At 43.5% G+C, this 72,089-nt stretch overlaps 1 protein-coding gene across 1 annotated transcript; it reads left to right on the forward strand.

Annotated features, from left to right (window-relative positions):
* The first annotated feature begins 11,976 nt into the window (after positions 1-11,976).
* On the forward strand, positions 11,977-59,791 carry gpatch2 (G patch domain containing 2). The gene is made up of 10 exons (XM_080534291.1): positions 11,977-12,073; positions 27,530-27,770; positions 28,932-29,542; positions 43,525-43,589; positions 43,774-43,950; positions 47,847-47,988; positions 48,256-48,295; positions 48,617-48,666; positions 54,678-54,766; positions 59,275-59,791. The coding sequence occupies exons 1-10, from the start codon at positions 12,024-12,026 to the stop codon at positions 59,442-59,444; spliced, it is 1,635 nt and encodes a 544-aa protein (XP_080390417.1). The 5' UTR covers positions 11,977-12,023; the 3' UTR covers positions 59,445-59,791.
* The last annotated feature ends 12,298 nt before the right edge of the window (positions 59,792-72,089 follow it).

Consider the following 72,089-nt stretch of genomic DNA (forward strand, 5'->3'; position numbering starts at 1 on the left):
TCAATATAAAAAACAAACAAACTCCTGGTTGACTGCCCCCATCCCTGAAATAAAATACTAAAACAGTCATATTTAAGCCACAAAATATAAGAGAAAGACATGTATGAGTCTATTCAAGGTGGCTGTGACCATTGTAATGAATATTGGCCTTTCAGCAGTAGTTGAGTTAATTCTCCAGGTAGGTAGTCGAGTACAGGAGACCACATTTCAGTAAAGGACCTCTCATTACCCCTCAGAACTGCACCAATTCTTTCATGAGGGAGAACCCTGAACATCTCCCTGTACCATAATGTTGCAGTAGGTGGCTTATCCTTGATCCAATTAAACAAAATACATTTTCTGGCCAATAATAGTAATTTGTCAAATAGTTTGAACTGTAAACGAGTTAGAGTTACCTCCTTTGAGGGGAGGCCAAGAATGTAAAGGCCTGGGTCTCTCTTAATCTTTACCCGAAAGATGCTGCTCAGCTCCTGGGAAATTGTGCCCCAAAATCATTTAACCAATTTACATTGCCAAAAATAATGGTAATATGTTCCAATCTCTCTTTGACACTTATTACACAGGGGGGGAGACCTGGCGGTCCATCTTGTTTAGTATGTAGGGAGTTATATGTAGACGGTGTAGTGTTTTATACTGTGTCTCTACTGTGTCAGTCTATTACATGTAAATGTAGATCTAAACACCCTAATGGCCTCCTGTCAATCATCAATATACTCAGTACCAAAATCTCTCTCCCATTTCTGTGAAATGCTTGTAATATCACCTGGGCTGATCGAATATAATAACGCATAGAAGGCGGAAATAAAATGAGTGATACCTTTTCGGTCAATAAGGAACCTCTCTACGTCATTGTACATGATTGAATCAGGAGGAGGTAAACTTTTAGATCTAACAAAGTGGCGCACCTGAAGGAAACCATAAAAGTGTTCTCTAGGGATACTGAATTGTGACTGTAGTTGTTGGAAAGTCATCAGTGCCCTATCACGGTATAAGTCTACAATCACACGTGCCCCACCGTCTTGCCATAAGTCAAAAATATTGGGGGGTAGACCTGGGGGAAAATCTCGATTCCTTATGATAGGAGTCAAGAACGAGGTGCAGTTTCCTCTACCTACATATTTACACACTTCCTGCCACACTCTGATTGTGTTGTATATAATCAGATTATTCTTGATATCCTTAGGTAACTTCTTCCTATCTCCCATAACCAGGCTCCATAATGAGGAAGGTAGAGAGGACCACGTGTCTAAACAGGGCTTGGATTCGAAATGGGCATGTAACCATTCCCATAAGAAACGAGCATGGCACGCCCAGTTGTAAAAAATTATGTTTGGCAGGGCCAGGCCTCCCCTGTCAGAGGGCAACTGTAAAGTTTTAATTTTCTGTCTAGGCCTCTTGCCATGCCATATGAATCTGGAGAATGCCCTCTCTATATCAAGAGCAACCTTCTTGGAGATCCATAAGGGTAGCCTTTGCAGGGGATATAGGAGCCGGGGAAAGACATTCATTTTAATTAGACTAATGCGCCCCATGAAGGATAAGGGGAGATCATGCCATCTGTTTAAGTCGTTCTTTATCCTAGTTGCTATGACCTCTGATTTGCCATAGTTCATTTTGTAGCCTCTATCACCTTCTTCTAAACCTATTTCTTTTTGTCTTTTTACACTGGAGACAGCTATCACACTATTACTAATAAACAAGACAGGTATCCACTTATCAGTAGTCCAAGCTTAACTAGATAGTCTTACTTACTCAGAATGTAGAGAGGTGAGTTCACTGCTAAGTTCCCAAATGTAAGTACTCAAATGTACCTGTCTAGTTGCTGATTGCTACAGTTTGATCACGCACCTGCAATGCAATATTATAGTGTACATTTGGCAAACAAGTTTCATGTTCCCTGCAAATAAACAAAACAAAACAAACCCTTTCATGGATCAGGAGAAGACACACACACACACACACACACACACACACACACACACACACACATGCACCCTCTCCAGTTACAAAGCCCTGTAATCATAGTCATAGTCATCAGCATTGGTATTCTGAGGACTGCACTGGATGTTCCTAGATCCTAGATCAGCAGATCCGGGTCCTGAGCCAAAGAGATGAGGCTAAGGAATAAACAATCTGTTCCTTGATGAAAGCTAAAAGCAGACATGGTCCCAGGCCAAGGAGACCTGAGCTTAGTGATATGCAGCATTGGAGGTTGGTGGAGATAGAAATCTGAGGACGGGCTCAGTATAACACTTGTTTGATACAATTCCTCATTCCATTCCTTGCAGTAAGGCTGCCCTCCGATTTCTGCCTTTACCAGCCTCCCATGATATAGTGTTCCTCCATCAGAGTCTAAAAGCAGATACATGGTACAGGGCCAAGGGGACTTGAGCTAAACAGGCTGTATATGTTTGATTTATTAAGTGTGCTTGCAGTAGCAAGCAGCACTTATTAGTATTGTACATATCTATTATTTATTATTATAGCAAAATTTGCCCCGGCTACTTGTCCCACAGTTTTGGCACTAGGTAGACATGAGAGGTGTCAAAACATGCGGCTCATTCCAACTCGTTTTGCTATTGTACGGAAGGTTACGGCCTATGGTTTAGCCACAATGCCCCGTTTAGTGGACACAAAATCCCATAGACAATGAATGGGGCGATATTCAAAACGCCACAGCTTGGCCTCTGAGTGACGTAAAGACACGCGGTCTTCGCCAGGGGGGTGCAGTGGAGTGGGAGGGGGGGCTTCTCCGCTTCTCCACTACATATCATCCCGAAACCTGGTGGTGGGTGGCGTCCATGTGGCGATTACCACCGTCTCAATGACATTACGACCTCTGACCCTTACCCAATCCCACACATTCAGGATTTTTCTGTCCGGCTGGCAGGGAGGTTGGTGTTCTCTAAGGTGGACCTAGTTTGTGGCTATCATCAGGTTCCTGTCCATTCACAGGATGTCCCGAAAACAGCAGTGATCACCCCATTCGGCCTTTTTGAGTTCCTCCGTATGCCGTTTGGTCTTAAAAACGCGGCACAGGGTTTTCAGCGGCTGATGGACACCGTGCTTAGGGACCTGCCATTCTTGTTAGTTTATCTGGATGACATTCTTATCGCCAGCGCTTCCATGGCAGAGCATGTGTCTCATTTAAGAACTCTCTTTGAAATTCTTAACCAGCATGGCCTGATCATCAATCCAGCCAAATGCCAGTTCGGACTGACGTCAATAGATTTCCTTGGACACCGCATCACTAGGGATGAATGCACCGATTGCTATAACCACGGATGCTTCTGACTATGCAGTCGGGGCGGTGCATGAGCAGAGGGTGAAGGGAGCTTGGCAGCCACACGCTTTGTTCAGCCGGCAGCTCCGCCCTAATGTCCACTGGGCAGCCACGGCCCGTCATGCCCCTTGGGTGGAGACAACAGGTTTTCGACGCTATTCATGGCCTGTCCCGCCCAGGTAGGAAGGCATCTCAAAAACTGGTGGCAGCTAAGTTTGTCTGGCACGGGCTTAGAAAGGACATTCAGAAATGGGCAGATGCCTGTGTCATGTGCCAGCGTTCTAAGGTGCATCGACATACGATGGCCCCTCTGGCACATTTTTCAGTGCCGGAGAGGAGGTTTGATCATGTCAATGTGGACCTGGTGGGGCCTTTGCCACCTTCTCATGGATTCACCTACCTCCTTACAATGGCCGACAGAACCACACGGTGGCCGGAGGCCGTTCCACTATCATCTACCACGACTGCTGAGGTGGCTCGGGCGTTCATTGGCACTTGGGTCGCCCGGTTTGGTGCTCCATCTGACGTCTCCTCTGACTGGGGGCCACAGTTCACATCTGAGCTCTGGAGTGCAATTGCCGGAGGCCTGGGGATGAAGCTACACCGCACCACTGCTTATCACTCACAGGCCAACGGGTTGTGTGAGCGGTTTCATCGTTCTATGAAAGCTGCACTTCAGGCCAGCCTCAAGGACAGTGGTTGGGTTGACAGGCTCCCGTGGGTCGCCCCTAAAGAAGATCTCCAGTCATCATTCGCCGAGCTGGTCTATGGATAGCCGCTACGGGTTCCTGGGGATTTCCTCCCTAACGCCACAATCCCATGGTCAGCGCTCAAACAGCGAGCCGTGCTTTTGGATAACGCCAAGGTTGTGTTTTGCTATGGGCGCAGTTAATGTCAACAGTTAAATAAATGTTGACGCTGTCGGCTTTATACTGGCACCAAGTCTCCACTTCGTTTGTACGCTCCAACTCCTACAACTGTTTGTTTTATGGACTGTTTGTGAAGCAAGGACCATTAGGTCCTGTTGAAGCACCAGTTGAATTAGAATAGTGTATTGTGTTTGATGCCTTTCCTTATTCCATTCCATGCATTTCAAGGAGCCTGTCCTCCGATTTCCACTTCCACCCCTCCTCTCGAGTTTACATGATCGAGCATTAGGTAAGGCGCTAATGGTATGGTAAGGCTCTAATGGTAAGGCGCTATGGTCCTTCAACAGGACCTAATGGTTTTGCTTCACAAACAGTCCATAAAACGATCTAATTACCCCAGGTAAACTCCTTCTATAGGATATTTCTACCTGTGTTGAAGGAGGAGGAGCAGTGCTAAGCACAAAAAAAAAGGCCTCTAAAGCTGATTTGTAACCTGTTTCACACCTAAACCACAACATCTTGGTTGTTGAGGGATTTGGTGGTTGAGGGTTCATCTGAAGTTCAGGGGGGGAAAGCCCATGAATGGGCTTTTGTAGTACAGTTTCAGAGGCAAACCTGGCAACCTTTTTAAGACTAAAAAAACAGTCCTACCGATTCATGTGAGCACCAAGAGAAAGATTGTCAGAATTCTTGACTGGATTCCTTCTCCTCTGTTGAAGCCTTCAAGCTGTATGCTTTTAATCCTATTAACCCTGCCTACTCCTCAGACAATTAAAGTTACACACATTACACACATTACGATCCACTGCCCTGGCCCTGTGCTATTCCTCTGCGGAATATGCATGTCCTGTCTGGGAGAGGTCAACACATGCCAAGAAACTTGACTCTGCATTGAACAACACCTGCCGCCTGATCACTGGCTGCCTGAAACCCACCAACACAAGCAACCTGCATCTCCTCGCTGGCATTGCCCCAGCTGATATCAGACAGGAAGTTGCCAGCCGAGTCGAGAAAACCAAAGCCACCACTGATGAACGCCATCCCCTCCATGGATGCCACCCTCCGGCCCAACGGCTAAAATCAAGAAGAAGCTTTCTCAGCCATGTCCAGTCCCTAACAACATCTCGGGAAGAAACAAGAATCCAACTCTGGATGAAAAAGCTTGAGAGTGACCCTCCTCCAACTGCCATGGGAACATCCCCCACTGAAGCCCCTCCCCCTGGCCCAGAAGCACCATGGGCTCAGTGGAAAACACTCAACCGCCTCAGAAGGAGAACAGGATGATCCAGGGCTGCTCTGGTTAGATGGGGCTACAAGACCGGCCCAGTGGCCCAACCACCTGTGAGTGTGGAGGAGCAGACCGTACTATGGAGCACTGCCTTGTCTGCCCTCTACTACCCAACCCCTGCAGCTCAAAAGACCTGGCAGTGTTCAACAAAAATGCAAGGACTGTGTAAAGAAATGGGAAACTGTCATATAACCACCACGCTTCAGAGAAACGAAAAGAAGAAGAATAATTAAAGTTGCTCTAGAAACTTAATTGCCATTCTGTCTTTTACATGACTTTTATATAGACTTAGGCTATATACAAGCATACACATCCTAAGCAGTTTATGCCTTCTTGAAACACCCTACGTACATGCCAATACGTTTGCGAATGCATTACAGTTTCATTTCATAAATGTTTTATTTTTGGCATTTAGCAGACGCCTTTATTCAAAGTGACTTACACCAAATACATTTGTTTAAGTAAGTGAATCATCTATCCATCAGTCATCGCAAGAAGAAGTGATCCATGCTCAGGCGAGAGGCCATTGGCAGTCACAATGCTAGAAGAAGGAAGAATTATTATTATTATTTTTAATTTTTTTATTAACACAGGTTGTTCACGGATAGTGCTGTTCATGTTCTCTCTTCCAGACAAACAGGTGGGCAACTTTCTCAATTGTGGATAGACATATCGATTCAATACCCTTCAATCAGATGATTAACTTACAGCCTTATAGTTTATCTACTGTGGTTCTGGCACCTTAATCACTACCCAAGCAATGGAGCGTTCATTGACCCTCCCCCCACCCCTAGACAGATTTTAACTCCCAGAATGCAAAGAGCAGGGTTTCAGGGGCCATTGAGGGAGGGAAACATCATCCAATCCATCAAACCACCTCCCCTTTTACCCTCTCTCTCACACCTTCGTTCCATCCAGCCGCCCCTCTCACCCACAATCCACTCAGATCGTCTTACTGTGGGGGATTACTGAAATACACACCCCAGTCTTGCAGTCTCAGCTGCCCTCGGGCACTGCCACTTATAGACCTCACACACGTGCAGGTTCACATAGCAGAGTGGCGTCTCTGCACAACATGTAATGTGTAACGTCTGATGAAATTATGTCTGATAGAAAATACTGTAGGCCCCCATACAAAGAAAAAACACAACGCTGACAGCCTGTTGTGTGCTACATGTGTTTTAGACATACATTGTGTGTTTTGTATTACCCACTGTAATCCAGAGAGAAAGAGAGACCAAGAGTGAGAGAGAGAGAGAGAGAGAGAGAGAGAGAGAGAGAGAGAGAGAGAGAGAGAGAGAGAGATCCATTATGTCGCTGACTGGATCAACGTGAAGGCTGTGGCCCACAATTGTCAATCTCCATCTGCACAGAGTTGTTTTATGTTGCTGTAGGCCTAGTTTCCTTTTCTTCCATCACAACCACACTTGACCAAGCTTTAGTTCTTTCACATGCAGCCAAACCAGCACATGACTGAGAAACTGAAACTACATTACCCAGTTCCAGGTGGAGTCAGTTGCCTCTCCATCTTCACCCTCATGGAATTCTTCTTCAAAGTGTTCTTTATTGATTATTATTGATTCCATTATTATTGATTCCACCATATTATTATTGATATCATGATTCCATTTAGAAGGTTCTGTACTCCGTTTCCCTTTCCTGCTGCCGCAATCCACTCTTTAAGACAGTAGACACTCCCAAAACTTTTGTAAAAACTACACACATGAGGTGTGTGTGAGAGATAGTCACTCAATGAAGGGATGTGTGTGCGTGTGTGTGTGTGTCTCAACAAGTGTGTGAAGTGTCTGGGGTGGTGAGTGTGTGGACTGTGCCTTACTAAATTTACCTGCACCTCCCTAACAGAAATCTGAGTCGAGCCTTGAGTGGTGATCCTATGACAGCCCCTTTGACAGCCCCTTGACTCCCTTAAGCATCCGAGTGAAGTCACACCCCCTTCTGTGGCAGCAAGATGGCAGGACAGACAGACACACACATTTACATTTGACATTCTACTCAGCAGATGCTCTTATCCAGAGCAATTTAGAACAAGTGCCTTCGCCTGAAGTAAAGAGACAAATTATACATCACTATCATTGCATATAAGACTTTTAGACAATAGCCCCTTCCACACATACGAGCCTTCCCAGTAGATTCCATGCAATTTCCAGGGTCAATGTATGTCTGAATGCGTCTGACCAGGGAAATCCGCTCGGGCAATTACCCTGGTCGAGACCATGTATAATTCCATGGAAAGTCCCCGGTTGTGTGTGAATGGAAGCCTGAACATTGCCTGGTCAGTCTCCTTTCACAGCTGTATAAGAACTGCCCCAGACTCCGAATATCACTACTGCTAAATATAATTCCACAACTGGACACTACGTAATTTCCACTACCTACCTCACTACTGTTGCTTCTTGTGTTAAATAACTTGTTGGAAATAGATCACGAGTATGACAATTTACAGAGATACAGAAAAAACTGCCGCTGCTGAGTGGATGAGCTGGAGTGGAGAAGAGAATGATGGGGGCTTTGTCCACACCTTTATGCCCTCAATGGCACCCACATGATGTCATTCAGGTCAAGGGTCAGGGGGTAGACAGGAAGTCATAAGGTAATACGAGTTGACTCGCTGTAACGAGACAGGCGCGGGAGTCTGCCACATGTCATACCTCCGTCCCACATGTATTTATCATCATATTTTTCAATATAAAACGGAGGTATGATATGGCAGATATATATGGTACATGGCAGTCCCACGCACCTGTCCCGCTCCAGTTCTGCATCCAGTTGAATGCATGTATTGAATGCAATGATTCAAGTAGATCCCAAAACTGTGGGACGAGTAGCCGGGGAAAATTTTGCTATATTAATAAAAGAATAAATAAATATATATGTACAAGAACAATAAGTGTTGCTTGCTACTGCAAGCACACTTCACTAGACAGGTACAATTCCTGTGGAAATTGTGAAGTGTGCTTGCCCCATCCCCCCTCCGGGCCACTCCACTGCATCGCCCGGCGAAGACCGCGTTTCTCTAGCTCACCCAGGGGCCGAGCTAACTAGCATTAGCTAACTAGCGCTAGCTAACTAGTTAGCGCTAGTTAGCTAAGTCCCCTGCACCTCCCTGCATCCCCCCAAAAAAGAAAAATTGTGAATATAAACACACAATTGTATGTGTTTGCAAAATGTGTTTGCAAAATGTGTACAAAATGTTCAAAAACTATTTTTTCACACTCTGTTTTGAAAGTTCTGCCATACAATTTCAATGGGCATTTCTCTCCACAAAAAGTCTGTGTCTGTGTGTGTGTGCGTGTGTGTATGTGTGAGTGTGTGTATGTGTGTGTGTGTGTGCGTGTTCTGGTCATCACGCTGCCCCCCCCTGGCGAAATCCGCGTGTCTTTACGTCACCCAGAGGCCGAGCTGTAGCGTTTTCAATAACGGCCCATTCATTCTCTATGGACTTTTTTGGCTGCTTAACAGGGCATTGTGGGTAAACCGTAGGCCATAACCTTCCACCGGACAATAGCAACGCGAGTTGGAACGAGCCGCACGTTTTGGCTACACGCTAGTTAGCTAAGTCCCCTGCACCTCCCCGCGAAGACCGTGTCTTTACGTCACTCAGAGGCCGAGCTGCAGCGTTTTGAATATCGCCCCATTCATTGTCTATGGACTTTTCTGGCCGCTTAACAGGGCATTGTGGGTAAACCGTAGGCCGTAACCTTCCGTCGGAATATATGAATGAATGAATGGTCTTTATTGTCATTGATATAGTACAGGTACCAAACAACGAAATTTGGGAGGGGGGGCTCCCCTGGTGCTAGAAAAAAAAAAAAAAAAAAAGAAGGGAAAAGAGCTGGTTTACATAAAATAAAGGCTATGTACACTATCCACTATACTATACTATACAAATAAAACACTGTGCTGTACTCTATGCTATGCTATACCTATTCTAACATTTCCTATTCTCTGAACCTTATGTACCCTAGGGTTGTCATATTGCACATAGTGTTATTGCACATTCATTTAAAGTGTCGCAGTTTGCAGGTTTGAAATGTACACAGTTGTGTTTCAGTATTACACTTGATTTCAATCTAGTAGCTGCCATCAATTTGTCTAGATTGTCCAGGGCCTAGAACCTAGGTCTTTGCTGTGTTCAGGGCCTGAATGGCCCTGGGGTAGAAGCTGAGCTTCAGTCTGTTTGTCCTTGCGAACATGGTCCTGAACCGCCTGTTCGAGGGCAGCCGAGCAAAGTGTTCGTACCCAGGGTGGGATGGGTCTCTGGAGATCTTGGAGGCCTTCCTGAGGCAGCGTGTGTTGTTCAGCTCTTCCAGAGAGGGGAGGGGGGCGCCGGTGATCTTCTGGGCCGATCTCACGACTCTCTGTAGCGCATTCCTCTCTGCGGCTGTGCAGCTGGAGAACCAGATGTAGATATAGCAACGCGAGTTGGAACGAGCCGCACGTTTTGACACCTCTCATGTCTACCTAGTGCCAAAACTGTGGGATGAGTAGCCGGGGCAAATTTTGCTATAATAAGAAGAATATACAATACTAGTGTTGCTTGCTACTGCAAGCACACTTAATAATATATATGTACAATACCAATAAGGGTTGCTTGCTACTGCAAGCACACTTAATAAGAATAAATATATACAGTATGTATAATACTAATAAGTGTTGCTTGCTACTGCAAGCACACTTAATAATACATTAGACTTATATAGTGCTTTTCTAGACACTCAAAGACGCTTTACAAACTGAAAAGATTGAGTAGTAATACAGTGTTTTATGGTCACTAAGTCGCAGTGTTCAATACTGAAGTCAGAGTCACAACTCTTCATACAGTCTGCATTACTAACATGCATGTTGGCCAATCACTTCATTCATGTCTCAAAAGAAGCTCATTCAACCATACACTGGCAACAATGTTCACTCAGAAAGCATACACACTCATTCATAACAATCTGACCTACAAAACACTAACAACAAGAATGAATATTTCATTATAAGAATGGTTTGATTTATAGTAATCATAGACAGAATAGTTGACTGTAAAACTGTTAAGTATTTACTTCAAAGTACACTACATTTACTTGTGTAAAATGAAAAGTGGAAAATAAAGTGGAAAATGCAAAGTTCAAACAAAAAAGAAAAACAGAAATTCCAGGGCTACAATACAATAGCAATCACACACAAAAAAAATGCTCACTCCTGAGGGTTTTGGTCCACCCTCTGGTCTGCATCTAATGTCTTCCCTGGCAATGCATCTAGTCTATTTCATTTAATTGTATATATTCTGCTAATATTTTCTAGACATTTCGATATAATTACTACAAATACCCCCCAAAATACCACCGCTTATCCGTTATCAGACTTTGCTGAGGTGCTGGAACTGAAGAGTATCAATAGAGTGCAAAATAACAGCATCTGCACACTCAAACACTGTGCAAAAAAACATAGTTTAATGCGAGCTTTCGCTCATATACTGTATATGATTACTGCAAAAATGCACCAAATCATTCTGTTGTGTTCCGTTGAGAATGTGTTCTTCACAGTTTTGAACACAGTGTGTTAACATTGGAAAAATTGTTTGTCTCATTCATTCATTGAATGTCTAGAACATATTAGCAGAATATATACAATGAAATGAAATAGACTAAATGCATTGCCAGGGAAGACATTAGATGTGACCAGATGCAGACCAGAGGGTGGACCAGAACCCTCAGGAGTGAGAAATGTACCATAACTTACTTTCTGCAAAGATACTGAAAAAAAATACACTAAGGATTGCGGCGTTTCTGATTCATTCTTGTTGCCTAATACTTTACAGTTTTACAGTCAACTATTCTGTCTATGATTACTATAAATCAAACCATTCTTATAATGAAATATTCATTCTTGTGAAAATCATTCAAACTAATGCTGTAATGCTCCCTGTTGGAGCTGTAATGCTCCCTGTTGTTAGTGTTTTGTAAGTCAGTGTTGTGAATGACTGTAGGCTACATGCAGCATGTAACATGCTTTCTGTTGTTGACATGAATGAAGTGATTGGCCAACATGCATGTTAGTAATGCAGACTGTATGAAGAGTTGTGACTCTGTGACTTCAGTATTGAACACTGCAACTTAGCGACCGTAAAAAACTGTAACATTGAAAAAAATGTGTTGCAAATACAGTTTTTTGCAGGTGGTGAAGTTTGAATGAGAGAAGAGTTCATGGATTTTGGAGAACGTGGTCATTGAATGCATTTTGTGTGAAAGCAATGTAAAAATGAGTCACAGTTTGGTCCACATGGACTTCTGTTTCGCTGACTGTATGAAGAGTTTTTACAATGTGACTTCAGTTTTGAACACTGCGATTTAGCAATCTTAAAAAAAACTGTAACATGGCTGTTTTTTCATTGAAAAGTACGATCGCCCTCTAGCGGTACTTTTTCATAACACACAGGAACTGGTCATCGACTCGTCGGTTTCCTGTCGCAGATACGCAATTAACAGCTTTAGCTTGTCTGTCACAATGCTGATGTTTTTGTTTAGATGTTCCTCCGTTGTTTTCGGTTGAAAGTAACAGGCTTTTGGGGGCTTTAATGTTCCGTGCAGCTAATCTAAATACTATCGGTAAAGCGGGAACCAGCTGGTAAGTGATGACTTAGGACACTATGTGCGGTGCCATGGAAACACCTGGCAGATAGCTTAGCATGTGAGACAGTCAGACACAGGCAGAGAGGACATAAACACTCTTCGGCACACCCTTTAATCATAAACAGTCTCTGGCACACCCTTTACTTTGTTGTTCTCCTACTAGACTGCATGTTGTCTTGTTTGCTAGCTAGCTCGGAAGCGAACTAGTATTGTTATGTTGAGTTTAGCTAGATAGCGACATGAGCTACTCGCTTGTACACTAGCAGGCTTACTAGGCTAGCCAGCCACAGCTGGAGCTGCGACTGGGTCGGACTGGTACAGCTCAGCTAGTTAGTTTAACTTGTACAGCTCTACTGAGCCCGCTAGTTAGGTTAACTTGTACAGCTCTACTGAGCCAGCTAGTTAGTTTAACTTGTACAGCTCTACTGAGCCAGCTAGTTAGTTTAACTTGTACAGCTCTACTGAGCCAGCTAGTTAGTTTAACTTGTACAGCTCGACTTAGCCAGTTAGTTAGTTTAACTTGTACAGCTCTACTGAGCCAGCTAGTAAGTTTAACTTGTACAGCTCTACTGAGCCAGTTAGTTAGTTTAACTTGTACAGCTCTACTGAGCTAGCTAGTTAGTTTAACTTGTACAGCTCGACTTAGCCAGTTAGTTAGTTTAACTTGTACAGCTCTACTGAGCCAGCTGGTAAGTTTAACTTGTACAGCTCGACTTAGCCAGTTAGTTAGTTTAACTTGTACAGCTCTACTGAGCTGGCTAGTTAGTTTAACTTGTACAGCTCTACTGAGCCAGCTAGTTAGTTTAACTTGTACAGCTCTACTGAGCTGGCTAGTTAGTTTAAACGTATACAGCTCGACTTAGCCAGCTAGCTAGTTTAAAGTTACATCGATTGTTAACCAGCTTGCAAACGATCAAATGAGATCAAAGACCTTAGTTGCTTTAAATCGTTAATAATAATAATAATAATAATAATAATAATAATTAATAATAATAATAATTCATTATTTTTATAAAGCGCTTTTCAGGGACTCAAAGACGGTGACAGTATGGGAACATGGAAACAACAGGCAACAGATAATATGAGTACATAGAACACAGTATTAACGAACAGGTACAGGAAACAATTATGGAGTTGGGGAGTGAGAAGGCAAGGTATTCAAAGGATGACATGGGTGGGAGGTTGAGGTCCAGTACAGCGACAGTTAGGCTGTATTTATAACAGCGTTAGACTGTATTAGACTATTAATCTGCACGTTAGCAAAAGAGATGGATACAACCAGACCAATCTCTCTCTTAGTTATCTTGTTGTCAGCTTGGTAATTCAAGTTAGATTGTACAAAGTCAGCAAAATGGTTTCGAAAGCTGTTTACGAATTTGAAAGGTGTGTGTGGGGCAACATATAAATCAGACAGGCCTATCCTGACTCCTTGTTTGGTTGTTTTGCATTGTTTGCAAGTTTCCATAATGTTGATGAATATCATGATAGTGTCCCTACAGCAGAGGTGGGGGACTCGAGTCACATGATTTGACTCGAGTCGCAAATTTGACTAACATTGATAAAAGACTCGACTTGACTTTGACTTGGTATTCATGACTTGAGACTTGACTTAGACTTGAGATACATGACTCGAAATTTAATTTTAGCAATTATATTGAGCAATTCTAGATATTGAGAAGTTAGAATGTTTTGTTTTGAAACGCGATTGGGTGACTTCTAGCGCAATGAGCGTAACCTGTTACCTGGCAACCTACTGGGCGCAGCACACCAGTAGAGGCCAATGGACAGCTGTCATGGCAGCGGGACAGCAGTGTTTCCTCTACATGCATTTCATCGTGGCGGACCGCCACGATGGAATTTCCTCCGCCACCATTCAGATTTCTCAACCCAAAAAAAAAAAAAAGATTTAGGCCGCTTTTCAGACCTTCACAGCGCTAGACACACCCACAAGCGCTGAAACTGGACCAGTCCGTGTGTGTCGCGAGTATTGAACTTGAGGCTGCGTTCGTAAATTCGCTCTGAGAGCCCCGGAGCGCACACTGGGTTCAACGTCATAAAGGGACCAAGTCATTTGATTGGACAAGAGGCATTCCGTGAGTGCTGATCAGATTTCCAGAGCGTATTTACGAACGCGCCCTGGCTGTCACCCGAACACCGCGAGCTAGCGTAGTGTAGTGTAGTATAGGATGCGTAGTGTAGTGTAGTGTAGGATGGAGAGAGAGAGGAGAAGCCTCTCTATGTGTTACCTATGTCCAGTGTACTAGAACCACTCTAACAGGAGTGTTTGTCCGTGAATAACACCGGCTATGCCCGGGGTAGAAACACAAGACTATAGCTGGATAAGGTCTACAGGTCTACACGGTCATTTTAAGCCATCGACCAGCCCTCTACGACCACGGGAAGTCATGTTAAAAGTGAAGATACTTCTGTTAAACTAAGCTAAGCTAAACATCGCTAATCGCTAACTCCCTCCTGGGCTTAAAGTGACAAGTAATAACGTTGTGAAAAAAAACGTCAGATCAGTGTTTTTCTTTTTATTGACAACGGAATTACATGCTGGAAAAACATGCAGACACAGACAATAAGAGACACACGGGAGAAGTACAGGAAAACATTTTATTTTGTTGGGCCATCCTCGAGTTTTGGCTGAAATTACGTCGTTGTTTTGAGCGCGCGTGCGCGTTTCATGCGCGTGCACACGAAAAAATTGCGAGCGCGCGCTGCGCGGTCAGTGCGGTCAGCACTACCCGCCACCATTGTAAAAATTCCTGGAGGAAACACTGGACAGTGATTATTTTGTTGACAACGGTAATGAGCAGCGTTATGAAAAGTCTGCAGCTCAGAAATCTGTGACACGACCACCACCACCACAACATCCAACTTCATCTGTCACTAGAAAACCTGTAAAGAAAGGTAGCTTAATGAAGGTGTCTTTATAGCTAACTTATTGGCTGGTTACGTTTAAGCTGTCATGTCTCTGTGTTCAAGGTGGCCATAGTTATAGCAGTACCTGCATCAAGTGCACCAGTTGAACGTGGTGATAATGCGACCCTTTCGCTCACAATTGAGTGACACAGTACTATCAAATAAATGTTTTTGCAACTGCAGAGCATTGTAAGTGGCTATTCACCTTACATTTCTAGGCAGCAAGATCGCTACCAGCCGCTAGCTAGTGTGGATATGGACAAAACGAGACAAATAGCATGTCCCATAAACGTTACAGTTCATCCTTGACAAAACTCATTATACTTGAATAATTTGAATAACTTTTCATGGTTTGATGTACCCTAATGTTTAGTAATGTTGGTATTTATACTAAAACCATTATACTAGAATAGTTTCATGTAATCTTTAGGGGTGTAACGGATCACGGATAATCCGTGATCCGTACGGATCGCCCCCCACGGTTCGGCACGCATGTGTACCGCGGATCAATTGCAAAATGTAACCAAGTAATAATATTACTTAATATTAGTTAATATCCCTTCCGGTTCCGGTTGTCGCGCTCATGATGCTGCGCCTGGGTACAGCCATGCAGTCAATTAACGGTAAGCTAAGGTAAATAGATAGCCAATGTTAGCTAGTGCTAATGTTCACCATCTCTGTAGTCTGCTCTAAAATACGCAATCAAACAGTGCAGGCAACCCATGCTGTTCTGTGAATGAGACGAGCTATTGACTGATGGCTTTCTACTGCCAAATCATATTATTACAGAAAACATGTCGGTAGTTTGGCATCTGTTCTCTGAACAACAAGGAGAGGCTCATTCCGACATTGAATTTTTTCATTTTCGCGATTTTCAAAATAAAAGCGCGAGCTATGCGTTGTTGAAAATGAATGACACATCGCTAGTCAACTAACACAGCTTATTTTGTGAGCCTGCTAACAATGTAAAGTAGTGTTATAGTTAACTAGGTAGCAGTGGGGATTACTCACCCAATCCATGCATTGCAATAGTTTGGCTTGACTAGCGAGTGTGATGTGATGTGATTTTCAACAATGTTGAAATGTATTTCCTTTTTTAAAATAAATGAACATTTGAAGTAGAGATGCTCCGATCTGATCGGCGCCGATCGATATCGGCCGATATGCCCTTGATCGGTTTTGATCGGAGTTCTCAAAACGGCCGATCAAACACGGCCGATCAGTTTACATAGAGAAATGGCGTCGCCAGTCTGGCAATATTACACAGTGTCGGAAAGAGACAACAAATATGCAGTTTGTAATGTCTGCTCAAAAGAAATACCTCGCGGAGGAACGCACGCAAGGTCTTTCAATACCACGAATATCATACAGCATTTGCTGCGTTCGTCGATTCGCTCCGAGTGCGCCGAAGCGCACACTGGGCTCGACGTCATAAAGGGACCGAGTGCTTTGATTGGACGAGAGGCGTTCCACGAGTGCTGGTCAGAGTTCCAGCGCGACTTCACGAGCGTAGTGTAGGTAGTGTTCAGCGACGTCATGTGACCCCGCGAGCAGGAAGTCACTAAGCTAGGCTAAGGCCCATAGCAACAACAACTATTAGCGCGAGAGTTTTAGGTCTTCCTCTGTGCACCTTGCACAAGTGTAGATAGCGAGCGACTTTTCAGCATAGCAGGACATATTTTAGATGATAAGAGGAACAGGCTGAGTGCCAAAAACGCTGAGATGCTTGTATTTCTCAAGGCTAATCTGCCAGTGATGCTGCTTAATCAGAAGTAAGGATTGAGTCTGAAATCTCCTTAGGTGCAATGTTTTGTTTTTTTGTTTTATTGATTATTGCTGACTTGCTGTCTTATCTCCTCCTAAATATGACTTGAAACTGACTGACTTGAAACAGTATTTTATATTTGGCTATAGCCTGTTTATGTTGCAGTTTAGTTTGGGTATGTTTATTGTTCCTCAGGAAAGCTACAGTATAAGCTCCAAGTTCTTTAAGAGCCCCTAGTTCCTCTCATTCGAGTGGAATGTTGCACATTTGATGTGACAGTAGGGCTGCAACTAACGATTATTTTGGTAGTCGACTAATCTGTCGATTATTTTTTCGATTAGTCGTGTGGCTTTTCGCTGCGCGTAAATGGCGACGCAGAAGCATAAATCCGGCTTAACTAGCTATCTAACCTAACGTTACGCCAAGCTACAGCTGCTCACAGAGCTAGTTGATTGGCTAGCTAGCATTGCTGGCTAGACTACAGACAGCTCACGTTAGTAGGCTACGCTTGGCGCTGTTTATCTTACAGACAGCTCGCTGGTGGACTCAACATAATTGAAATAGCATTCACTTATCAAGCATCATTCATGATCATCCACCATGACTACCTGGTATTTTAATAGCGACCACCCCTCACTTCATTTCATCTCGCGTTCTCCTGGCTTCAACATGGAAAACCCCTGCTACGTAACGTTACATACAAGCGCCTCTGTCTGTCACACGCGTGCCACAGGGCAAATAAATTAATAGCACAAACGCTCATAGCATGTACAGCCCTGTCCATGAGACGTTGTTTTCCAACATGTAACAGTAAAGCTAACATAAACATTACGACCCTAACAATATAACGTCAGTAAAACGTACCCAGCTGATTCGTGCATGGCTCCCGGGTGCTTTCGTTTAAGATGCTCGTGCATCGCGGTGGTGCTGCTGTGGAACGCGAGTTTTACTTTACATATATTACATTTCACGGACGAGTGTGGTTTGTGGTCCGTAAAATATTCCCAGACTTTGCTGAGTCTAGGTCTCTTTCTCTGCTCATCTTCGCCGCCCTGCGATGCCGCCATGGTTCATACGCTCTCTCCTTCTTTCCTTCTTTGCCGTATGTAGTAGGCTACTAGAGCTGTAGACGTGACACTGCCCCCAGCAGTTCCTGTAGTGCATTGCAATTACAAATGAACAGCGCGGCTCTGTATTGAATGAATTAATGGTCTTTATTTATTATTATTGGCTCGTGTGTTTTTAATACGATTAGTCGACAGCAAAATTTCACGTCGACGAATTTTCGTAGTCGATTAGTCGTGACTAGTCGACTAATCGTTGCAGCCCTACTAACGAATGATGGTTGATTATTATTATTATACAAAAATAATAGTAATAAATATTGCAATATTGTGTTATCATAGTTATGAGCTGCACAGTGATAACGTCTGTTTATTTGTCGTGAACTTCACGCCGGCCGTGCCCGTAACATCAGCAGACAATCGACTGCTGTAAGCTTGTAAGCGTTGAAACCTGCTTGGCAGCTTTGAAACCCGCTTGGCAGCTTTGAAACCCGCTTGGCTCGCTCATGAATTGGCAGCTATTGTTTGCTAATGGGAAACGATCAATAAGATTACCCTCCCCCGTGTATCAACCATCAAGTGATTGTAACTCACTTTAGAAACTAGTTCTTAGCCTACACGTTTCTTTGTCAAATACATGCTCTGCATGTTTCTCTAAAATGCATAAAGTAAGCAGAGAAGTGGGGAAATTATTAGAGCAATCTGATATGAAGCTTGAGTCAGCTGAGAACGAACTATGGAACAGATTAAATGCTATACAGTATATGGAGAGGAGATTGATTGAGACTGCGGGAGCTTTACTAATGAATGAAAGTTGATTATCATTATTAAAAAAGAATAGTAATAAATATTGCAATATTGTGTTATCATAGTTATGAGCTTCACAAAGTCTGTTTATTTGTCGTGAACTTCACGCCGGCCCTAACATCAGCAGACACAAGAACACAGTGAGGATTCAAACAAACAAGAATAATTAATACACATCATTTCATTTATAATGTGCAGTAAACAAACAAAATAATGTATACTCTCTGCAATTGGCTACTATACAATGGTGCCAAAATCAACTATCCAAATATGATATATTAGCATATTCAACCGGTAGGGCTGGGTTCAAAAAATCGATTTCCCGATTCAGAATCGATCTTCATTAAAATGAGCGATTATCGATTCCTAAATCCCGAGATCGATCTTCTTTTTTTTTTTTTTTTTTTTTTGCTTGCAGCTTCAACCCGCAACGAGATCTCGTGCTACAAGAATTGATCATATCTCACGCAACGTGAGGTCTCAACACTAAAATCTAAAAACATGGCGATGGCAGGGACACTCAAGTCACCACCAGGCTTAAAGTCAGATGTCTGGGTGCATTTTGGATTTAAAAAATGTGACGATAGAGATGAGCTGGACAAAAGCAAAGTCATATGTAAATAAAAAGTACATTCATGTAACTGCTTTGGAGTCAATTCATTGATATGTTTAACAATGCTACATGTTATAGGGTTCCTTGAACCATTTATAGCATTAATTCTGAGAATCTCTTTCATATTCAAGCAAAAAATTTATATTTTAACTAGATCGAATCGGAATCGAATCGAATCGAATCGAATCGTGAATCGAATCGAATCGTGAGCTCACTGAGCTGGTGAATCGGAATCGAATCGTTTTGGGAAATCAGTGGCGATACCCAGCCCTATCAACCGGTGATTGTTCAAGATTCATAGACAGATTGTCCCTTTTGCATATCATCATAATAGGCATTCGTGTCATCATGTTCTTTACACATTACATAACCAAGATTTATTTTGCAATCACAACAATGTCAACACAATCACAACAGAATCTTGTTTAATCCAATCAGGTTGTATATATAATCTATATATATAATCTATATATTGGTTTCAATATACCTCCATAGCAGTCTACAGTCTAATTTAGCTATATCTATAATTACATTATGAGAACATCAGTATTTTTACGCCTTTGGTTGTATTGTCTGAACGAACATTGATTGGGAGACATACTGTACAGTTGATCATTTTCATAACTGTCTGCACATATACATATCTTATTTTGATTGTTATTGTAGCCTATATATAAACACAAATATCAGTCTTATGCACTGTGTCTCATTCAGCACTGAAGCCTGAATTTGAGCACAGTGTGTGCCCCCTTGCTACCTCTGCTGATATAAAAGAGAATTGCAGGCTTGGAGAAAAAGATGGCAGCCACAAATACACAGACACACACAGAAATACTGCTAAAACGCTTTATACTAACTCGATTTTGAAAATGTAAAAATGCTGGGTGGTAGAACGCACATATCTAGGAAAAGTCATGAAAGGAGGGTCCTGAAATGTGATCGAGTGCAAAGGTAGAATTTTTTTTGTACTCACTGGTGCTGTTTAACACCTCACGGCTGTTCTAGTGTTAAGAGCTAGTGTTTTCAAGTGTGCAGATAATTTCTCTCTCCCAGTTTTCTCGCCAATGATCAATACCTCAGTTTTTTCTTGATTGAGTTGGAGAAAGTTTTGTCTCATCCAAATATTAATATCGGCAATACAGTCTATCAGGTGGTCGATCATCTTGTAGTCGTTGGGAGTTACTGAGATATAAAGCTGAGTGTCGTCAGCATAGCTGTGGTAGTTAACGCTATGCTTCTTGATAACAGATACTAACTATGCGATTGTTTTAGAAAGTCTTTAAAAGGCAATACGACGACACAGAACGTACTAGCTAATGTTCGCTAGCTACCGCGGCTAGCCCAACACAAACAAACAGGACTGTAGGCTACTTACATGTGTTGATCCCGTGAAATCCGTATGTTGTCCTAGTAAAGTTTCATTTCTTGGGGACTTTCTTTGTGCCTTCAGTCATTACTGAACACAGTGTTCATTCTAAACAGTGTTCATTCTAAACAGTGTTCATTCTAAGCAGAACACATTCTCAAAACAAACAGGGCTTCCTTTGTCCCTCCCCCGAGAGCTCAACAGCCAATCACACCCAAGTGTGATGCTCGTGTTATTTGAGCTACAAGCAGGACAAACAAGCCTATTTTGTTGCTAGATTACACTTATTTAATGAACGTAAAAATGTTCGGAAAAATAACGAGTGGGTACTTCACATCTTCGAGTTGAATGTTAGCTAAAAAAACGACAATCTGAGTTTTATGTCAGAAATACTTTGAAGACGAATTTGACGTATTTCTCTTTTCCGAGAGGTGGCTGATTACATCGTATTGTGACACATATATTCCCAAAATGTGTCCAGTTTACCAAAATAACCAGTTTATATATCTGATCTGACGATTTTTTCCGTCTTCTGTTCCTAGCTATACTACGGCTGCGTTCGTAGATTTGCCCTGGAAATCTGATCAGCACTCAGGGAATGCCTCTTGTCCAATCAAATTACCTGGTCCCTTTATGACGTTGAACCCAGTGTGCGCTCCGGCGCTCTCAGAGCGAATTTACGAACGCACCCTGCGTTACATACCTTCACTTACGGAGTTCGACAGAAACATCGTAACATAATTACAACAAGTTGTAAAATGATTTGGGGGGCCAATATCTTTAGCTAGCTCAAGTAACTAGTTTATTATATTGTTGTCTTAACAGTTGGTAAAAGAACAACAAAATAAATATGAGCAATAACATGTGTTGCAGGAAGCACAATACAACCAACTTGTTGAAGCGACAATACTGGGATCATTCGTGATTGGGTTACAATTAGGGATGCACGATATGCATTTTTTCCAACCGATACCGATACCGATATTTACCCGCTTCTCGTGGCCGATAACCGATACCGATATTATTATTATTATTTATTTTTTTCTTTCCTAGCCCCAGGGGAGCTCCCCCTCCCAAATTTCGTTGTTTGGTACCTGTACTATATCAATGACAATAAAGACCATTCAGATATAATTTCACAGTTGATAACCTGTAGTTCATGCACACCTGAAGGTAAGAAAGGCTATGTAGTGAGCAAAGATTGATGATTTAATATTCCATAGTGATCTCACCAAATCTAACTTACATCACTATTGTTAACACAACAAAGAGAACACTTCTGACTCTTCAAATGTTCATTTATTATTTCCTCTAACAAACTAAATCTGTTATAGACAGTGCACAATGCGTTTTTTAGCCAAGATCTGGCCTCCTTTTATGAAAACAAAAAAGGCTCACGACACCTAAGAGTAATTAGATGCGTTGTGCGACCTCATCATTGTCCGAGTCTCTCCTAGGGTCATAGCTGTAACATACTGTGTGTTGTCTCACTACACCACACTAACACACTGATGTGATTCGCTTTCTGTATCCGTCGTGTCCCAACGGAGTTGCCGTAGGTCGCGGCCAGCAACCAGAAATAAACTACATGTCTACAGTAAAGTCGTGTCCGTGTCTGTCAAGAACATTACAATAGCGAGCAGCGGTAAAGCTGTCAATTCCCTTGTCATCCAGTACCGGGAAACCGATGTCAGGGCTATGTGGCACTAAGTCCGCCCAGCATGGTGTCGGTAAACCTCGAGACATGTCCGCGTTAGACTGTGATGGCAGCGGATCTTCTCCCGACAGGCTAGCCATGCGACTTAGCCGTCAGCGGAGAAGTTTCTTGGGGAACACTGCACAGTGGATACACTCATCGGTAGAGATAACAGCGGCCTGGGCGTGGATTAATCCCAGACACGCTGCGCACTTAGAGTGGGTGTCCCAGCTAGCCATTTACGTCTCGGCTGTGCTAGGTCCGCTAGCCTCAACGTTAGCCATTGCTGGCTAGGGGTTGTAGGCTAGCTGCTAGCAGGCCTCGCTACTTCACCCGTTAGCTTGTCAGCTATCAAGGGAAAACAGAGGGGCCAGGGGAGGGATATTACTATCTACCCGCTACAAGATGTGTCGTTGTGTTGTAACTCGTAGACCTTTGCCCTCCTCTCCGAACTTTTGTCGAACATGTGTTGCAAATTGCAAACGCAATATCTGCCTCAGAAACTGTGAAGAATGTCCACACCGGGGAAGGCATGTTTCGCTCGCGTCTCGTCAAAACAAACTGCGTGCCTGAGTGCGGAAACCGGAAGCAGAGCGCGGAAACCGGAAGCAGAAATATTTCCGGCTTCATAATATCGGTTAAATATCGGCTACATTTTATAATAAATACCGATACCGATAAACATTAATTCCCCAATATCGGGCCGATAAATATCGGTGCCGATAATATCGTGCATCCCTAGTTACAATCAGTGAAATACTAGGCGAACATGTGTGTAAGACAGAAATAAACTTGGATTTCATGCATTTCAAGTGGCATATTTGTAATCATGACGACGTAGCCTTGTCTAAGAATGCATTTCTTGAATGTTAATTCCCAGTATAGTGAAAATACCAACGCTCATCTGTGATCAGACTTAGCTAGGGTGCTGCAACTGAAGAGTATCAAATAGAGTGCCAAAAAGCACTCAAATATGTGCAGATGCGATATGTTTATTGCAAGCTTTCGGTTCCCAGGCTATCGGACAATGTAAACAACAGCTGTATGACAAGTTTGTATGACGCAGTTTGACGAGGCTGAAAGCGCACAGGGTTGCCAGATGGGATTGACAATTTACAGCTTAAACTTTCTATAACCTCAAAATCAAGTAGCCCATTCGGCGGTAACCCGCCCCATCTGGCAACCCTGGACGCGAAATGCATTTTGGGGAAGCAGTACGCCAAAAGTGTCCATCGTAACAGACTTCAATTATTCCGGAAATATTGCTCGCATACTAAATTTCTCGCATACTCAAATCTCGCATACTGTACTGTGTGAACGCACTGCATACTCAAAATCTACGTCATATCTAGTATGAGTAGTATGCTAGTATGCTATTCCGAACACAGCCAAAGACAAACTATGAATGTGAATACAACTTTGTTTTTCTCTTTATCAGATGTGTATGCAAATATAGGGGCGTATCTTGCATGTTGTCCACGCCCCTACACATTTTCATTGGTTGATACTGCGCGTGACGTGGTGAAGCCCTCAGCCAAGAGCAGACTACGAATATCGCTACTACTAAATATAATTCCATAACTAGACTTAATTTCCAATCATAGCATGTTTTAAAAAAAAGTAAAACCAGAATAGAAGTCCAAGTAGTTTTTTAAAGCCATTTTTAGTCACCACAAGTCTGTTCAAACCCAGGCAGCGAGACCAGCAGGAAAACACAACTAGATCTTCTATAATTCTAACTGGATAGTACTTCGTTTCCAATCATAGTCAGCTAGATTACTTACTTAGCTAGCTTACTTTTACTTATCAAATGTACATTTTGTGATATACAAAAGTGGAGACACACTCTCAGCTGTCTTGCATCACGCATAGCCCAGAGCGCATATGTCTAATTGAGTCAACTGGTATTGTGGTCATCACCAAGTTCTCCCATACTGTGCTGATGGACTAGTATAGACCATTGCCGACATGTGTGAAAGGGGACAACAAGGGAATAGCTTGGGATGTCGACATAGTTTGGGATTCCATGGAAATTATAGGGTGAAAGAGGCTGTGTGAGAACAGGGCTATAGACGCTCTACCCGTCTGTGGTGATAACTGCATCGCTGCTTTCACCACGTCACGCGCGGTATCAACCAATGAAAATGCGTAGGGGCGTGGACAACATGCAAGATACGCCCCTATATTTGCATACAGATCTGATAAAGTGGAAAAGAAAGAATAAATGTGGAAAAGAAAGAATGAATGTGGAAAAGAAAGAATGAATGTGGAAAACAAAGAATGAATATGGAAAACAAAGAATGAATGTGTAAAACAAAGAATGAATGTGTAAAAGAATGAATAAATATAGAAATGTATTTCCTTATTACTCTGTGTATTCATTCATTTATTTATTCATACATTCATTTATTTATCTATATTTATTGTTCATTTTGACAGACTTGGTCCTCCATACTCAAAAGAAGAAAAACAAAGATATGTGAACAAACTACACATTTTGGACACTTGCGATCCATATACAGCACCCGCCGCAGTATTTAAATAATTAAAAACAGCGAAGTCGCTGCCAGAGCTCTAGTTCGGTGATGTTTACATATATCTTGTGGAGAATCCTTCCCCTTACACTGCCGCCAGGATGAAAGCGTACAAAAGTACAGACAGTTATCTGTTTTTTCGATCTGGATGGGTCAATAATGCTAATGTTAGCTAGCTAGCTAAAGGACCTACACAACCAACTCCAAGCTGGTAGCGTCCACAAAAACAAACCATGTCAGAACGATTATGCAAAGATAATGACTAAAAATAGAATAATTAGTCAAAGTCAGCTTTATTGTCAGTCCAATATATACAGACATACAGAGGGCTGAAATTGCGTTTCCCTCTCATCCACGGTGCATAGCAAGCAACAACAATAGATACGACATAGTCGTAGTGCAATAGTGGTAATTGGCTCAGTATAATAGAGTAATAGAGTAAAGTGGCTACGTAAATAATTAAAATAATCAGTGTTTACTTGAGCTTATCTTTGAAATGTTCGCTGCAGAGACGTGTACTTTGATCTTCTCCTCTCTGGGTTTTCTTTTTCTGACAGAATTCTGTAGAAGCCCAACCCAGGGTCGTCTCCTCGTCGGTTAGTGCACCCGACTGCACAGCAACTATCCAGCATTTTGTCAAACAACTAATTAAAAACCTGATAAAATAGCTGGCAGGCAGCGGAAGAAAGATTTGTTTTGCCCGCCAGGTGGGCGTTCCCATTATGCCGTGACGACACGTGCAAACTATGAATTGCCTTTAAAAGACAAAATAATTTAATTATGATTATATAATGATTGGAGCACTTTGAGCTGCAACGTTTGCAGGATATACAAATAAAAACGTATTATTATTATTATTATCAGGGTTTCCGTTAACCGGTAATTACCGGTCTTTGTCCGGTAAAATCTGTTGAAGTCCGACATATTTAAACCTCTTCGGTCATATTGTCCGGTGAAAATAACCGCTAAACCCATAGCCCATTCGGCGGTAACCCGCCCCATCTGGCAACCCTGTCTCTCAACGGCGCGAGTAGTTTAGTCAGTTAATTTAGTTTGATCTAGTCTAAATAAAACCACTCCAGTGACCGGAGTCAAGGTTACTGTTCTGCGTGTTTTGGATGTGCTAGAGCACAGTGAATGACCACCGAGGGCCGTGAGATGCGGCTAGTAAAGGACGCTAGCGGCCATCTCAACCCCGTTCATTGATTGAGCCTGCCGTGCCCGTTCCAGCCCTGAGTCGGGAGAAGTACTACGGGAGTAGTGCGCTACTATCGACAACCTGGGCTCCTGGTACCATTAATTAGGATTGATTAGATTAGGTTGACAATACCACACTACATTTGAGTTTAGGGATATCAATGTTATATATTTGTGTATGTTTTATCTTTATGTATTAAATGTTATAATTGTTCCACATTTGAGACCTGTCTTCCCCCCACTCAGTTATTCAGTCGGTGTCCATCATTTTAGTTCAATTTAGTCTATCTATAGTGTTAGAGTTTAATTTGTGCCACTAAGGTGAAATAGTCCACGGGTGTGTATCCCCCCGATACATCCTCCCCATTCTCATACTCCCGAGTCCGAGTAAGTATGATTTGACAGGCAGCTAGACGTAATGCCTTCCCAATCAGCGAGACGTGGTTATAGAAATTACGTTGTTTTATTGATAAAAAGGATAAAACTGGAAAGAGAATATAAAAAACTTACATTACTGTCGTGAAACTATTTAACACACTTCAGTTAACGTAATGTGGAGTCCGTTCATTGATCGATCGATGCAGTCCGTTCAAATGAAAAAGTTCAAATCAAAAGCTAAACTAGGCATACTTAAAATGACCAATTACATACTCAAATCCCATTAATGTAATTGAAATAAACATCTTAAAGTAGCCTACAGTCGTAATTCAAAGTAGCAAAGGTGACTAGGCTGCCCAGTGTGGCGCGCGTGCAGCCCTGGACATATTATGCCATAGTAGCGCATGCGAATCATGAAAGCTTATATTAATATATAGTTCGCGATCTAATCGTATCGGATGAGAAATAGACATTAAACGGCATATATAGGCTACACAACAGCTAATCACCGCGACAAACAGCTATATTATATTTGAATATGATGACCGGAATATATCACGTTTGTCCGGTAAATTGAAATCTTCCCGGACACGTTGACCGGCACCAAATTTTTCTAATGGAAACCCTGATTATTATTATTATATTTCTGCAATCTCATGTCACTCACCAACAGCTGTTAGGATTTTCATTCCACTCTAACGGGTACCCAAGTCTCGCTTGGAACTTGGCAAAAGCAGCTTTCTCTTATTTTGCGCCCTGGTCATGGAATAACCTCTAGAACACACTAACTCATAACCTCATCTCCCTCAGAGAGTCCCAAAGCTCTGATTGTAAATTGTGTGACAGAAATGTGCAATTGCTACTCCTAAGATGGTTTTAATAATATGTATCTGTTATCTCTTGTCTGTTGTTTATTAGGCTATGCCAATTTTGTAACTTGTATCTTGTATCTTGGCCAAGGTCTCCCTTGAAAAAGAGATTTTAAAGGACCTCCTGGTTAAATAAAGGTTAAATAATAAGAATAAAATAAAATAAACACACACACACACACACACACACATGACTCGTCTCGGCCATGTTGACTGACGCTCCCCCCCCCCCCCCAGGCACTTTCGCCGGACCATGGACGAGCTGGTCCACGACCTGGTGTCGGCCCTGGAGGAGAGCTCGGAGCAGGCTCGGGGGGGCTTCGGAGACGGGGGTGACCATGCACTGGCCGTGGGTTGCCTGCTGAAGAGGCAGGCCAGGAAGCGCCGTGGGAGGAAGCGCCGCTCCGACAACCCCCACCCGCCCTGGGAGACGGGCCACCTCAGCGAGGGCTCCGAGTCCAGCCTGGAGGAACACAAGGTGTGTGTGTGTGAGTGTGTGTGTGTGTGTGTGGGTGTGGGGGGATGCTATGCACAAGGCAATAGGCATAATACAAGATAAAGGTGACAATATTACCCAATATAAGACAAGATACACTGGTGGTGCAACTAGTAATAATAGATAGTTCAGAAATAAAGTGTCTGTGCGCTTAAAATGTTCGTAGTCCGTATACATGGGGTGTGCTTGGGGATGATAGTCAATTGTCTACAGTGGGCATGTTCATTTTCTTCAATGTATGGACATTTATCCATGGATGGATTTATCGGGACGTTAGCCACTGAGCACTCGGGAACAGTGAATCAGGAACGGTGCTCAACTTGTCCAGCCTCGCGCTATGTGCAATGAATATGAATATAAAAAGTAAATATATTTGCATGAATATCTATATGATACGAACAAAGATATATGTAGGCTACATTGTGATGGGTACAGGACAAGGGAGAATAAGATATGTGCAGTGTGCACGTATATTCTTTGTGTGCACTCACATTTCGGTAATATTTCGATTTATGTTGGTGGAAATTGTATCCATTTCAAAGCGTTTCTCCTGTTTCATCCTTCTGCCAGCGGAGTCGCAGTTGACATTTCTCCAGTTTCTATGTGTACGCATGGATCACAGTGTGCGTAGCCTAGAGGTGGTTTTTATAAATCCCTAAATTGCGGGACAATTTGCTTATGCACCTTTTGGACGCAAGCTTTATAAATGAGGCCCCAGAAGGTCATGAGTTCAAATCCCACCTGGGAACATCACCACAACATTCACATTCCACATTCAGAGCCTCGGGTGTTTCACAGCAACCAGACGGGTGCTTGGTGCTCGGTGTGGAGCGTCTCAAATAGAACCGTTTTCAGTTTGAGCAGCAGCGAAAAAAACAGGCACTCGCGGACGTTCGCAGATGAGGGCGATGTGACTGAAAAGGCTGGATAGACCTGGATAGGTAAATAGGTTGTATTGACTTGGTAACCACAGAAAGGAACATGTTTAGCCTTAGTTCAACAACCTCTTTGTGTGGCTTGTCTGCCCTTTGCTGACTGGCCTTGTCATCTCTCTCTCTCTCTCTCTCTCTCTCTCTCTCTCTCTCTCTCTCTCTCTCTCTCTCTCTCTCTCTCTCTCTCTCTCTCTCTCTCTCTCTCTCTCAGGACTATCGTGCCAGCACAGGCGGTGGCGTCGCCGCGAGCAACAGCCACGCCCGCGACAACAGCGACTCGGACGAGCAGCTTGGGCCCAAACGGCGCACCCCCCTCAACCCAGACACGGGCCGCGGCAAGCGCCCCCTGTGGCAGGAGGACCTGGGAGGGGCCGGGGGTGGCGCCGAGGGGTCACGCAGCCTGAGACGCCGCCGCAAGGTCAAACGCATGGCTGTGGACCCCCCCACGGACGTGGTGACGTCTAGCACCCACGCCACCATGCTAGGGCCCCCGCCCGTCCCCAAGTTCCACACAGAGTGCCGACTCCCTGGGCTCAGCGTGGCAGAGAGCAGAGTTGGCATGGAGCTCGGCGGTGGCGGTGGTGGAGGTGGCGGCGGTGTTGGTGGAGGTGGTGGTGGTGGTGGTGGTGGTGGGGTTGGGGGCGGAGGGGGTAAGTGCAAGGTGAAGAAGAGGAAAATGGCGTCTCACAGACTGGGGCTGGAGGCCACCGATGAAGGGGTGGTCGTGGAAAGTGAGGACGCCGTTCCGGGTCGTGCGGGCCTCAAGGACAAGATGGAGTTGGAGGAGCAGAAGGGCTCGGACGAGGACATGAGTGACAGGTGGTTAGTGTTTTGTCTTTTTTCCCCTCCTCCTGCTCCTGTACGTGTAAGGTTACGCTAGCCTTGCGCTCAGTAATGCTGCGTTAACTAGGGATGCTCCGATCTGGATTTTTGGGGCCGATACCGATCACGGATTTTTTTCCTCAAGATCTACCGATACCGATACCGATTTTTTTTAAAATACATAACTGTAGGCCTACTGACTGGATAGCCTACATATTTTTTGCTTTTTAGACAAAAGTTTTGATCCATTAGACACCAAGCAAACACAGACCCATTTTTATGGCATAGTAAAAGTCTGGCCTATCACCCAGTTAGGGCCTGAAGCCCAAGTCAGTCGATATGGCTGTATAAAAGACATCATAAACGTGGCCTTCATGGTTTACATACTGTTACGTCCTCCTATGTTTTCTGTTCAGTTATCTGTCTTCCCCAGAAAAAAAAAAAAAAAAAAGATCGGCTTTTGCGATCGGCCATTTTTGCCGATCACCGATCGAGTCATTTGGAGTGAAATCGGCCGATTTAAATCGGTGGCCGATAAATCGGAGCATCCCTAGCGTTAACACCGCCAGGTAGAAGTGTCACCATTCAGAATTTTTGCTCACATGTGGCACAGATCGGATATGTAACATAGTAAAAAAAGCACATTGAATCTGATATTCTCAGATCCGATTCAGGCGACATGCCGGCCTCAATCAGGTACAGATCGGATATGTGTCATTTCGTCTGCGATCTAACCAGGCTGGTCGCATATAACTGAATTCCGATTTGCATGTCATTGAAAATACGACGGTCTTCGCATTTTGATGACGTTTGACTTGAGTTTCACTCACTTCAACTAGCGCGACGAGGTGTCGAATCACACGACCACTCTTCACAATGGGGGAGTGTGTACTGACGCACAAAGATCGCTGGATGGCAATGTCACACAAGAAGAGAAAATGACAAGATCACTACCTCTAAAAATGCATAAAGTTCCTATGCGCAGAGAAGCAGAGAACCGGGGAAATTATTAGCGTAATCTGATATGAAGCTTGAGTCAGCTGAAAACGAACTATGGAACAAATGTAAATATAAATTATATATATGGAGAGGAGATTGATTGAGACTGCGGGAGCTTTACTAACGAATTAAAGTTGATTATCATTATTAAAAAAGAATAGTAATAAATATTGCAATATTGTGTTATCATAATTATGAGCTTCACAGTGATAAAGTCTGTTTATTTGTCGTGAACTTCGCCGGTAACGTCAGCCCCTGCAACTGCTCACAGGGGTTGTTATATGTCATCGTTTCTCAACGGGGGCGTTCAGACAACATCGGGGGGCGCTGGAACAAATATTTTTTAAAGGGGGGCGTTCACGCATAAAGTATTTTTCTCATGAAAAACAGCTGTCATTAGTGTTATTACGGGCACATTCGTAAATGCACGAACGGTCAGTTCGCTCGGACAAACCGTGTTTTCAGTCAGAGCACCCATCTCTGAGCGCTCTGAACTTGGCCGGGCTCTGTGACGCAGACACACGTAGCGCAGCGCCCAAAAAAATTAAAGTGAGAGTGTCATCAAGAAGATGGAGAAGCTAAAAACTCAGCTAGCAAAGGCAGAGCTTTTGATAGTTTCCAATGTGTCTGGGTAAGCTGCATTGTAGAAGAATCTTGACCGTTCATGTACAGTGCAGAAATTGCAATACTATGCTACGATAGAAAGAACCCCGGTTCATCCCATCTGTAACGTCATGTTGACCAATGCCCAACTTCTATGAGTGTTTTCCTTGTCGGCTATGCTTGAGTGACATATGTTTCAGTTTGTGGCCTCATTGTAATTGTTGCGTTCGCTTCGTTCGCTTCCTTTCAATACAGCTTATTTAATTTAGTTAAAATGAGTGCTAATACCATACCACCATACCAGAACATCACAGCAGGAACAACCTATCTCAAAAAAGCGATCGTAATAAACCAGTCCTGAAAGTTCTCTGTCGCTTACCAATAATCGAACCTAGAGAAATCAGCTACGAATGTCCCCTCCCCTCGCAGGTTCATCACAGTATATTACATAAATGTATTACTGTTAAGTGTTGTTGTGGATGTTATCCCTAGTGCCATTCTGAGGTTAGCATTGCGATGTGTTTGCAAACTAAAATATACGATCGCTTTTTTGTAGGGATGCACGATATGCATTTTTTCCTACCGATACCGATACCGATGTTTACCCGCTTCTCGTGTCCGATAACCGATATGATAACCGATATGAGAACAGATATAATTTCACAGTTGATAACCTGTAGTTCATGCACACCTGAAGGTAAGAAAGGCTATGTAGTGAGCAAAGATTGATGATTTAATATTCCATAGTGATCTCACTAAATCTAACTTACATCACTATTGTTAACACAACAAAGAGAACACTTCTGACTCTTCAAATGTTCATTTATTATTTCCTCTAACAAACAGAATCTGTTATAGACAGTGCACAATGCTTTTTTTAGCCAAGATCTGGCCTCCTTTTATGAAAACAAAAAAGGCTCACCTAAGAGTAATTAGATGCGTTGTGCGACCCTCCCTCATCATTGTCCGAGTCTCTCTCATAGCGAGCAGCGGTAAAGCTGTCAATTCCCTTGTCACCCAGTACCGGGAAACCGATGTCAGGGCTATGTGTCACTAAGTCCGCCCAGCATGGTGTCGGTAAACCTGGAGACATGTCCGCGTTAGACTGTGATGGCAGCGTTTCGGCTGCCTTACACAGAAGCGGATCTTCTCCCGACAGGCTAGCCATGCGACTTAGCCGTCGGCGGAGAGATTTCTTGGGGAACACTGCACAGTGGATACACTCATTGGTAGAGATAACAGCGGCCTGGGCGCGGGTTAATCCCAGACACGCTGCGCACTTAGAGTGAGTGTCCCAGCTAGCCATTGACTTGCTGCACGAGCAGGTCTTCCGGCTAGTCTCGGCTGTGCTAGGTCCGCTAGCCTCAACGTTAGCCATTGCTGGCTAGGGGTTGTAGGCTAGCTGCTAGCAGGCCTCGCTACTTCACCCGTTAGCTTGTCAGCTATCAAGGGAAAACAGAGGGGCCAGGGGAGGGATATTACTATCTACCCGCTACAAGATGTGTCGTTGTGATGTAACTCGTAGACCTTTGCCCTCCTCTCCGAACTTTTGTCGAACATGTGTTGCAAATTGCAAACGCACTATCTGCCTCAGAAACTCTGCAGAATGTCAGACACACCGGGGAAGCTCTCATGTTTCGCTCTCGTCTGTACGCAGGCGCAGCAGCATGAGCGCGGAAACCGGAAGCAGACATATTTCCGGCTTTATATTATCGGCTCTATATCGGCTAAAATTTTATAAAACCGATAAAAACCGATAAACATTCATTTCCCATTATCGGGCCAATAAATATCGGTGCCGATAATATCGTGCATCCCTACTTTTTTGTGATATGTTGCTCCTCTTGTGATGTCCTGTGTGATGGACCGAGCAAGTATAGGCACGAGGACACAGGGAAAATTAAGGGTTTTTATTTACCCAAAAAGAATACAGGGTTAACAAAAACCAACAGTGGGTTAAAAAAGGATAATGAATAACGTAATGGACGGGCCCAAATTAACTAATAACTAAACGGAACAAGAGCCTCCTGACACTGATGACCTCAAGGTATATATAGACCTAGCCAGGTACATTTAAATCAAGCAGGGGATCAATCAATTAAGTTATACACAAATGAACAACTATATTCAAAACAATCTAACACAAGTAACCAACCCATGCAACATACATTTATGCCATTTGAATTACTTGCATACATAATGCTAATGTTAGATAAATAATATAAACAGTTAAATTAAACTAATCCCTCCCCCTGTAGTCTCCCGGGAGATGGTAGAGTCCACCACCCCCACCCTCTGTATTTAGTAGGGTCCAAAATGGCCGCTCACTCTTTGCCTAGCCAAAGGAGGTGGCGGACAACTCCCGGTGAGACACATGTGGACTATGGAGAAAAAAGACAGAAGGTGGTGATCAATTACAGCAAAATGATAAAACCATGTTAACTAAAATGTGTGCACTCAATTTAGAAACATGTGATCAATAATGCTAATAAAGGAATGACCATGTGTAAAACAAAACCAAGGTCTGTTTGTTATGGGGTGGTGGTGATGTGTACTGAAACATAAATGTTACAAACTAACTGAATGAACAGAGGAAAGGTGTGTTGCAAGTAGGGCTGTTACGATTATTCGACGTCGTCGACGTCATCGACTACGTCAATACGTCGGTTAGCGTAATATGCGTCGGTTAGTCGTAAATAAACCAATGTCGTTTTTTTTTTTTTTTTATTTTTTTTTTTTAACCTTTATTTTACCAGGCGAGACAATTAAGTGTATGAGTGAAAAATGGATAGCTACTAGCTAATGTTACACAAGCAATGTAGCTCACCACAGTTCGTATGTCTTGTCTTCTGGTGTTAGTAACGTTAGCTATGTAGCTGGCTAGCTACGGTAGCCTATTGTCATTGTGGTGCGAGCACCTACTGTACGTTATCTAGCTCGTAGCTCGCATGCTATGTTAGCATCAATTTAGCTAATCATAACATAGCAGCGAGAGTAACGTTAGCTAGCTATGTGTTGTGGTGATGGACAGACTTCTAAATGGCCATGTTGGCATTCAAGTTGGCTAAACATAGCAGTGAGGTGGAGCCAAATACGTTTTTTTTTTTTTTTTTTTTTTACAGTACAAAAATTATCGTTAGACTTATCGATAAATTAGTCGTTAGACTAACCGAATAATCGATAAAATAATCGCTAGATTAATCGTTAGAAAAATAGTCGTTTGGGACAGCACTAGTTGCAAGTGTGCTTGCCACTGCCACAATGTGCGGCGATCTGGTGCAGCCGTCACATACTCCCCCTCCTCTAATTAGGCACTATTTTTAGGGCACATTGGCTTGGGAATGAGTCGGAAGGCCCAGTCCGGTTTCCGCCACCGACATGCCACAGCAATGCGCCCAAAGGTTATTCGAAAATGTTCAATGTCATCTGATTCAGTACATTTTTCCAGTTTGGGTTCTCTAGTAAACCGATACTTATCAGACTGGCTGCCATCTTGCTGGCTGGCTCCAGGGCCCCCACCGTCTTGTGCAGGGTCACATACCTGGTCTGTGGATCTCACTCTTAGCGGACTTTGCTCCCCACTAGGTGGTAAAGGAACTGGAGAAGTCCGTGCTTGAACCTCTAGCTGTAGGAGACTGAAGTGTTGCTGTAGTGCTTTAAACCTCTGCTCTTGCCGTGCTGCCTCAGCTTCCCATTGATTCTCCCGGCTGTGTCGCTGCGCCCTGTGGGCCCGAAGTATGCTAGTCAGGTCTGCAATGGTTGGTTCTCTCGATGGGTTGCCGTCGTCCTCGTATTCAGGCTCCATGGCACCTCCATTTTCTTCCGCTTCGGCCATTTGCTCTTGGCCAGCACCCCCTCTATTGCTTCTCCCACGCCTTGACATTTCCAGAGTAAGAGGCAGGGGAAAAAACTTTAGAAAAAAAACGTACCTGTGTCCTCTACTTGCACAACCCCACTTCTGACACCACTTGTGATGGACCGAGCAAGTATAGGCACGAGGACACAGGGAAAATGTGAAAATTAAGGGTTTTTATTTACCCAAAAATAATACAGGGTTAACAAAAACCAACAGTGGGTTACAAAGGAAAATAAATAACATAATGGACGGGCCCAAATTAACGGATAACTGAACAGAACAAGAGCCTCCTGACACTGATGACCTCAAGGTATATATAGACCTAGCCAGGTACATTTAAATCAAGCAGGGGATCAATCAATTAAGTTATACACAAATGAACAACTATATTCAAAACAATCTAACACAAGTAACCAACCCATGCAACATACATTTATGCCATTTGAATTACTTGCATACATAATGCTAATGTTAGATAAATAATATAAACAGTTAAATTAAACTAATCCCTCCCCCTGTAGTCTCCCGGGAGATGGTACAGTCCACCACCCCCACCCTCTGTATTTAGTAGGGTCCAAAATGGCCGCTCACTCTTTGCCTAGCCAAAGGAGGTGGCGGACAACTCCCGGTGAGACACATGTGGACTATGGAGAAAAAAGACAGAAGGTGGTGATCAATTACAGCAAAATGATAAAACCATGTTAACTAAAATGTGTGCACTCAATTTAGAAACATGTGATCAATAATGCTAATAAAGGAATGACCATGTGTAAAACAAAACCAAGGTCTGTTTGTTATGGGGTGGTGGTGATGTGTACTGAAACATAAATGTTACAAACTAACTGAATGAACAGAGGAAAGGTGTGTTGCAAGTGTGCTTGCCACTGCCACAATGTGCGGCGATCTGGTGCAGCCGTCACATCCTGGAAACGAACGCATCAGCTGCAGCGTCTTTTGTATTGATCAGCTGTCAGCAGTGTTATTACGGGTACGTTCGTAAATGCACGAACGGTCAGTTCGCTCGGACAAAACCGTGTTTTCAGTCAGAGCGCCCATCTCTGAGCGCTCCCAGAGCGCAGAGCTCTGAACTTTGGAACTTTGTTATGTTTTGATATGTTTTGATATGAGAAATTCGAAGTGGTCAGTTTATGAAAATAATACCATAGAATACTAAAATAATAGCCCCCTAGCTTTTTCCGCCATATTGTGACACCACCCCCCCCCCCCCCCCAAAGTCCAATCAAAAATGAATAAATATTAGCATCATAAAACAGCAATTTGGAGAAATGCAACACCAGCACACTTAAAAAAACTAACAATGTTAGTTGTAATGTACAGTTCTGCAGCCTACTGTTTGTTCTGCATCGTACATGTGTGAAATTGCTGCTGTTCCGTAGCAGTCTGTTTGTATTCTCTGATGTTGTCTGAGTTTGTTTAACACTCAGAAACAGCATTTTTATTCACATTCACATGGCTTTTCTGCTCTCTGGTAAACTAATGATAATGATATTCCAACTGCCCAGTTAAATCCAATCTGGCATTCAGTGACATGCTTTTTAAATTATATAACACAGAATATTAGTCAACATTAATATTTAGGGAAGAAAATAAGCCTACTTTTTTTGATGGGGGCAAAATGATGTAAGATTTTGATGTAAGAGGCCTGGATAATGGACAGGGGGGCGCTGGCCCAAAAAAGGTTGAGAACCACTGTTATATGTGATTATATGGAATGGCTGAATATGTTCATTCTTTTTATTTTTATTACATTATATAATTGTATTTGGTATAATGACAAATAAACTTGAAACTTGAATGATCTCACAGGAGCGCGTACCTGCACGGAGCGTTCATGTGCCGCAACCTGTTATAGTAAGTTTCACCTATATTAGTGAAAAGAGCTGAAAGAAAATACACGAAAGAAAGGAGAGAAAGAGTACAGAATCATAAATCAATCAGAATGTTATTGATTTTAATATTTCACAATCTGCCAGAATAAGCACGCTCCCTCGCACGCCCAGCCCATCATTTTTGATGCCGCTAATGTGTGTTATGAAAAGTGTGACAATGTTGAAAGACATGAAGTCATAATCAAAATATTAAACCTGATTGGATAAAATAAGATTCTGTTGTGATTGTGTTGACATTGTTGTGATGTCAAAAGAAATCTTGGTTATGTAATGTGTAAAGTGGAGAGGAGATTGATCGGGACTGCGGGAGTTTTCATTACTAACGAATGATGGTTGATTATTATTATACAAAAACAATAGTAATAAATATTGCAATATTGTGTTATTATAATTATGAGCTTCACAGAGATGCACAAGCCTGTCGTGTTTATTTGTCGTAAACTTCATGCCGGCCGTAACATCAGCCTGTCAGCCCCGGCGACCGCTGTAAGCTTGTAAGCTTTGAAACCCGCTTGGCTCCCCTCTGCCCCTAAACTCTTTCTCTCTCCTGCCTGGGTGGTTTGTAGCCTATTTACGTGGTGGTCACCACAACACACGCACACTTTATTTGTCAAATACACGCTCTTACCTGTTTCCATTCATGATGATGTGTTTCTGTAAATTCATATATACTGTATATCCTATTGCATTATTTGAAAATTGACAGCGCTGTAAATAGTGTCATTCAATGCACAACGCACGTCATTTCACACGAGTGATCGACTTCACTAGATCTGTCCAATAAAATGAAAAATTCTGAGTGGGACTGCTCAGAAAAAATAATAATACATTATATACTGTAGGTCTATTATAAATATCCGTTCGTTATATAATATTCGTTAATGATTACATAATCAAATGTAGGCTACTGCAATGACTTTCATTACTACTGCTGCGAGAATTGAGAGAGTTGAGTACAACTGAGTACAACCTTTCTGGTGGGAGGTGTGGGGGGATGGTTTGAAGGGCTTGTTGGATGAATTAGCATCCTTTGTTTGTTGATCGGAAACGATCAAAAAGCGTTAATTGAGAATAAGATGACCCTCCCCCATGCATCAACCATTACATCAAGTGATTGTAACTCACTTTAGAAACTAGTTCTTAGCCTACACGTTTATTTGTCAAATACATGCTCTGCGTGTTTCTATTTGTGATGATTAATAAATAATCTGTTGGTCAAAGATACATTGATACATGAAAGGGAGTAACAGAGGAATCTAGGGCCTACCGGCATTTGGAAAAGTAGTACAAATATCCATCTGACATATCTATACAAATACTTATCAAATGTAAATGTTGTGATATAAACACAGCTGTTTTGCATCGCGCATTGCCCGCAGCTGTATTTGTAACACGAGTTGCCTCACTGGAACGAGACAGGCGCGCGAGACTGATACACACCACACACGTCCCGCTCAGGTTCTATAGATATCGCAACCAGGGAATCGCCGACATCATTTTATTTGATGTAATTTCTGTGTTTCTGTGAATTCATATATAGCCTATAGCCTATTGCATTATTTGAAAATTGACAGCGCTGTAAATAGTGTCATTCAATGCACAACGCACGTCATACGTGATAATGCAGCGAAATACATGATCAATATCTTATTATCAATTATCAATATACTGGTGGCCTGAGGTGGTCCAGTGGTCTAGCACCGTGGTCGTGCACACATATTATGTCGGCCCTTCTTCTCCTTACTTTCCTGTCTGTCTTCACTATATCAGTCCAATAAAATGAAAACTATATGTGTCGTGATGTGGTGGAATGATCATCAAGTAGGCAAAGTCATTTTTCTGTTTTCTACATATGCTTAAACTACAGATTGTAAGCTTTCAAATGATGCGTCATACATAGACATCGGGAAAAATGTAAGACGACATGAGTATTTGAAACTTGTTACCCTGAAAACTAAATCCTGAGAAAACGTCCTTTAAAGATTTCGTACTTTTTCACACCTTCACACCGGCATGTAATGGGCGGTAACAATTGCTGGTTAACCCCACCCCCAACCACTCCCCCTCTAGATTGACAGCTATCAGCTGTCAATACCTGTCAGTGTTAGTCACTGGGTTATACAGCTATAACATTATTACCTAGCACGGTATTACCTAAGCTAATTACCCAGCTTATTATTATTATTTATGGTTGTTGTAACTGTTATTGTTAGTCTTTTAATGATACAAAAAAGTCTTCAATCAGAATCAGAATTTATTTTACAGTACACAAGAATAAAAATCTTTCGCTTTGGTTCTTCAACAAGGTACATAGTCACAATAATAAGTAAATAAGTAAAGTAAGTAATGATAAGTGATAAGAATAAGTGATGGTAGTCGCACTACAGCAGAACAATAGTGCGACAAGATGTGCAAAGTACAATCAGTGTGCAAACATTAGTGTTAAGCCCAATGCACACGGCCCCGATTTTGTCGCACCGCCGAACATTCGATTCTCAATTCTTTGAATTATTTCAATTGGTGTGAATGGAGAATCGAATGTTGTCGTGCGATAAAATCGCATCGCACGCCGTGTGCATTGTCTCATTCAAAACAATGGAATCGAATTCGGCGGTGCGACAAAATCGGGGCCGTGTGCATTGGGCTTTAGTCACTGGGTCAGATAGACTTTTCAAAGAGAAGTTTACAGTACATAGCTGGCTATTGCTAACATTATCACCTAGCAATGTTATTACTGTAGCTAATTAGCCAGCTTATTATTATGGAGGCATTAAGGTAGTTGTAACTGTTATTCTTTTAATGATCCAAACAATTCATCAATCAGAATGAGAATAACTAAGAGTAATTTGCTGATGTCTTGTGCTGGAAATAGTGTAGTGCTCAGTAGGGCTGTCCCAAACGACAATTTTTCTAACGATTAATCTAGCGATTATTTTTTCTATTAGTCTAACGACTAATTTATCGATTAGTCTAACGATTTTTTTTTTACTGTTCGATAAAAATAAAAATAAAACAATCTTATCATGTGTAGGCCCCTTAATTTCCACCTCACTGCTATGTTTAGCCAACTTGAATGCCAACATGGCCATTTAGAAGTCTGTCCATCACCACAACACATAGCTAGCTAGTAGCTACATAGCTAGCTAACGTTACTCTCGCTGCTATGTTATGATTAGCTAAATTGATGCTAACGTAGCATGCGAGCTACGAGCTAGATAACGTACAGTAGGTGCGAGCACCACAATGACAATAGGCTACCGTAGCTAGCCAGCTACATAGATAACGTTACTAACACCAGAAGACAAGACATACAAACTGTGGTGAGCTACATTGCTTGTGTAACATTAGCTAGTAGCTATCCATTTTTCACTCATACACGGACGGAAAAGTGAACAGAAATACAATGGTGACTTACGGTATCTTGCGGCTGTCTTCACAAAGAGCTCCAGGATGCTTTTCGCTTGAGGTGCTCACACATGTTTTTAAACTTTTAACATTTCTGTAATCTATTACACTTGACATGTTACAGTATTCCAGTATTACACACTGAACACGAGTCTTACAAACAACTTTTACAACGTTGACATACTAACCGTACTTACAACGTAGACAGACTACCGAGCTACAACAATGCTAGCATGCTAACAAACAAAGGTGGCTCAGCTTGCAGACTGAACAATGTGGTTTCAGTTAGTTGCTAGTGGGTAATAATAAAGAAATGCCTAAATACACGAACACACTGGTTTCAACTAGTAACTAACAACTAACTTAACGAACAAAAGCGCTATGTACATACATAGAAGATCTTACCTTACGAGTCTTAGTGGAGTAAACAAATAGCGCCTCCTCTCGTAGCCACGTCCATCGACCAATGAAAAAAACCTGGAATTAGTTTCTCCCCTCCCACAAAGGAGGATTTTCTCGGGAGAAATCAGGCTAAAAATACGCTTATTTTGCTGATTACGTACACGTATTTAACTATCGTAAAACTGCTCGAAAAAATAACGAGTGGGTACTTCAAAACTTCAAGTTGCGTCTGATGACAAAAAAAGGAAATCAGATTTTTTGCTCTGAACAACTTTGAACGCTTTTTTCAACCCTTTCCCGTTTGCGAGTTCTGTGCAACTCGACTATATTACGTCACATATGAGTGGGACTGCCCCACTTAGAAAAAACATTATACAACAACATTATAAACAAAAAATACAATACAATATTATAAATATCCGTTCGTTATTATTACATAATCAAATGTAGCCCGCAGCGAGAGCGCATATGTCTTATTGAGTCATCTGTATTTGGAACACGAGTTGACTAGCTAGAACGAGACAGGCGTGCGAGACTGATACAAACCACACCTCTGCCATATGTAATGGCAAAAAATGCTCTGAGGTGTCTTCCTGACATTCCTGTGTATAATCAGTATATCCTAAGTTGATTTGTTCCTGTACTAACGTCATAGACTAAAAGGTTAACAGTATGTTATCTGATCTAACTGCTCTGGAGTTCTACATGAATGCAAGTTTGGATATTGTGTTCTGATTACTTCTTACCTTACTTCTCAGTACAGAATGTGCTCACTCTGCCAGGTAGGCCGGGTTAAATCTGCCACTTGACAAGATAGTGTGCCCATCTGCTAGTACTGAGAAAGATAAGGTACACACCAGCTCATTGTCTGTAAATCACGCCACCCTCGAAGGGGGGCCGGCTGACCTTGTGCATCCAGTCCAGTATAAAATGGCCGTGAGAGCGGGAATTCAGGGCCTCTTGCCAGGACAGCTCTCATGACACTTCTGTTGTGTACTGTTGTTTAAGAAGTCAATACTTTGCAAACTATTTTGATTAAACCTTATACTTTATTAACGAGTAAATACTGTGTTCCATCTTGTTGGTTTTCCTGTCTCACCTGAGGACCGTATGGTTAAATTTCCATTACACATATCATACATCGGTCCCACATGTAATGTTATAACATGAACACAGTGAGGATTCAAACAAACAAAATAATTAATACACTGACTCTGCAATTGGCTACTACAATGTTGCCAAAATCAACTATCTAATGTTCGAAAAAGAATCTACAAATATTAATCTGCGTACTGTATATCTATGTAGGCTACAACCGTCTTGCCTGTTGTGTATTATTATCATTGCCGACACAGGTCTAATCATAATAACTGAACATCTGATAATAAGGTGAAGGGCAGTATTACTTTACTTTATTGGGTGAATAAACTCAACATGAATGATTGTACAGTTGTCTATAGGCAAGAATGGGCTGAAACAAAAGTAGTTACAGTCTCGCTCAAACTGTAGCGAGATTAGGAGACTACTAATTGTAAATAGTAATCCACAATTATGGTTATTACTGGTGGCCTGAGGTGGTCCACAGTGGTCTACAGTGATATACAAAAAATACATTATATACAATATTATAAATATCTGTTCGTTATATAATATTCGTTGATGAGTACAGGCATAATCAAACGTAGGCTACTGCAATTACTTTGCTGCGGTAGCTATGCATGCACCACACAACTTGATACGACTCGGTATCATTCATAACTGTACATAGGCTACACATATCATAATATCGTATCACTATTGTATGGAACTTGGGTAAAAACCCCTCAGCTCCAACAAATCTGAAGGGATTGGGAGACATACTGTACAGTTTATAATTTTCATAACTGTCTGTACATATACATATCGTATGTATCCCTATTGCTATATATAGCCTATATATAAACACATTATGTTACAAATATCAGTCTTATCCATTGTATCTAATTCAGCACTGAAGCCTGAAGATTGAGCACAGTATGTGTCCCCTTGCTACCTCTGCTGATATAAAAGAGAATTGCAGCCTTGGAGAAAAAGATGGCAGCCGAATACCAAGGCAAATACACAGACACACAAAAAAATCATTTTTTTGTTATGCTTGTTGTAAATAAAAGTTCTATGATGCATTGAAATGACATTAAACTAAGATAATACGATGGTTATCATAATCTTTCTAATCTTTATTAATAAGTTATTACAGAAACAGTAAGTGACATTTTCCGAGAGCGAAATCTGTTGTGGTATTTAAAGATGGCGGTTAGCGATGAAGTCTATGAACATGGGATGACGATTTCCATTGACCAATCAACGGTGTGCAGCGTCACACGTCACACGCAGCCTGGCAAAAAAGTACCTTTCGTACCTTTCGCTACCCATCCCGAACAAGAACTATTTTCGGCACGGGTACTAAAGATGGCACGGGTACTTTTGGCAGTGGAGAAAGGCTAAAGACCAGAGCCGACCCGGGTCGACCCGGGTTGGCCCTGTAGGGGAAAAGCGCCAATATAGGCACTAAATCGGAACTAGGCATTAAGAGCTGCAGTGTAAATGCAGCCTAAATTGGGAAGAGGTTCAGGCTTGATGCTTGGAGAGGAGGCATTGTTTTCAAGGCCTTGTTTTCAAGGCTCCTCTCCCCAATGCAAGGCTCTCTTGAGAGAGTTTTGATTATGTGATGACTAGATGATAAGAATAGTGTGTAAAGCGGTCCTTTACCCTTTGCTCTCTATCTCTCTCTTGCTCTCTCTCTCTCTCTCCCCCTCTCTCTCTCTCAGTGAGACGAGCAGTGTAAGCAACAGCAGCGATGGTGGACTTTACACCAACGACGAGGGCAGACAAGGTACAGAAACAATCGACTTTTAACAGCTTTCTGTTTTTCCCCCTTAGTATTTGGCAGGAGTGAGTGTGTTCTGTCAACATTACAATCACACACGCCCACAACACCTGTTTACCTTTTACAAAACATTAAAAAAAACGACCCCCCCCTTGACCTCTGACCCTTCACCCCCCTGACTCTCTCCTAGCGGACGACGAGCAGAGCGACTGGTTCTACGAGGGCGAGCCGGGCGGGGCGTGCGGCGTGGCGGGGGTGGTGCCCTGGTGGGAGCGGGAGGCTGGGGAGGAGCTGGACCTGGTGGACCCGGTGTTCAACAGCATCCTCACTGGCTCCTTCCCCCTCATGAGCTCGGGGGTGCAGAGGGGTAGGAACTGCAAGTGTGTGTGTTTCTCTGTGTGTGTGTGTGTGTGTGGGGGTGGGTGTGGGCGTGGTGAGTGTGAGTGTGTGTTCGTCTGTGTGTTTGGGTGTGTATTTGTTGTTGAGTCTTAGGTCCTGTTCTCAATTGTTAGAAAATCGATTCCTCTTGTCTTCTCCTCCGTCCTCACCTGCGTTGGATGAGAATATCGAGGGTTCTTCTTCCTTAGATCCCCTCCGATGCTTTTTGAGAAGGAAGCGAGGGATGGACGGAAGAGAGGAAGCAAGGAATCAACTTTCTAAGACTTGAGAACGGGCCTCAAATCCTTCCAGATCTAGTATGTATATTTGACCTTTAATATACAGTACAGGCCAAAAGTTTGGACACACCTTCTCATTCAATGCGTTTCCTTTATTTTCATGACTATTTACATTGTAGATTCTCACTGAAGGCATCAAAACTATGAATGAACACATGTGGAATTATGTAGTTAACAAAAAAGTGTGAAATAACTGAAAACATGTCTTATATTCTAGTTTCTTCAAAGTAGCCACCCTTTGCTCTGATTACTGCTTTGCACACTCTTGGCATTCTCTTGATGAGCTTCAAGAGGTAGTCACCTGAAATGGTTTTCCAACAGTCTTGAAGGAGTTCCCAGAGATGCTTAGCACTTGTTGGCCCTTTTGCCTTCACTCTGCGGTCCAGCTCATCCCAAACCATCTCGATTGGGTTCAGGTCCGGTCACTGTGGAGGCCAGGTAATCTGGCGCAGCACTCCATCACTCTCCTTCTTGGTCAAATAGCCCTTACACAGCCTGGATGTGTGTTTGGGGTCATTGTCCTGTTGAAAAATAAATGATGGTCCAACTAAACGCAAACCGGATGGGATGGCATGTCGCTGCAGGATGCTGTGGTAGCCATGCTGGTTCAGTATGCCTTCAATTTTGAATAAATCCCCAACAGTGTCACCAACAAAGCACCCCCACACCATCACACCTCCTCCTCCATGCTTCACAGTGGGAACCAGGCATGTAGAATCCATCCGTTGACCTTTTCTGCGTCGCACAAAGACACGGCGGTTGGAACCAAAGATCTCAAATTTGGAGTCATCAGACCAAAGCACAGATTTCCACTGGTCTAATGTCCGTTTCTTGGCCCAAACAAATCTCTTCTGCTTGTTGCCTCTCCTTAGCAGTGGTTTCCTAGCAGCTATTTGACCATGAAGGCCTGATTCGCGCAGTCTCCTCTTAACAGTTGTTCTAGAGACGTGTCTGCTGCTAGAACTCTGTGTGGCATTCATCTGGTCTCTAATCTGAGCTGCTGTTTACCTGCGATTTCTGAGGCTGGTGACTCGGATGAACTTATCCTCAGCAGCAGAGGTGACTCTTGTGGCGTTTTTCCACGATACGGCCCGGCTCGTCTCGGCTCAGTTCGCTTCGGCACGCTTTTGAACAGTTCTGGATATTGGCGCTTTTCCACTATACACAAGAGACCAGGAACGAGTAGGAGGAGCAGCAGATAGTAGGTGGAGTTACGCGTCATAACAGTGTCATAAGATTCCCCCCGCTATACAGATCAGCAGGGGGAAATGCGATAAGAATATTGTCAAAATGCAGCACTATCGTGCACAGATCAGCCTTACAACATGTAATGTTAAGTGCCTGTAACTTGCCGCTTTCAGTTCTAGTAGACTAGTTTAGATCTCGCAACCAGGGAAATGCCGACACAATTCTATTTTTATTTCTCCTGACACGTTGAGTAGACAAGTGTTTTAGCCATCCCCCTTTCCACTGTTAATAAGGAATTGGCAAGAATAGATCGATATAAATAGATCAACATAATGCAGCACTATCATGCACAGATCAGCCTTAAAACATGTAACGTTAGATATATAACGGTGCGATGTATTTCTACGGAAAGGCTGACTGACGCGGGGCTCATTCAATCTCCGCGTTCGTTATAGATACGCTTGCAGCAGCGGGTGAACTCCCGGTTCATTGAGTTTACGGTTAAAAGCATAACTTCTCGGGGTGTCAGCGCGGTGGTTCAGGGCTCAAAATGACCGTATACCGATGGTGGAGTTAGCAAAGGAGTATTGTGATTGTACCACCTCCATAGCCGGTGTTATTCACGGGCAAAGACGGTGCCCTTTGCGGGTTAATAACTGTGAGTTACCGTGGGTTAGGATAACAATTCAAACGTGTCCGGATAGGGGAGAGGACAGGGAATCCAAAACCATTTGAATGGTGTCGATCCTACACTCCTATCACGGTCGACACAGCGCGGAGCGAATTCCCTGTTAAAACGATTCTCTCGCCCCGCTGTCAACGAGAGTTTCAACCAGCAGGCGCGGTGCTGCGAGCAGCAGCGGGTGAACTCCCGGTTCATTGAGTTTACGGTTAAAAGCATAACTTCTCGGGGTGTCAGCGCGGTGGTTAAAATGACCGTATACCGATGGTGAAGTTAGCAAAGGAGTATTGTGTTTGTACCACCTTCACAGCCGGTGTTATTCACGGGCATTGTGTTTGTACCACCTTCACAGCCGGTGTTATTCACGGGCAAAGATGGTGCATAATAGTGATTTTTGTGTTATGCTTGTTGTAAATAAAAGTTCTATGATGCATTGAAATGACATTAAACTAAGATAATACGATGGTCAGCATAATTTTTCGAATCTTTATTAATAAGCTATTACAGAAACTGTAGTGACATTTTCCAAGAGCGAATGTGGTATTTAAAGATGGCGGTTAGCGAAAAAATCTATGAACATGGGATGACGATTTCCATTGACCAATCAACGGTGTGCAGCGTCATACGTCACACGCAGCCTGGCAAAAAGGTTCCGGGTCTCAAAAAAGGTTCCTGCCCTCGATGGGTAGCTAAAGAAGCGACCCGACCCAGCCTGACCCGACCCAGGCCGACAAATGGAAAAGCGCCAAAGAAGCAGGCCAGCCCGGGCTGACCCGGGTCAGCCCTCTAGTGGAAAAGCCCCATATGTCTTCCTTTCCTGGGGCGGTCCTCATGTGAGCCAGTTTCGTTGTAGCGCTTGATGGTTTTTGCGACTGCACTTGGGTTAGGGTTTTCCGGACTGACTGACCTTCATTTCTTAAAGTAATGATGGCCACTCGTTTCTCTTTACTTAGCTGATTGGTTCTTGCCATAATATGAATTCTAACAGTTGTCCAATAGGGCTGTCGTCTGTGTATCAACCTGACTTCTGCACAACACAACTGATGGTCCCAACCCCATTAATAAGGCAAGAAATTCCACTAATGAACCCTGACAAGGCACACCTGTGAAGTGAAAACCATTTCAGGTGACTACCTCATGAAGCTCATTGAGAGAACACCAAGGGTTTGCAGCGCTATCAAAAAAGCAAAGGGTGGCTACTTTGAGGAATCTAAAATAATATATTTAGAGTTATTTCACACTTTTTTGTTAAGTACATAATTCCATATGTGTTCATTCATAGTTTTGATTCCTTCAGTGAGAATCTACAATGTAAATAGTCATGAAAATAAAGGAAACGCATTGAATGAGAAGGTGTGTCCAAACCTTTGGCTTGTACTGTATCGCTAAATGGCCCCAGGATAAATCGGTAGTGATCAAGGAATGTTCACTGATCCCAAGGGAGTGGCTATATTTAAGTAAGTTGGGGCTGCTGGACAGAAATGGTTCCTGACACCCACACACTCTTTCTTTTTCTCAAGATTTGTTGTGATATCTCATATGGCCAGAAGGGGGCGTCCGCTGCACAGTGGCCTGTAAACAAATCTTACACATTAGCTGGATATGCTTATGACACGGTCATCTAACCATTCTATATCATAGAAGCCGCACCCCCTCTTACGAGGCGCTCGTTCTGACGCAGTGTTCTTCTTCTTCTCTTCCTCCTCCTGTCCCCAGGGTTCCAGGCCAGGCTGAGCCGTCTCCACGGGGGGGGGGGCTGCTCCTCTCGTTATGGGGGACTGCAGGGCTGCACCCCCGGGCAGGGCTACAATGACAGGCTGGGGCAGCACCCCCAGGAACACCCCCACCACCCCCACGAGTGAGCGCCCCTTACTGTTGAGAAATGTGGGCCCTAGACAGAACACACACACGTGCAAAAACACACACTCACACACACACACACACACACACACACACACACACACACACATAATTTCAACTCCACCACCACCTCCTTCCCTTCCTTCTCCTTAAACAAACCATGCATTTCACAAAAGCGGCTTTGTCTATTCTTAAGAAGATTGTCTCTCTCCTCTCTCCGTAATGAAGGAACGACATCTTAACCAAACTGCTCTTCTCCTCACAGCCCGTGGTTCAGTCCAGGGTCTAGACGGGAGCACGGACAGGTAAGACACACCTGTGCTACTCCCATCATACGTTATATTGAAGGTGAAGATTCTGTGCTCAGGATAGGAGAGTTAAGAAATACTGTAAATGCAGATTCAGTACTCTGTAAAGAAACCATAAGGTATCCAGTTGATGCTGTAATGACCTTGGTTGATTTCGAAACAGACGTGTTGTTGCGTTTCATTTTTGCTGACATGTAACCTTCCCTCTGCTAATTGATGCGGTATTCACACTGCTTTTTTTCCCCTCTCTCTACCCCCCCTCCCCCTCTCCCTCCCTCCCCCCCTCGCTCCTCCCTCCCTCTCTCCCTCCCTCTGTAGTGGGCAGATAGAGGGCATCGGAGAAGCTGCTCAGTGAAGACAGCCAGCAGGTAGGAAACACTTGTGTTCTGCAAATAATTAGAAAATGTGTCCAGTTATCCCAAGACTTCAGTAGTCATTGTTTAAACAGAAAATGTGTATGTATGTGTATATACTGATGCTTCAAAGTATGTGAACCCCTATAGATTTTTTTTGTTTTTATCATGAAATCTTTATTTAATCAGAACCACAATTTGTTATCTGACACAACATGTTTATATTTACTAGAGATGCACCGAATATGAAGTACACGAGAGATAATCAGCTCATCGAATATGAAGTACACAAGAGTAGAGTACACATGGAACCGGGAACGCGCATACAGCACTGAACAACATCCGTAGAATATAAACTTGTGACTTACAGCCACATACATACATACACGCACACACAATGAAAGATCATCAGCTCATCAATACAAAGTAGGCCAACATGAGAGTACACGCACAAAACCGGATCGGACTCACCCCACATCAAGGCCCTCTAGGCTCCGGCCAGGTCCAGGGCTGAACAGCTAGGTCCATGGACATTGACATTGACATTGACAGCAGGCAGGCACCATACCTGTTTGGGTGAAACTTGTCTCTCGCAAAAAGGGTTAGGTTGTTTTTTTGGCCAGCAGTATCCCTGTAACCAGAGGTGGAGGCCTCGAATTCAACTGTATTTGGGCATACCTGGAGATGGGAAGGGGCCTGAGATGATGCAGGACTTAACAATGTTTGTTACAGTGGTTATGAGCTATTAACTGGGCTATATTCAGCCCAGTTTTAGCTCCTTGACTGATGGTTCTGTTCAAAAATATCCTGGTATACCTCAAAATTCATGGTTCCCTTAATTATGTGGAGTCGGCCAGGTCCAGAGGAGGAAAGGCAGCCCCAGATCATTACATTCCCACCACCATGCTTGACTGTTGGGATAAGGTTCTTTTGGTGGTAGGCAGTGTTGGGTTATCACTAGGGCTGTCCCAAACGACTATTTTTCTAACGATTAATCTAGCGATTATTTTTATTAGTCTAACGATTATTATTTTTACTGTTCGATTAATGTATCACTTAATTTTCCCCAAATAAATGTCAAAAACTTCTCTTATTAACATTTAGGGCTGGGTATCGCCACTGATTTCCCAAAACGATTCGATTCCGATTCACAGCTCCCGATTCGATTCGATTCACGATTCGATTCGATTCGATTCCGATTCGATTTAGTTACAATATCAATTTTCCTTGAATATGAAGAGATTCTCAGAACTAATGCTATAAATGGTTCAAGGAACCCTATAACATGTAGCATTGTTAAACATATCAATGTTTACATTAAGAATTGACTCCAAAGCAGTTACATGAATGTACTTCTTATTGGAACATAAATGAACATCATTGACCAACATTTTGCTAAATCAGACACTACAAAAAGTGCTTTTTAACGTGCTTTACGTGCTTTTAACGTGCTTTACGTGCTGTACTCCAGTGTAAATAAAGGGGCTACAAACATAGCCTATCGGTAAACAAGACATCACATATCCCTCAGGACTGTCTCAAATAGCTTATTTGCATAATATATATATATATATATATATATATATATATACAAAATAAAAATGTGCAAAACTCAAATGAAAATAGTGCAATAGATGAGGGTATTTTGGGGAACAAAAAAACACATTGTAAACCATAATGTCCATGAAACTAAATCCCTTCATTACTGCTTTCTCACTTTTTGGAGATTGGAAGATTTTATTCAGGAATAAACATAATTGGAAAATCAATGATTATTAAAATACTGTAGTATACAGTAACAATAAGTTAGTGGAAACACCACAAATCTACGGAACCACTTATTGAGGCATCACCCTGACGTGAAACATGGAAAAGAGGATCCGAAACAAGCCTCGCTGATAAAGTGGCAAGTGATTGTCAGGTACGAGTCCATCGCTCTGGATGTCCAGCTGTCACACGTTATGGCAACTCTCTCTGCTGGCTGGAGTGAAGTTGCGATGTCACGTTTCACCTGCGCGGACATGTCTGGGACGATCACTTCACTCAACTGTTTGCGTGTCGGTAACACGTAGCGTGGTTCTAGTACACTAACGACACTGACGACGCTGTAGTCATTTGTTGGGCACGCGGAGAATTTGATTGTAATTTGCAACCAAACGTCTTTATCAGCGAGGCTTCTTTCGGATCCGCTTTTCCTTGTTTCACGTCAGGGTGATGCCTCAATAAGTGGTTCCGTAGATTTGTGGTGTTTCCACTAAATGTAACCTCCACTGCGCACAGCTTGCATATGGCTTTGCTTTTGTCCTGCTCATCTCTATCGTCATCATTTTTACATCCAAAATGCACCCAGACATCTGCCTTTAAGCCTGGTCGTTGCGTGAGATATGATAAATTATTGTAGCGCGAGATCTGGCCACGAGATCTCGTTGTGGGTTGAAGCTGCAAGCAGAAAAAAAAAAAATGACAAAAAAAAAATGAAAGATCGATCTCGGGATTTATGAATCGATAATCGCTCATTCAATGAAGATCGATTCAGAATCGGGAAATCGATTTTTTGAACCCAGCCCTATTAACATTTCAGTATTTTATTCAATTATTCTTGTACAAATATATAAGTTAGGCTTCTGCACTGCAGGGCAATATTCCACAACAAAAAATATCCTCTCTTTCTTACAGTCCAACATAAAATATAATATTATAAAATATAAAAGTTAACTTCAAATAAAAGGAAAAATGCAAGTAATGCAGTAGGCAAGTTCAAGTCATTTTCAGGAGGAATACCAAAATAAATACCAACATAAAATCCTCTAATTAGTGCAATTCGAGTGAAATTCTAACCGGAATACCGTAACTATACCTCTCAGTAACAATAACGATCTCAGTAACAATATAACATTCTCCCCCTCTCTCTGCTCTCCCCCTCCCACGCTCCTCTCCCCCCCCCCCTCCTCTCTCCCCCCGCCTGCCTCCTGCCGGATTCACCAAAGTGTTCTTAAGATAATTCTTAAGACAATTCTTAAGAAAAAAGATAAGATGTTCCTAAGAATGTTCTTAAACGCTATTCACCATTTTTTTCTTAAGAATTGTCTTATGTCTTAGGAACTTCTTCGTTTTCTCACTTAAGAAGTTCTTAGATTTTGAACTGTGATTTTTACAGCTGTGTGTCTCTCTCTCTCTCTCTTTTGAACTTATGAAGAACTTCCATCTAAAATGTGAATATAAATTAAATAATAGTAAGGACATTGTTTCAGTTACTTGGCCTACTTAAATAACATGTTCGTAATGATTAATTAAGTAGTATACATCAAATACAACAACTGCCTCCTTGATTTACTTTCTGAGTACATTGTGGTGTAATCTAGGAATAGGCCTACATGTGACACAGGCTGAAAGGCCCATTTCAGTTATATCTCAAACATACAAACATGTGATAGACATTCACACATTCACACAAAACATTCACACAAAAGTACTCTGACCAACTTGAATTAACAATATGTGTTAACACATTGTCTAGGGCTAAACTAAATATTAATAAAATCAAATAAATGCAATACAAAATTGTTCAAGTAAGACTTACCTTTCACTTTAGCTGCTTTAAGACAGGTGAGAGCTTCTCTTAAAGTTAAGAAGACATTTGAGAAGAAATCTAAGAACTTTGTTTTGGAGAATCTCATTTGTTCTTAAGTTCTATCTTAGGAAAAATCTTAAGAAGAAAGTTAAGAAAAAACTAAAGTTAAGATAAGATTTTCTTCGGGAATACCAAATCTTCTTAAGTTTTGTCTTAAGAACAAATGTTGTTCTTAAGAACAAATTTGTTCTTAAAAACGCTTGGTGAATCCGGCCCCTGGTTATTATTATTATTATTATTATTATTATAGGTCAGTGTTTCTCAAAGTGTGGGGCGGGCGCGTCGCGAGAGACAGTTAGGAGGTCAACAAGTTACAGTATCTTAGCTGTTCATAATGATGGCATGTCTAACAGGGACACTGACAGGGAAAAGAAAAACGACAGAAAATCACAATACTTGAGAGTAGGGATGCACCGAATGATCGGCCAGGTTCAGAGAAGCCTTAACCGCTCCATTGATGTACGACTGTGTCGGAGATCTCCGGTCGATAAAAGCTCGCATGATTATACTACTATCTAGTATACTAGTATACATACTATCGCATGTGCGGAGTCCATACTCCACCCACTTTACAGCACAGTCGGAGTTCGGCCATTCCGTGTTCCGTGTGAATGTTCGCCAACGTTCATTTTTTATGACGCGATCAAACAGTGCAAGCAAACCATGCTGTTCTGTAAATGAGACGAGCATTGAGTGATGACTACCTACTGCCAAGTAATATAATTGTTCTCTGACTCTGAAAGACAACAAGAGGCACATTCTGATATTATAGACTTCCGGTTTCGTTTTCGCGTCTTCAAAATAAAAGCGCGAGTTAAGCGTTGTTGAAAATCAATGACACGTCGCTCGTAACTGGTCGCAGCCATGTTGTTTATTTGCGTTGCACCGACGCACATTACGCAAGTCGACGCGTCGTCCCAGCCCTAGTTATCACCAAACATTGTATATTTGATTGTGACCAAAATGTCAGTCAATTTTGGACTCATCTGTCCAGAGAATGGACTTCCAGAAACTTTCAGGCATGTCCAGATAGTCTCCGGCAAAGTTAAGAAGGGCAGTTTGGTTATTTTTTGACAGCAGAGGCTTCTTCCTAGCAACTCTCCCACAAATGCCATTTTGATTCAGTGTTCTTCTTATTGTTGAAGTATGCACAGTTACCTGAGATGCAGCAAGGGAGGTCTGCAAATCTCTAAATATTATGTTTGGGTTGGTTTTTACCTGATTTGTTATTTTTCTTGTGGCTCATTGGGATATTTTGGAAGGGTGTCCACTTCTAGGCCGAGTTGCTGTCATATTAAATGCTATCCATTTGTAAATGATTTGCCTCACAGTGGACTAATGGAGTTCAAATTTTAAATAGCCTTCCGCAGGCTGATGTGCTCTTTCTAACCTCTTCCTGATGTCCTCAGAGATCTCCTTCTCTCAGCATGGTGTGTTTTGGATTTACCTTTATGGATAACACAAAACTGACCAGGTTTCTTATCTCTATCAGAGTCCTGACTCTTTCCTAAAGATCTCTGCTTCTGGTTGAACTGGTTCATTTGGTACCCAATTATTTACTCACCGGATTCTACTTACCTACTTGATTTAACCAATGGAACTTCGGGTTCACTTATTTTTGCACCTGCACTCATTTCTTTATAATTCTTTTTTTCTACTACACGCATGATTCCCTCTAAACCAACATGTGACATTGGTAAATATAAACCTGTTAAGTAAAATAAAAAAAGACTGGTTCTGATTAAATAAAGATTTCATTGTAACAACTAAAGAAATCTATAATTGCACAAGGGGTTCACATACTTTCAAGCATCACTGTATATATATATGTTATGGTACATGTGGGAAAACTAGGGTTAGGGTTAGGTGCTAGGGTGCTACGGTTAAGGTTAGGGTTAGGGTTAGGGATAGGATTAGGGTTAGGGTTAGACATGCCAGCATGTACCAAGTCGACGTAGCACCTAACCCTAACCCTATTTTTCACAATGTACTGTATTCCCACATGTACCGTAACATATATATTAAAAGTCCTGCCTTCCCAAGCAAGTTAATCATAGGGAATGTCAAGTCAACTCTTATATCCCACTGGCTTACATTGACCAAATGAATCAGAAGGCATAAGGGTATCCTAAGGTAACATAGCTACATATATTCGACTAGAAACATGGCAGGTGATGAGATGGCTCTGCAATAATGTCCTTTTTATACATTGTTTCCTTAAAGGTCATTCGCACTTATTATTTCAGTATTTAAACTTTAGTAGTACTTCATAATTGGATATAGTAGTCTCTCAGAAACCACATAGACATTGGTAAATTCTAGGGTAAAAAAAAAAATATAACGATTTAGTGTGGTTGCCATAGCGATGTGTGTGTTTTTTGTTTTGCCGCTGTAGACAGACGAGTGGCCACCTGGGGTCTTTGTGCACAGGCGACGTCAAGAGGAGACGCAAAGCAGCCCCTCTCAGCGCCCCTGCCCCAACAGGTAACCTCACCTGTTCCTCTCTCTCTCTCTCTGTGTCTCCTTCTTTCTTTCTTTCTTTCTCTCTCTCCACTTCTACTCTGTTACCCATCACTCCCTCTGTTACCCATCACTCCCTCTGTTACCCATCACTCCCTCTGTTACCCATCACTCCCTCTGTTACCCATCACTCTCTCTGTTACCCATCACTCCCTCTGTTACCTATCACTCCCTCTGTTACCCATCACTCTCTCTGTTACCCATCACTCTCTGTTACCATACCCATCACTCTCTCTGTTACCCATCATTCCCCCTGTTACCCATCATTCCCTCTGTTACCCATCATTCCCTCTGTTACCCATCACTCCCTCTGTTACCCATCACTCCCTCTGTTACCCATCACTCTCTCTGTTACCCATCACTCTCTCTGTTACCATACCCATCACTCTCTCTGTTACCCATCATTCCCTCTGTTACCCATCATTCCCTCTGTTACCCATCATTCCCTCTGTTACCCATCATTCCCTCTGTTACCCATCATTCCCTCTGTTACCCATCACTCCCTCTGTTACCCATCACTCCCTCTGTTACCCATCATTCCCTCTGTTACCCATCACTCCCTCTGTTACCCATTACTCCCTCTGTTACCCATCACTCTCTCTGTTACCCATCACTCCCTCTGTTACCCATCACTCCCTCTGTTACCCATCACTCTCTCTGTTACCCATCATTCCCTCTGTTACCCATCACTCTCTCTGTTACCCATCACTCTCTCTGTTACCCATCACTCTCTCTGTTACCCATCACTCCCTCTTTTACCCATCACTCCCATTGTTACCCATCACTCTCTCTGTTACCCATCACTCTCTCTGTTACCCATCATTCCCTCTGTTACCCATCACTCTCTCTGTTACCCATCACTCTCTGTTACCCATCACTCCCTCTGTTACCCATCACTCCCTCTGTTACCCATCACTCTCTCTGTTACCCATCATTCTCTCTGTTACCATACCCATCACTCTCTCTGTTACCCATCATTCCTGCTGTTACCCATCATTCCCTCTGTTACCCATCATTCCCTCTGTTACCCATCACTCCCTCTGTTACCCATCACTCCCTCTGTTACCCATCACTCCCTCTGTTACCCATCACTCTCTCTGTTACCATACCCATCACTCTCTCTGTTACCCATCATTCCCTCTGTTACCCATCATTCCCTCTGTTACCCATCATTCCCTCTGTTACCCATCATTCCCTCTGTTACCCATCATTCCCTCTGTTACCCATCACTCCCTCTGTTACCCATCACTCCCTCTGTTACCCATCACTCCCTCTGTTACCCATCACTCCCTCTGTTACCCATCACTCTCTCTGTTACCCATCACTCTCTCTGTTACCATACCCATCACTCTCTCTGTTACCCATCATTCCCTCTGTTACCCATCATTCCCTCTGTTACCCATCACTCCCTCTGTTACCCATCACTCCCTCTGTTACCTATCACTCCCTCTGTTACCCATCACTCCCTCTGTTACCCATCACTCTCTCTGTTACCCATCATTCCCTCTGTTACCCATCATTCCCTCTGTTACCCATCACTCCCTCTGTTACCCATCACTCTCTCTGTTACCCATCACTCCCTCTGTTACCCATCACTCTCTCTCTGTTACCCATCACTCTCTCTGTTACCCATCACTCCCTCTGTTACCCATCACTCCCTCTGTTACCCATCACTCCCTCTGTTACCCATCACTCCCTCTGTTACCCATCACTCTCTCTGTTACCCATCATTCCCTCTGTTACCCATCATTCCCTCTGTTACCCATCACTCCCTCTGCTACCCATTACTCCCTCTGTTACCCATCACTCTCTCTGTTACCCATCACTCTCTCTGTTACCCATCACTCTCTCTGTTACCCATCACTCCCTCTGTTACCCATCACTCTCTCTGTTACCCATCACTCCCTCTGTTACCCATCACTCCCTCTGTTACCCATCACTCTCACTGTTACCCATCACTCCCTCTGTTACCCATCACTCCCTCTGTTACCCATCACTCCCTCTGTTACCCATCACTCCCTCTGTTACCCATCACTCTCTCTGTTACCCATCATTCCCTCTGTTACCCATCACTCTCTCTGTTACCATACCCATCACTCTCTCTGTTACCCATCATTCCCTCTGTTACCCATCATTCCCTCTGTTACCCATCACTCCCTCTGTTACCCATTACTCCCTCTGTTACCCATCACTCTCTCTGTTACCATACCCATCACTCTCTCTGTTACCCATCATTCCCTCTGTTACCCATCATTCCCTCTGTTACCCATCACTCCCTCTGTTACCCATTACTCCCTCTGTTACCCATCACTCTCTCTGTTACCCATCACTCTCTCTGTTACCCATCACTCTCTCTGTTACCCATCACTCACTCTGTTACCCATCATTCTCTCTGTTACCCATCACTCTCTCTGTTACCCATCACTCTCTCTGTTACCCATCACTCTCTCTGTTACCCATCACTCCCTCTGTTACCCATCACTCCCTCTGTTACCCATCACTCTCTCTGTTACCCATCACTCCCTCTGTTACCCATCACTCTCTCTGTTACCCATCATTCCCTCTGTTACCCATCACTCCCTCTGTTACCCATCACTCTCTCTGTTACCCATCACTCTCTCTGTTACCCATCACTCTCTCTGTTACCCATCATTCTCTCTGTTACCCATCACTCTCTCTGTTACCCATCACTCTCTCTGTTACCCATCACTCTCTCTGTTACCCATCACTCTCTCTGTTACCCATCACTGCCTCTGTTCCCCATCACTCCCTCTGTTACCCATCACTCTCTCTGTTACCCATCACTCTCTCTGTTACCCATCACTCTCTCTGTTACCCATCACTCTCTCTGTTACCCATCACTCTCTCTGTTACCCATCACTCCCTCTGTTACCCATCTTTCCCTCTGTTACCCATCACTCTCTCTGTTACCCATCACTGCCTCTGTTCCCCATCACTCCCTCTGTTACCCATCACTCTCTCTGTTACCCATCACTCTCTCTGTTACCCATCACTCCCTCTGTTACCCATCACTCCCTCTGTTACCCATCACTCCCTCTGTTACCCATCACTCCCTCTGTTACCCATCACTCCCTCTGTTACCCATCACTCCCTCTGTTACCCATCATTCCCTCTGTTACCCATCACTCCCTCTGTTACCCATCATTCCCTCTGTTACCCATCACTCCCTCTGTTACCCATCATTCCCTCTGTTACCCATCACTCCCTCTGTTACCCATCACTCCCTCTGTTACCCATCACTCCCTCTGTTACCCATCACTCTCTCTGTTACCCATCACTCTCTCTGTTACCATACCCATCACTCTCTCTGTTACCCATCACTCTCTCTGTTACCCATCATTCTCTCTGTTACCCATCACTCCCTCTGTTACCCATCACTCCCTCTGTTACCCATCACTCCCGCTGTTACCCATCACTCCCTCTATTACCCATCACTCCCTCTGTTACCCATCACTCCCTCTGTTACCCATCACTCCCTCTGTTACCCATCACTCCCTCTGTTACCCATCACTCTCTCTGTTACCCATCACTCCCTCTGTTACCCATCACTCTCTCTGTTACCCATCACTCCCTCTGTTACCCATCACTCTCTCTGTTACCCATCACTCTCTCTGTTACCCATCACTCTCTCTGTTACCATACCCATCACTCCCTCTATTACCCATCATTCCCTCTGTTACCATACCCATCACTCCCTCCCGTCTTCCAATACGTCTTCCAACATGCCTCCATGCAAAATGAATGTAAAACATGGCTTTCCGGGATGGGGGTGGAGGCCATCTCGTGAGTGAGGTGGGTAGAGGGGAGAGGGATGGGAGAGAAGGGTCAGGGGGGGAGGGACACATCGTTTTATTTTTACAGAACATGATCTGTCATTGAGCCAACGACACTCCACAGCTAAGTGGAAAACGAGACCTAACATCGAACTATCCCTTTAAGCCCTAAGCCAATCACAGCTTCTGTATGCTTCTCTGTACCTGCTGTGACCGTGCGTACTGCGTGAGCATGTGCCTCACGTTTAATTTCCCAGAGTACATTTTTCCAGAGGGTGCAGCGTAGCACAGTGGTGCACAGCAGAGGTCATTATTCATGGGGGGGGGGCTGGACCACCGGAGGGTCAGAGGTTAAGTGCTGTATGTTTCACAGGGCCTGCTGCTCTGTCACTCAGCCCTCACTGAGCCTAATGAATAAGGCCCGTAAGCCTTAATCAAGTAAATCTGCTCCTCTTTAACTCTCTATCCCTCTTCCCCCTCTCCTTTAATTTCTCATTCCTCCTCCTCTCCCTCTTATCTTGTTTCCTTCTTGTTACCTCTTTCTCTCTTATCCCCCCTTCCTCTGTGTTCCCTTGCAAGCACACACACACACACACAAAACCTATCTCTCTCTACTTCTCTCATGTTTGTAATGTCTCTCTCTTTCTTTCTTTCCTTTTCTCTCTCTCTCCATACAAGGAGTGGTAGGAGAGAGCGTGGTTCCCATCCCGGACAATAACTTGGGGAACCGCATGCTGCAGAGCATGGGCTGGAGCCCCGGCATGGGCCTGGGACCCGAGGGCAGAGGCATCACGGAGCCCATACGGGCCACGCAGAGACCCAAGGGAGTGGGCCTGGGCTTTAACTGAGCCCAAGGCTTTAGGAAACCCAGCAGGCCTCACTCTTGCTGCGAGGATAGTAACGGACGCTGCCGAGACCTTGAACTGTGGAGAGTGTTCCCGGCACTCCCCCCCCCCCCCCGGGATAGAGTCAATCTGAAACTGCAACAAGAGACCAGGACGAAGGAGCAGGCGTACGGCCGGCACATTTTTGCAATATTAGATTTATTTATTTTTAAATTTAAACAACGGGAAGAAGTTCCTCGTAACGGGAAAATAAATAAATATTTGCGTGTTTGACCCGCTTTGGAGTTCCTGTCTCAATCCCGAGATTCGTTACCTCAAGTACGTGAATGTTTCTGTCAGGGAAATGAAATGAGAAAGAAACAAAGGAAAGGGGGTGTGCTAGTTGGGTCGGACCATATGCTGGTCGCCATGCTGTCTCAAAGGGTGGGGGGGGGGGTTCACTTGATAGGCGGAATGTGCACTGCGCTGGACGTGAGGTCCAGCACAGCCGCCGTTTCACAGCGCCGTTTCACAGCGCCGACGCAATGCGCTATTAAGGTCCCTGCGTCATAAAGCGCAGGTGAGAACATAATTGGAGGCGTTTGCCTTTTTTGGAGACCGGCAGCAACGTTATAAAGTGAGTGGGACTGGAAGTTAATTAGCATTAAATATACAGAATGTTTTGAGCGATTCGTTCGTATTTAACCGCTTCGCTCCTCTGCTAGCGATTGTAACGTCGCTGCCCTGAAAATGACGTGTCTCCAGTTGTGTTAACATTTTGCAGGTTATGAAGTATGCCGAGCTTGCAGCAGGCCCACTTGATTTCATGAGAATATATCGACTTCAGTGGGGGGGCTGATCTGATGGAGGTAGGAGTCGGAGGACGGCCTCATTGTATTCCATTGAAATAAGAAATTACATCAAACACACGTTCCACGAATTACAATAAGTCTGTCCTCCAATTTCCACCTCCCTCTGGTCGACTTCTCCCTAATCGACGGCGGTTCTCCACGCAAGGCGAAACTTAAACGATTGTGTCCGATGTGGCACAGGAACAGTTCTTTTTAGGTGGATTTGATGCGGTTAACAGCTGCTTTAAAAAAATAAGTTTTATGTAGCCTTTAAAATGAGGCTTCTGAACGGAGCCAATGGGACGTCTCTCAACCACGCTTGATTGTTCATATCCCACAGCTAGAGAAAGGGTGTAGCTAGCGACTCGGCGGAAGAATTGTGAGAAGGTTGCGAGCCATTTTTAAGTAGAGGTTATAGTATGTTTATCCACCAACACTTCAGAAGCTTTTAGGTTGTGCAAGAATGTTTTATTTTTTAAAAACATGTCTCCCCAAAACACACTTTACTGTTAGGTATATAGCAAATGGAAGGACTTGGACCATATTATTGAGATTCCCATTGGTGCGGATGGTAGAAATGCACGACAGGAATGTTATATAACCGCTTTCTCGCAGCCCGCTATTAACCCTATCTCAGGGAGAAACCCTATCTGGAGATATCTCAATACTTTTATGTAAATCATGCTCTGATGTCATGGAGTGAAATGCATGGAAATTAATGTGATGTGTGTGGATCATAAGTCATAGTCTAGCCCCCTGGGAAACTACATTACAATGGAATATTGACAAAATTATTACAATAAAACAGTTTTTTTTTTCAGTGAAACAAGCACCACAATCAAGTACGGTATATTTAAATGTTTTAATGGAACAAAATATTGACTTGTGAATAGTGAATATCAGGTCAAATGTAGGATTGTAGCAAAGTCAAGCGTGCGTGCGTGCGTGTGTGTGTGCGCGTGTGTGCTGTGTAGCATGGTGTAATGTGCCAGACAGCATCGTTGGATTAGGGATCAGCTTTTCTTTCTTTCCTATTTTAGAGGTCACATTACAGATGTGTTCAAATGTGTTACATTTAGACTGGTCTGACTCGGTTAAAACTGGTTTACAGCAGGCTCCTGTTCTGCAGCGCGAAATGACAGAATCACATAAACAATACAGAAAGTAAAAGTGGGAACAGTCACAGAAGGAATACAACAGGAAAACATGAACAGCTACACAACACTACAAAGGAGAGGACTGCTCCTGCTCAGGCTTTTGTGATGACTCTCTCTCTCTCTCTGTGTGTCAGCTGGTTTCCCTGTTGGCTTCCTGTCTGATTCAGGGAGCATGTGTGGACGGGGCTGAGAGGGTCGTTGGCAGATGTGGTTCACCTTTGCAGGTGTGACCTGCAGGCTTTATGTGATCATTATGTTTCCCATGTTATGGTGAACCCCCAGCTCAGTGGCCTTGTGGTTAGAGTGTCCGCCCTGAGATTGGGAGGTTGTGAGTTCGATCCCTGGCCGAATCATACCAAAGACTAAAAAATGGAACTCGATGCCTCCCTGCTTGGCACTCAGCATTAAGGGTTGGGTTGGGGGTAAGACCCTGCGACATACCAGCGTCATGTCCATGGGGTGTACATCAAGCCGCCTCGCGCTATGGAACCAGGGGAGAGGCTCCTGCTCCTATGGGCCATTAGGCTTCTCAAGGCTTCTTACTTACTCTTTATATACCCATCAGCCTTTTGACTCACTCTTTTCCCACTGGCAGGTTGGCTTCTGGGGGATGTTTCATCAGTGTCGCTAAAGGGAAATCCAGGCTTACTTAATCCCAATTTATACTTCTGCGTAAAATCTCGTAGGTTGACGCGCACCTCTCCAAAAAATGTACTACGCGGCAGTGCCTACGCAGACCGTAAGCACTGTGATTGGTCCGCTTGGTAGCACATGATTCCGACATGATTCCGACATGATTCCGACTCTCTCGTAGGCCAAAATGCGGAAGCCATGACAGAAATGTCAATTACTTTTTCTGTAATGACTTATTAATAAAGATTTGATTATCTTGGTTTACTGTAATTTCAATGCATTATAGACATTTTATTTACAACAAGCATAACATAAAAATCGCTATTATGCCCCTATGAGTGCACCGTTCCAACGGAGCGCCCCATGGAAGCGTCAAGCACAGCCTTCCCATAAGGAGCGCGAGTCACATTTACGAGATGTACAATCTTGTTTATTTAGAAATAAATGATTACCTGTGGCGTTTGACAGCGGATGATAGACATATTTTATGTAAAGTTATCTATAAGAACTGTGATTGGTCCGATTGGTAGCGTCACATTCCGACTCTCGTAAATGCGGAAGCCATTACATAAATGTCATTTACTTTTTCTGTAATTACTTATTAATAAAGATTTGAAAAATTAGGATACCCATCGTATTATCTTAGTTTAATGTCATTTCAATGCATTATATACATTTTCTTTACAACAAGCTTAACAAAAAAATCGCTATTATGCCGCTATGAGTACACCAACCAACGCGACGCAGACCGACCAACGCAGAACTATAAATTGGGAGAGCCCTTGCGTAGGCTACGGCGTAGCCGTGTGTAAATTTGACGCAGAAGTATGAATTGGGCTTAAGTCTCGCGAGACCTATCAAAATAAGCCTGTTTTTTCCTTGAGCGACCTTGATGGAACATCCCCCTGGTTTTGTTACTTTTTGCTTCCTACATCCTACAACATCCCACAACACATATTCCATTCATCTGTACACTACACAAACACAAACACACTACTGATTAGATACAGACTTCACCTTTTACTTATTATCATTACTTATTGTTTATTGTTTTAAGTTAATAAATATATTACTTTAACCCTTGATCATGTGTGGACTCCCCTTTTTTTTGTGACCTGGGCTTGGTGGTACCAGTTTAACCCTGAGGAGGGTCAGAGCTGAACTGGCCCAGAGTCAGCAGCAAGGACTAGAGGGATGAAGACGCTGTCCAGCGTTGTCATGCCCTCCGTCCGTCCATCCAATCAGGAAGGAAGTGGGGGGGGGGGGGTATTCCATCAACGTCGCTAAAGGAAAACCCAGGCTTATTTTGATAAGTCTCCCGAAAGATTTCCCTGAAAGATTTTCCTTTAGCGACGTTGATGAACGTTGACTACCCCCCTGGTTTAGAAGAAACTGTGTTTCTGTCCCCGTTCTTGTAGGTCAGCTTTTCTTGTACACACACACACACACAAATATGAACTCTGCTGTGTATTCACACACTCTTGTTGTCTAGATAAACAAACAAACAACGCATATCAACCTCTCCTTACGGCATGCCCTGATTTGACTGTTGTCTAAAAACACACACACCTTCGAAATCCAACTCTCCCACACACTCCAATATCAACACTCGCATCAAATTCACATGCTGACACAGAACATCCCTGAAATGCGATGCCACTGCCTCTCTCTCCCTCCCTCCCTTCCCTCTCTTTCTCCCTCCCTCCCTCCCTCCCTCCTTTCTTTCTTCCCTGCAAGTATAGCAATAGCTGTATCTAAGGCAATACAGACTGAAAAGAGCTGTGTCCTCTACTTCCTCTCCTTCCCTCACTCTCTCTCTCTATCGCTCTCTCTCACTCTCACACACACACACACACACACACTCTCGGGACTCCCCAGTGGCTGTGAGTAAGTAAGTAAGTAACTAACTCAGTGCCGCTAGTCCATGGTAGAGGAGGTGTCTGTGTTACCGCCGCAGCATCGCTGAGCCTCGGTGACGGGAGGGGAGGAGAGGAGCGTTTGTCCTTGAGACTGACTTGACTGCAGCCGCAGGGCTCCGCGGAGGAGGCGGTGACAGTGAGTACTGAGCAGGGCCATCCCGGGGGTGTGTGTGAGCGTGGGTGTCGGGGGCTTATGTATTGGGGGGAGAGGGGTAGTGTGTGTGTGGGGGGTGGGGGTACTGTAGGTGTGTTTAGGTGTTTGGGTAGAGGGCGTTTGGGGCGTTTGGAGTATTGCTGTATTGCTAGGTAACACACCTGACGAGAGGAGAGGGCGTTGTGAGAGAGAGTGTGTGTGTGTCTCTGTTTCGTTCTCCTGGCCGGTTGGCTGAGGTTACTGCTGCTGCGCTCAGGTACCCCGCTTGACTCCTAGGTGTGTGGCTCTTTGGCAGCGGTGGGTTTCAAAGAGAAATTTCTCATGTCAAGACTTCAGACTAATTTACCTTACATCATTTACAATTCCTACAATAATTAGAATTAGCGTAATAAGGTCCAGATTTCTTCCCACTGACGGGTTGTTGTTGTTTCTGTTTCCATACGCCAGGCCGGTGCTAGACAGTATTTATAATGTATACACTTTAGGCCAAGAAAACATTTCTTTAGGGAGCTGTACTCTGTGTCTCTCTCTCTCTCACCCTCCCTCCCTCCCTCTCTCCTGCCTGCTCTCTCTCTCTCTCCCTCCTCTATCTCTCTCTCCCTCCTTCCCGCTCTCCCTCCTCCCTCTCCCCCTAGTGTTGACAGATCGATAGTTATACATCTATAATTGGAAGCCATCAGTTATGGCGGCCCTCCAAAGCGAGTCATTATCGTGTGTAATCTTGCAGAAAATTACATTTTGAGTGGTGTATACCAGGCATTGCTGGGACCCACTGGTCTGTGCTAGCCTGGCTAACTGGCTTTCTGCTCAACCTAACCACCTTTATAAAGGAAGGAGGGAGGGAGAAATGGAAGGAGAGGGTAGGTAAAGGGAGAAGCAGGCCTATGAGAGGAGCGCGAGAGGGAGGGGGGGATGAGAGCCCCGGAGGAGTAAGGAGATGAGATGGAGGGATAGGGTGTGAAGAGATGGGAGGAAGAAAGACAAAAAGAGGAGGGAGATGGAGGGACCTCCGTAGATGGGCACCTAGTGCACAAACCAGAAGACATCCTGTGTCTTTGATACACAGGGTCAGACAGACTACAGGTAGGTTAGTTAGATTGTAGCAGCCACATGTGGTGTGGGGTGGGGGGCGGGGCGGGGTGAGGGTTACCTGACTCAGGGTTTTACCTTTGGTTAACCCACCCTGGCCACTGCTCACCTGTGTGTGTGTGTGTGTGTGTGTGTCAGTGTGTGTCGGTGTGTGTGTCTGTTTGTCTACGTGCATACGCATATAGGATGATAGATAAAGAACCGCTCGCATCGTCACAACCTTTCTCTTCACTTCTGTCTTCTCTTCTCCTTGTTTTTACTTGAGTCATCTAGAGGGAGAGACAACGTGAAGCGAGGGAAATACCGATGTTTCTCATTCCAATAAAGCACAATTTAATCGAATTTTGAGAGAAAGAGAGAGGAGTGAGACATACTGAGGGAGAGAGAGGTAGGCAGGTAGCTGTAGGGAGGCGGGCAGGACAGATTGTTCTGTGATCACCTTGAGATACAGGTGGGGAACCTGGCAGACAGGGAGAAGAGAGGACGAGAGAGAGGCTATAGCCAAAATACCTCCTCCCTGTCTGGGCATTTCCACGTTGATCTGACACGGGCTGGATAGGTGAACACTGTGTCATGGAACCCTTTCCTTACGCTGACCCCAACATTGTGTCGGACCAGTGATTTATTTCTGAGAGGAGCGAAAGGAGGGATGGACAGGATTTTCCTAATAATTGAAGTGGCGGTGCCCTGGTCAGAACCTGGAGAGGTACAGCATATGAGCCTTTTCTCAATGGTTAGGAGCACAACTCCTCTCGTCGTCTTCTCCGTCCTCCACTCGCCGTCCTGCTGAGAACACATCGGAGGCGAAGATCTAGGGTTCCTCCCCTTCGACATTCTCCTCCAACGCTTTTGGAGGACGAAGCGAGAGGACACGAAGAAGAGTTGCATTCTGGACTATTGAGAAAAGACTACTGTATACTGTTATACCTCTGGAACTGGTGAGGGTACAAGAGGGTACAACTTGCTGAAATCACTGATCGAACATGTTTTGGTCAGCATAACAAAAGGCTTCCACGACACAGCTTTCCCCTATTCAGGATGTACAGAATGTGAGGATGTGTTTTCTGGATTATTTTAATATGGTGTCTGAGGGGCTTTAATAGACTCCACTAGGGGGCAACCTAGCCAAAATGGACTGACTTATAGCGCCTTATTCCAAAGCGCTTCACAACGGCCTCTCATTCACCTATTCACACACACATTCACACACCAATGGTGGCAAGCTAACATGCAAGGCGCCGACCCACTCATTGGGACCCACAATTTGGGGTTCCGTGTCTTGCCCAAGGACACCTCGACATGTGGCCAGCCGTGGTTCGAACCACCGATCTGCCGACCTTGCGAAAATCACCCTCACCTTCCGAAATATTAGGAACTGCTTCTGTCTAACGGTTATGGATGAAAAGACAGTTGTGCAAATGTGCATATATTTTTTTACAATTGCAGGGAGAATGTGGTGTATTTTACTGTCTTTCAGTACCCATAGAAAGCACCAGTGTCTAATGATCGCAAAAAGTCGGCAGCTCGCAGCAGTTCGAATCCCCGGTGGGCCACCTGGGCCATTGCGCCAGAACGGTGGGTCACGGTCCGCAGTGTGCACGCGGCGTTAGAATGTTATTCTCTCAAGCTGCGTGCACACCGTTCTGGCGCAACCTGGTGGGATGGGCTTGACGTACTTCAACGTGCGATGCAGATGCAAAGCTCTACTCGTGTTGCTAGCGAAGTTTCCCACAGAAGTGGGGAAAAAAACGTCAGATAAGATATATAAACGGGTTATTTTGATAAACTGGACACATTTTGTGAATATATATGGTTACTTTCTCGCCTGAAAACATATAAAAACTTCATAAAATGACATATTAACACTTGTAGAGCCAAATTACAGATTTTAGCCAATGGCGGCCAAAATTGAGGATTTTACATCTGAGGCGAGAGCTCTGGGCAAGAAACTACTTCCGGTTTACTTCCGGTTGTTTTAACGGATCCAACGCAACGCAAAAAGCTGAAATTGTTTGACTGATTGGCGCACCCTGACGGTCAAGAAACGCAATGCAGAGCAAGGCAACTGATCAACGCAACGGCCCCATTGAGATGAATGACTTCCGGTGCAACGCAATGGCCTTGTGTGCACGCAGCTTTACGAGAGTGTTACGTTGCAGTGTAATGCAATCACTAACGTAACAATAAACTTGAAACATTCATGGCTTTTCTACAATGCACTGATGATCATGAAATGCATCGGGTTAGATGACGAACTGCATTTCCTTGTCTACGTGCAATGAATATGAATGTAAAAAGTAAATATATTTGCATGAAAATCAATATGATATGTACAGTAAAGATATATATAGTGTGATGCGTACAGGACAAGGACCAATAAGATATGTGCAGTGTGCACATACCCTTTGTGTGCAGTCCTTCATAATACGTGAGAGGCAATATTTCTCATGTCGGTGGAAATGGTATCCATTTTAAAGCGTTTCTCCTCTTTCATCCTTCTGCCAGCGGAGTCGCAGTTGCTCATTTCTCCAGTTTCTATGCGTACGCATGGGTGCCAGTGTGCTTAGAGGTGCGCACAGTTTCACTCCAATGGCCAATCCCAATTCACCCCTACGGCTTCGTTTTCACCCCTATGGCTTGATTTGCGCGTTCACGTTTAGGGGGAGGGCTATCCCAATTCATATTGGCTTCATTTCGAGGGCTAACTATGACTTCATTTCGAGCGATTTCAGGACCAGACTAGCTTCGAAGCCATAGGGGTACGCTACCCCTTGATTCCAGGATGCATTGCGAATCATCTACAGAAATGTTATGTCGCTCTATTCAATGCGGAAATGTCATTTTACTTTCTCTGTAATTACTTATTAATAAAGATTTGAAAAATTATGATAACCATTTTATTATCTTAGTTTAATGTCATTACAATGCATTATAGACATAGACATTATATTTATAACAAGCATAACCAAAAGAATCGCTTTTATGTCGGTGCTGTGTCTAACGTTACAGTAACGCAACACTTCATGACAGTCGAGCATTTCAGAGATGTACAATCATAAATCAATTATTACCTATGGCGTTTGACAGCGGATGATGGTACACATATCAACAATGTAAAGTTATCTGTCAAACGTTCGGCTGACTTGTACATGATGCGCATTTTTACCTATTTCCATGTAGCGGCACCCGCAATCTAATCTGAGCAGTTGTTATTATGTAATATTATTAATGGGTTGTATCATTCATTTAAATGCATTATAGACCTTTTCTTTATAACAAGCACAACAACAACAAAACGTTATTATGCCGATGTGCTGTGTGTCTAACGTTACAGGCTGCATGACAGTCGAGCATTTCAGAAATGTACAATCATAAATCAATTACCTGTGGCGTTTGACAGCGGATGATGGTACACATATGTAAAGTTATCTATCAAACGTTAGTTTAATGTCATTACAATGCATTATAGACCTTTTCTTTATAACAAGCATCACAAAAAAAATCGCTGTTATGCCTGATCACTTCCATTAGACTACTAAAGCAAGACACCGGAGCACTCATATCTGCGCGTTTGTCACAGGCTGACAGTCAAGTCACCCTGTTCCTCTGCCCCGGCAACTGACCCATAGAAATGTGCGCGATTAACATTTCAGAGATGTACAATCATGAAATAAATTGTGGTGTTTGACAGCGGATGATGGTAGACATATTTAATGTAAAGTTATCTATCTAAAGTTTTCTATCCACAGGCTGATATGTGCATGATAGGCGCGAATTCCCCCCCCCCCCCCCCCCCCCCCCTTGGTGGTATAAATTGTATTGCGGCATACCAAAACAACTCGCAATCTAATCCGAGCAGTTGTTATTATGTAATATTATTGATGGATGTGACATTTTTGATGGAGGGCAGTGAGCGGGAGACTCATCAAGGACATGTAGTTAATTAATGCAGTGGACAGCGGCTGTTTCTCCAGCGTTCTTGTCACTTCGGATTTCGGAACGTCATAAAATTAAATATGTAAGTCATGCATTTTTCCATGTTTCCCATTGATGGTATATGACGCCGTAAATTTAACTAAAGTTCAGCCGCGAAGTTGTTGCACTGTTGTCCTAAATCAGTGCAGACTGGCAGGGTAGGAGCACAGGTTTCATACAGGTTAGAGCGCCGTTATTCTGTCATGGTCTGACAATGAAGCATTGTTCTTTTTTATTTGATGACTTGTTTGATCGATTGTAAAAGTGAAGTTGTGAATGAGTCGCGAGTGTCAATGCTTTTCTACGATATTCCTGATGACGTATCAGTCTTGGAGGGTTGTCCCTCTTCCATGATTTCTCAGGTGTGTTGATAATAAACGAAAAAAGATGCTTATAGCACACGCAACAGAAATAAACACAGCTGAAGAAGGCATTGCGAGATGTGAGAATTCGCCGGCAACATAACGCGTCACCCGTACCGCGTCTATTTAAACCACTGCTGATGACGTATCCTTCGTGAAGGGCTGTCCCAATTCATAGGGGTAGATTTCACACAAGTCACACAAAAAAAAGGGGTGGGACAAGACGCTCGTTCACGTGTGCAACATTAGAGTTGATTGTGATTCATAAAGAGAAGCAGGCGTGGAGCTTGCAAATTCCACTGGCGTGCGCACCGTTTTATAAATCCGAATGTTGGTGACGTGTTTCTTGTTCTTGCTTTGCAAAGGTGCGTAGGTACGCAAAGCTTTATAAATGAGGCCCCAGAACCTCTTGAGTGTTTTCCTTTGACCTGCAAAATCACTGTGTCAAGTCACACCTGATACAGTATCAGCTCTCAAAACCAATGAGCTACCACAACTCACCAGAGGATCCGGAACCACCCGAATATCAATACACCACGTCCATAATTAAGAGTGTTTTTTTCCTTCTTTTTCTTATTTCCTCGGTGTGTCTCAAATGAGACCCCGTAGTTATTTCTTTTGCTGAGTGAAAACCATTTGAAAACATTGGAACAGTGAGGTGTCCCGTGACTGCTTGGACTAAGTGATGGCTCTGTGCTTCGTTTGTGATCACATTGTCCCAGAGGTTCTGGTAAGGTTTCCTACTTTGGGATCAACCCTAAGTGGGCCTAGGCAAGGCGCTGATAGCGGATACACTCCTTTCAGGATCCATGTTGAATGTAACAGATCAATAGCACTAGCCAATCTGGGGTCAATTTCACGAAAGCTTCGTTGCTCAAGTGTTACTTTATCGCTTTTGAAAATCCAGACCCTCTCCTCTCCCAGACCAGCAGCTATATTAATATATATTTTTAAATATGTTTTTAGGCCATTTCTGGTTTATTGGGATAGAGACAGAGATTGACAGGAAGGATGGGTGAGAGAGAGGAGGGATGAAATGCAGGATATGTCGACGGCCGGAATCGTACCGGAGACCCTGCGATTACATGGCTGACGCCTTGTGCTAAGCCACCAGACGATTAAAGTAACACATTTCGTTAGTTCATGCGTGGAAGACTGACCTGCAAACATTGCTTTTTTTTTGTTTGTTCTCCAACGCCTTTACGGCTGGGTTGTGGGTATAAATGAAGTAGTACTAGAACTACAAAGCTTTCGGAAAACTGACCCCTGTTCATCCAAGCTCTCATCTATCCAAGCTCTCATCTGTTAATCCATCAGTCTCTTCTCTCCTATCAACAGTACCTCATTTCACGTCAACATTACTGGGTGTAAAAGCGATGGTCTTGACTTTGCTTTCAGTCACTATAACTCTCGCCTCATCTCCTGATGTTTCTGTCTCTTGGCCTTATGTCCATCCTGGCTTCAAAAGCTCTGAGACCAGCCTGCTACCATTAGTCTGTCAAAACACAGAGATGTAGTTTTTCTCTCTCTCTCTCTCTCTCTCTCTCTCTCTCTCTCTCTCTCTCTCTCTCTCTCTCTCTCTCTCTCTCTCTCACACACACATCCGCAATCTTGCTTATTTCTATCCATGTCTTAGTTTGTGAAAAAGCGTGTCCAGACATCCCCCTCTTCACCATGCCTGGTCTCTCTTTCTCTCGCTTGACCACCCTCATATTCGTCTATTGAAATGTCTCAATAAAGGCAAGTCTCAATGTCTCTCTCTCTCTCTCTCTCTCTCTCTCTCTCTCTCTCTCTCTCTCATCTCTCTGTCTCTCATCTCTCTGTCTCTCATCTCTCTGTCTCTTTCTCCATCTCCCTCTCTCACTCCATCTCCCCCCCCTCTCTCTCTCTCTTTTATTCTCTCTTTTCTTTCCTTCTGTCTGTCTCTCCCATGAGTGTATGTGATCTTATATATGTTTGTCTGCAGTCTCAATAGATTTCCTTGTATTGTCTCAGTAATTGATGGATTGCCCTGAGTTAGGGTTAGGGTTAGTGAGATAAGCTGATTAGGCTACGTGCATCCCTCAGTGATGATGTCAAAGCATCTCAGAGGTGGGAAGTGGGTCGAGGGACGAGGGGGAGATGTTGGAGAGATGTTAGATCAAGGGTGTGGGGGTTTGGGGACCTCAAATGACTGTCCGGTTTCAGAACTTAATCTGACAGCTGTCTCTTTGGGGGAGTGTGGGATGGGGGGGGGGGGGGGGGGGTACAGGGCTTGACTTGGGGGAAGGGTTGGAGATTGCCTTCCCTGAAATCCGTTTCTAGTCAATAACTGGTCTCTTAAGGTTTTGTTTCAAGTCTGTCCCTGGAGAAACGATTGAATGGGTATCTTGTCGATTCTTCCCAAGATCTTAGAATGTGTATGACGTCAAGCTCAAAATGTGTTGAGAGTTTACTAATCTTGAGAAGATGTGTTCTTTATTTAGAATTTTATTGATTTATTTTGTGCTGCTGATCCTTCAAGTTTATTCAGAACCGACATTACCATAA

Source organism: Nansenia antarctica, assembly GCF_963989245.1.
Source record: "Nansenia antarctica genome assembly, chromosome: 6".
Taxonomy (NCBI): Eukaryota; Metazoa; Chordata; class Actinopteri; order Argentiniformes; family Microstomatidae; genus Nansenia; species Nansenia antarctica.

Bases quoted from the DNA above. Each gene is read 5' to 3' on its own strand.
- gpatch2 (XM_080534291.1), top strand. From the start codon at position 12,024: ATGTTCCGTGCAGCTAATCTAAATACTATCGGTAAAGCGGGAACCAGC. The intron at 29,543-43,524 runs GTTAGTGTTTTG...TCTCTCTCTCAG, and splicing joins GAGGACATGAGTGACAGGTG to TGAGACGAGCAGTGTAAGCA. The intron at 48,667-54,677 runs GTAGGAAACACT...TTGCCGCTGTAG, and splicing joins TCAGTGAAGACAGCCAGCAG to ACAGACGAGTGGCCACCTGG.